Source organism: Amblyomma mixtum, chromosome 6 (genome assembly GCF_055824585.1).
Source record: "Amblyomma mixtum isolate Tamu chromosome 6, ASM5582458v1, whole genome shotgun sequence".
Lineage (NCBI taxonomy): Eukaryota > Metazoa > Arthropoda > Arachnida > Ixodida > Ixodidae > Amblyomma > Amblyomma mixtum.
The window spans coordinates 140,389,938-140,460,654 of NC_143017.1; the positions used below are offsets into that span (position 1 = coordinate 140,389,938).

At 46.3% G+C, this 70,717-nt stretch overlaps 4 protein-coding genes across 9 annotated transcripts in view; 3 read left to right on the forward strand and 1 right to left on the reverse strand.

The window, feature by feature from the left end:
* Positions 1–3,826: 3,826 nt before the first annotated feature.
* LOC149340600 (beta-1,3-galactosyltransferase 5-like) lies at positions 3,827–12,566 on the forward strand. Its single transcript, XM_089549432.1, has 3 exons — positions 3,827–4,211; positions 5,276–5,408; positions 10,957–12,566. The coding sequence occupies exons 2-3, from the start codon at positions 5,277–5,279 to the stop codon at positions 12,028–12,030; spliced, it is 1,206 nt and encodes a 401-aa protein (XP_089405558.1). The 5' UTR covers positions 3,827–4,211; position 5,276; the 3' UTR covers positions 12,031–12,566.
* An 11,494-nt stretch (positions 12,567–24,060) lies between these two features.
* LOC149340601 (beta-1,3-galactosyltransferase 4-like) lies at positions 24,061–34,961 on the reverse strand. Its single transcript, XM_089551151.1, has 4 exons — positions 34,930–34,961; positions 31,268–31,355; positions 26,906–27,901; positions 24,061–24,120 (listed from the first exon to the last, which is right to left on the reverse strand). Exons 1-4 carry the CDS (start codon positions 34,959–34,961, stop codon positions 24,061–24,063), a joined length of 1,176 nt encoding a protein of 391 aa, XP_089407277.1.
* A 10,386-nt stretch (positions 34,962–45,347) lies between these two features.
* LOC149340602 (uncharacterized) lies at positions 45,348–57,978 on the forward strand. 3 transcript variants are annotated; one of them, XM_089549441.1, is made up of 4 exons: positions 45,348–45,606; positions 47,268–47,347; positions 49,110–50,345; positions 55,215–57,978. In XM_089549441.1, the coding sequence occupies exons 2-4, from the start codon at positions 47,322–47,324 to the stop codon at positions 56,134–56,136; spliced, it is 2,184 nt and encodes a 727-aa protein (XP_089405567.1). In that variant the 5' UTR covers positions 45,348–45,606; positions 47,268–47,321; the 3' UTR covers positions 56,137–57,978. The 3 variants fall into 3 exon arrangements, with proteins under 3 accessions (XP_089405567.1, XP_089405568.1, XP_089405569.1); XM_089549442.1 differs by lacking the exon at positions 47,268–47,347; XM_089549443.1 differs by lacking the exon at positions 47,268–47,347 and having other exon boundaries at positions 49,113–50,345.
* Positions 57,979–58,093: 115 nt separating this feature from the next.
* The window catches only part of timeout (circadian regulator timeout), a 320,135-nt gene continuing 307,511 nt past the window's right edge, over positions 58,094–70,717 (forward strand). The window contains exons 1-6 of one of the 4 annotated variants that reach the window (XM_089549437.1): positions 61,577–61,678; positions 61,803–61,987; positions 62,153–62,306; positions 64,871–65,051; positions 65,254–65,396; positions 69,788–69,902. In XM_089549437.1, the coding sequence (XP_089405563.1) occupies positions 61,882–61,987; positions 62,153–62,306; positions 64,871–65,051; positions 65,254–65,396; positions 69,788–69,902 (699 nt within the window). In that variant the 5' untranslated portion in view covers positions 61,577–61,678; positions 61,803–61,881. Of the gene's footprint in view, positions 59,247–60,816; positions 61,679–61,704; positions 61,988–62,152; positions 62,307–64,870; positions 65,052–65,253; positions 65,397–69,787; positions 69,903–70,717 lie in introns of those variants that run through there. The other 3 variants (XM_089549434.1, XM_089549433.1, XM_089549436.1) reach the window with 3 other exon arrangements.

The following is a 70,717-nucleotide window of genomic DNA, read 5'->3' on the forward strand; positions in this document are numbered from 1 at the left end:
ATTCTAAGTACGACCGCTACCGATTTCAGTTGCTCTTTCCGCACGCATATGTCTTCGGGATCAGGGGGGTTAAAGGGTTTACCGTAGTGTATTTCTGCTTTTGCTATCTACCTTAATCATAGGAAAATATGCGTGATTTTAATACATTCATTCACACTTAGCCAAACGCCTACGCAACGCTGTCACACGCGGCGAGAGCTACCGAATAAAATGAACGCGACTTCGGACCTCAGAATTCGTGAAAGCTGCTAATATCCATTCAAGCTTTGATAATTTGAGCAAAAGTACGTTTTAATGCATCCAGGTTGCATAAACCATTTTGTTTTTTGTTGGCGCTGCGACTCAGTTAAGCTCACAGCGGTAATTTGTTGATAAACTTGCACACCACGCATGCGACAAGAAAGCCCTCTTTGTGGGTGGTACTTTATGGCCGAAGGATTAAGAGTGCATGGGAATTGGAACTGCATGCTAGCCGCACACCTAATGCTTGATATTGAACAAAAAGTTTTTTTTTTTTTCTGCAGTGGAGCACCAAGACGGTAGCGATATAAGCACGAGCGCGTTCTAATCGTCAGCACAATTCACGTGAATGTCAAACTAAATGTCATTAAAACGCATCAATGTGCTCCCTTTGATAACCTGAATACTTCCTGCAACACAGCCACGCTGCGGAAGTATGCTCGGCAATGTTTTTTTAGCGCCCGAAGCGCGGCTATATGCAGGCGCGGCCGCGGAGCTGCCGCAGTCCCGCAGTCCCCAAAGAAATGCCCGCACCGCGGCGCACCAGTCGGCGGAAAATGGCCGCGCCCAGGAGCGGCTCTGGATTCTGGTCTATAGGGCTACGAACTTATGTGGTCGACACGGAAGGGTGCAGGCTTTACTTAAGCCTAAATGCAACCGTCACCCACTGCAGAGGTCCTTTCTCCATCTTGCCCTAGTGCGAGCTACAGAGTCGTCGAAGGAATACAAAAGGACTATTAATCTAATTTCGTCACTCTATTTTTTTTTTCAGTAAGAGTCGTAAACGCCTGAGTGTACTCGAAGAAATTAAAGACGCTCTCGAACTGAAGCTGAAACTGGTCCAGCCCGGCAAAACTTGGTGGCTTTCTTTTGAGCAATCGTTGGCTGTGATCCCGAATGTTCTAGTGCCTCTGATACTCGCGTTGGAAAGCCTTTACGAAAATGGTGCTGCCATAAGCATGCAGTGAAGCTGGTCGACTATTGCTGCGGCTAGGTTCAGAAAAAAGGACTGCAGCTATGCTTGCGGATCGTTTTTTTTTATGGTTGTTGACGTCTCTTAACAATGCCATCTAAGTAACTACAACGACAGCGGTGGATCTTTGTCTAGTGACTGAGGCAACCACGGAGGCAATTGCGGAGCTTTCTGAGGAAGCAGTATTCAAAGGAGTACGAACGTCACCGGAGAAGCTTCTGAGAATGGCATTTTCATTGCGGTATTAACAGACGAGAACAAGAGCAACCTGACACATCAGTTAAGCAACTACAAAGAAATAATTCTTGACAACCTTCGGCAGAGAGTTTCTACCCCACCAAAATTCTGCGATCTGTCTACGCGTGCCTGTCGCAAAAGCAAGAGAAAGAAAACGAGAGAATTCTTTCCAGCAGACTGCTTGCCACACTATGAAGAATATAGGAGAAATTTAGATGCAAAGTGGAATATCTTCCAACGATTGTAAGAGGATTTGACAACCACATCATTTCTATCTTTGCTTCTCGCTGTTCCCCACTTCTTCGTTATGTTTCAAAAGGTGAAAGATGTCGGTCAATCTTTCCGTGCTGCCGATCACCACACCCACCGTCGAGCGCTCCTTTTCGGCCCCATGACCGGGCTTTGTCCTCAGAAAGAAGCGGCCTTCTTACTAATCACGTGAACGAGCTGCTGAGCATCACCACTGAAGGCCCGGAACTGCCAGACGCCCGAGATGCCGCTGGAGATGACCGAAATGTTATATGGACTTTATCGCGAAAGTGCTGGGATGTTACAGAAAGAAACCGAGGCGGATGTAACTGTTCGGAATGTAGTTGAGAATGTGCACATACAAATGTGGTGCTTTAGTTTCTTTTTTTATTATTATTAGTAGAAAGAACCTAGATGCACACGTCTTGGTTTGTACTTCTTTTTCTATTTTAGCTATTGAGCAAATGGTCGGGATGTGCAAAGTGCCTGCATTTGTATATTTTCAAGCAACGGTTGTTTCTAACAGCCGTAAAGTAATATCTAGATGCGTCAGTCTCATGCAAATCGCCGTGGCCGATATCAAAGATCTGATAGGCACCTTCCGCGTGTGTGTACAGTGTTGAACATGGATTAGACTTCCTGGTGTGCGTGTTTAATGTTCGAGTTTATCTGTTATGCCCAGCGCATAGAGGCGCGTGTTCTGCAGCCTTTTCCACGTCTGCGTTACGCGAGTGCTGTTGAACAGCTATTTATTATTTTTTCTTTAACGGGACACGCCATTTCGAGATTTTCCACTAGTAGGATATGACTTTCAAGCTTCACTTTTCCTCTTCCGATTAAAAGTCACCGCAGCATGCTTTCAAGTGCTGGGAAAAACAGAATTATTTGTAGAGTATTGAAAGAGGGTGGAAAATTGTGAGTATTCATAGAGCTAAGAAAGCTTCGGAGAAGCTGTACGAAGTAAGTGGGAGGGAGGGTTTTGAACAAATTTGAAGCTTTGTGCCTCTGAAACTGTTCAGGAGGCACGTCTGTTTTGCACTGGTTAAGCCAAAAATTCATTGTTTCACTGTCACTTCGCTGTCACGAATTTTGGACAGCTTGTATTTGCCTTGCGGCCACGTCAATGGCAGAAGTCGTATTTCTTCGCTTTTTGGTTCGGTTGCTTATCTGGTAGTACATATAACGTACGGGGTTATTCGACAGGATTCAGGTCCTAGAGCATTTTCCGCACAGGTCAAATGCAGCGACGTCTCAGTGCCTCTCCTAACAATTTCTCCAAAACCAAGTATAAGCAATGAGCGTCCATGTGAACAAAAAATCAGAGCCCTTTTGTATGACGAAAACACGACGTTTGAAGAATCCACAGCTACAATAAACTTTTACAACCGGTTCTAATCAAACGTTAATTGTTTCTTCTATCCTTTAATGCCGTGTCTGTCGAAACAAACAGAAACTGCGCCAAAAATTGGCATTTTCAAAGCACGGCTACCGCATTTTATGCTGCGGGGCTCTTAGCCAAAGTGTCCACACACACTTAAGCTTCGAGCCGCAGCTGAGTGGTCTAACGCTACACCGCACAGATAAAGGGTTGCCCAGATGGAACCTTTGCTACTGGTAGGCATTCTCGTATCCAAGAAAAAAACACAGCAGCTACTTTTTATCGACAGAGATACGACGTTGCCATTACTACAACCAGCTCTAAGCGAGAAACCATGCCCATCGTTGGTTATACTGGCCCCTTCAACTCTCCTGCAGAGTGCTGCCACCCCAACCGGAGACCGCCCGAGCATACATACCCGTGGCTTTCTTGAAGGCATTCCCCGCAACCCAACCACCCTGCCCTGCAACGCCTTCTTGGTACTATTTCGACTCCAGTGGCTCAGTGGTTATGGCACACGTCTGCTGACCCGAAAGACGTGTGTTCTATCTCGGCCTTGGCGGTCGCATTTCGAAGGAGGCGAAATGCAGGAGGTCCGTATACTGTGCGATGTCATCGCACGTTAAGGAACCCCAGGTGGTCGAAATTTCCGGAGCCCTCCACTACGGCGTCTCTCATAGCCTTAGTCGCTTTGGGACGTTAAACCCCATAAAACCACAAACCCAAACTAGTGACTATCTGATTTAATGGATTCTTAAACGGGCCTAACCACTCGCTGACGACGTGTCACAGTACTTGCTATTGAAAATTCCTTTCTTTTCAGCGTTCGCGCGTTTAGCACTTCCTGAGAAGAAGTCAGGAAAAGAACTCGCTAGCAGGAGGCACTCGTCAACTGTCCTCCCGGACAACTTTCTCGCGTGGGTACAGGACCAATATGTCGTGACCGGGTATCGTGACCGGTATAGTTGACGTTGTCTTTCCTAATTAACGGCCCGATCCATGCGGCGTTTTATCGCAGAGCGTTTACGACCGAGTGTCCAGCTGCGCCGTCAAACGTTTCTCTACTACGAAAGCGCCGGCATCGCCCTGCGAAGGCGGCAAGAAAGCACGGACTCCTCCTGTCTATGTACTTAGGTGCGTACGGTATGCTGTCGTGTTCCAAGAAGCCAGCTTCTCTTGAAATGCACTCAGAGGCTGTCAACAGCTTTGTACCTTCTCTAAGCATACTTTTTTTATTTTAGGCAGCGGGAACACTAAACTGACGAATATTCGAAAATATGATCTCAGGTACTTTGTCAATTCGCTAATATCATACGCAGTCTTTAAATTGAGGCGTAGGCGTTCCCCTTTGGAGCCCGTCATGCAATTCATAAATAATAGCGAACCTAATAAAGAACGCTAATAATGACGATAAAGAAATATTTTTAGTAAAAATTTGCGAGATTAGTTTTTGGGCTAGTCGGTTCATTGTAGCGTAAAGATGGGTTGCGCAAAAGGGACAATCACATAAAAGAGAGAGGCACACTTCCTTTAAAGCATGATGACGTAAACCGCTTTTTTTTTTACATTATATGCTTGTGATACCCTTGTGCGCCTGCGCTGACAGGCATATATTTAAATGACTGTTCCTTGGATAAATCAGTTGTTGGCGCTTGTCCCGTCTTCTTTCATGTGATTGTACCTTTCGCGCAACCCATCTTTACGCTAGATTTTTTAGTTTTCTCTTTCCTGAAAATGGACTGGACATAACTGTTAAGCTCCGGGCTTTTTAAGATCGATTAAGTGCATGCAACTTAGGATAAAGGCCAACAAAATGAAATCGTAAGATATATGGTGGTCATGTGAACTTCTCATAGTGAACAGAGATTTGTCCGATAAAATTCCGTGCAGCCTTTAATGCAATGTGTAAGGTGCTTTTAAAATGCGTGGTATGCTCGCTGTTAGGATATTGCTTAAGGTAGAACATTCCTTAGTGAAACTCAGAACACGCTTAGGATCGCATTTTCAACAAGACTATGTAAATCCAGGTGTGATTTGACATATATTATCTTGTAATATATGCAGTGGCCCTTATTATGGCTAGTAGTACACAGTTCTTAGTCTCCCGTAGAACTTGTTTTACAAGATAGAGTAAAAATTTACGAAGAAATGTGCTCAAAGCTCGGGTGTCTCACTGTAGTCTTCCTTTGCAAGGGTAGCATGGTCGAGACTGGAGACGACGCCCAGAATTGCACACATGAATGGCGAATTCCAGCCAAGGGGTCCATCGCTGTGATGCAAAAACACAGGTGGAGTCGGATAAAGGACGCAGTTCAAAGGAAGAAATACATGGCGAGTATATTTAAGCTACTTGCGTCATTGAAGCCGCGACTATGGATATTAAGTACATTGTTCACCCAGTGTGCTTTATTTAGCCTTGTTTGACGAACAGCCCCACATAGAAGTGAAGTTAAGTACAAGGCGGCGAACTATCGATCACAGAAACATTGACTAGCGACTCAGCACAACAAATAAAGTGTATGCGCGACTTAGAATTGAAAGCATGATAAAATTAGTCGGCTGTCAGAAAATAACAACCCAAATTGGAGCGAGATCAAGTTGAAGCAGTCCTCTTGGGATTGAAATTTTAAGCCTGTGAGCGTAAAGGCAGCAGCTCATCTTCCGCCCCTACATCTTCTGAGAGAGAGAGACTTTAATGAATAAAGAAGAGGTCTGCCTGGTTATGAGGCTGGCATGCTACTGCAGCCTACATCTTCAGAGCAGTTTCTATTGCGAGGAAAACTCGCCCCACAAAATTAGCAGGGAAAAGAAAACGTGGGTTGTTAGCGCAGTTACAAGCTGAAAGCATCTGGTAAGCGAGTGATTATTTTAAAAAGAAAATAGAACACTCGGCAAGATCGGTTTTTGACGCTGTCTTCAAGCCTTCAGTTTAAAGCTACGCCTAATCGAAAAGCGAGCTCTTTTCTTTTATTTTATATATGCAGCTTTCTTCATTCAACATAACGTAGTTCCCGTTAACATGTCTTCGGGCGAAACTGTCTTGCCGAAACTTAGTTTAATTTAACGCTATTTGAGCCCATGAAAATCTGCCTTAAGGGTCGCAAATTTTTTCAAATCAACTCAGAATGTGGTGGCAGCGATCTAATACAGGCAGAGAACTTCTGCATGTTTAATAAATTGAAATTTTATAACTCTACTTTTGTTTCCCGTTAAAAAGTATTATGTGCTGCCATTTCACAACGACGATTCGTTGGTACCGTGACGCTGGTAGCGTGATTGTCCACACTGACAGTTACCGTAATAATGTCCCGGACTGTTGTTACTGTCGTGACACCGTATGTGTGTTAGATGACGTGACTCATGGGCTTTGACACCTACAGAATTTGATTACAAACAGGCAGGGTATCAGTGACTTCGGCGAATACAATTTGCAGATACTTCTTCTGCGGACATTTACGAGGACATAGTTGTCAGTAAATAGCAGCTTAGCCTTCACTTTGTTTTCAGCTATCTTAAGTAGCCGACTGTGATTGCCACTGCCGGAGAAGACGAATGTCATGGGCAATAAACCGAAAACGAGGGAAACGAACTAATGTTGAAGCCTAACGGGATTTTTCTCAGTAAAGCAGTACTTGCAAAACCTGCACTCTTTTGCGCAATATTAATATGACATCTGCAGCCCCAATGAAAAACGTTCCGGCGTCATACTTCTCCTTAGTTTTAGTATTTGAATTGTCGCCATCCACAAACTCTTCTGGTGTTCAGTTACTTGGCGCGTATGATCGCATACCGCGTTGGTTGCTTTATGTTCTTTAGACCAGACTGGCCCAACAACTTTCGTTTCTTGTTGTCAGTGTGCGTCACAGCTAACCATCAAAAAAACACCGGCACTGCTTTTACGAAACACACGGAAAAACCAGCAAAGTGAAGATAGTGGCATCGAGTTGTGTTGGTATTTTAACGTTCTGAAATCTTCTTTCGATTTGTATGAAGTGTAAAATAAAACAAAACAAAAATATTTTGCGCCGCACAGTATTCTGCGACGCAACGCTCAGATGTGGGCTGACGGCAGATGGCGGCGGGATGCCAGATTGAGAATGTTTCACTGCATGTCTGCTGGCTATCACCAGGCGCTTGCGTTTTCAACTTTTATTTTTGTGCACGTGTCGAGCTCTCAGAAGGAGCTTTTCCTGGAACAAACAAAACAGGGGAACATGAAAGCCTGAAATCGGGGAAAAAAAATAGTCTCTCTGGTTACGGCTTACAATCGTAGAAAATTAAAAATTGCTCGCCACGCATTCCTACAGAGCCTTAAATAGCTGAGGTGTTCGAAAAGAACCTAGAACCTACAATCTGGTCTGTTCAGCTTCGAAGAATGTACTTTTGCAGTAAAGCCGTGCTATAAAGAAAACCGTTTCAGCCGCTAAGACCACTGAAGCCCAAGGTTAAATTTCCTCGTCGGAGCTCCGTGTGGAATCAGAAAAGTACTTCTGCGATAGCACCCCAGAGCTAGATGTAAACGCGATCACTCCGTTGCATTATTTATCGACCGTGAAGAGCGACATCGATGTGTAGACGATTGATGAATTGCGCCAATATGATGATTGCGCCACCCTTACACAGAAACATGAATCACAAAAGTTGCTCAGTACAACTGAACGAAAAAGGGCGGAAGGTTGCTTTCTTTGTGCCAGTAGTGTACGCGAATGATTTCGAGCCAATATTACCTTTTATTACTAGGCTGAGTGGATGAGCGAGATGACTTCCGCGGCTGTCGAGGCCCATGAAGTATTGTAGAAGACTCAAAGCATGATGGCAAGTCAATGGGGCTAACAAGTCTTGACGTACGGTTTGCTACCCAGGCCATGCAGGTATAAAAACTGAATCGAGCATGCTCCTTGCTGGACTAGTCGGTGCATAGTTGTTCTTAAAGGCGAGTTGCGCACACATAAAATACAGACACAGGAAGAACACAGGAAGACGGGAAGAGCGCAAACTATCAACTAGATTTGTTGCGCTCTTTCCGTCTTCCTATGTTCTTCCTGTGTCTGTCTTTTATGCGTGCGCAACTCGTCTTTAAGAACGAGCACGGAGCGGAGGAAGTAGGCATTGAATTCGCCTCAGTAAGCGGACTGTGAAAATTATCGTTGATATAAGAATAAAACGCCATCACCCGCAAGTTCCTACGCACTGGTGGTCTCTTCCACAACCTAACAGTTCAGCGGCTCGTGGATCCGAGGAAACACCCCCTGAATTTCACTTGCAAATTTTAGTTTTGAGTACTCCAGCCCAGGTTACGTCAAAAAAATGTGATAGATGGTAACCACCTGTGAAGTGAATTACATCGACAGTACACCGGTCAACCACAATAACATATGTTATTTCTGAACTGCTTAGAGTAAAGGCCTTCGATGTCTTTTAGGGTTTCGCTTGACTCTGACACCGCCTTGTAACAGTTTTGGCGGCGCGTATTGAAGAATCCTTGCGTCTATGTACCTCCGCCTCGGTTGCGGCTGAACGTACAGAAGAGTCATACCGCTTATTCTGCCCCTGCTTCAGCAGCAAGCTCTGCAAGGCCTGCTCGTTTATGTCGCTTTGCCTCAATGCCAGTCAGAATCAGAATAAGAATCGTTTTTATTTTGACTGGACGTGATGGACATGAGACTGTTCATAACAAAGTGCAGCAATGACGAAACTTTAACATAGAACAAAACAGCGTTTCTGAGATCGGTACAGCAAGATTAAGTCCCCACATTTCTTACAAAAGTCAGCAGTATTACAACATTCTACGATTTTTTGGGGCCTAACGCATACAAAAATATTAAAACAGGCAGAGATATATGAGGTATGATAATCAAACACATAAAATCAGGAGTATAAAGACTCAACAAAAAAAGACACTAAGTTCACGTTATACCTCGATATTACGAAATTATTGAGGTTCGAGTTAAACCTGCGCAATTTCTGTTGTTTTAAGGAAGGTGGCAGCCTATTCCAAAAAAGAAACTATGAGAAATGAACTGTTTGTTTCCGTAATTAGTCCAGACTTTTGGTAAAAATTAGGTTTTGATTTGCCGCAAATCTTGTTCTGTTCGTATTGATGAGGAATTCATTGGAAATAACAGCCACATGAATCTGATTATTTAACAGCCTGAACAGAAAAACTCCAAGGTTATATTTTACAAGATTAGTAGCCGTTAAAATATGATTATCATCAAGTAGGTTTATTTGCGTTAGCATTATATGCATTAAAAGTTAATATTCTAATTAAAAGTTAGTCATTTTTATTAAGTGCCGCATTCACTTTGATCTTGTCTTAGAGCTCCTGCTCACAGCCTCAGTTGCACGAAGACCTGGCTCTTTGCGGGCTCAGCGTGCTTGTTCACGATGCCGCGCCTTCCGCAGGCCTTGCTCGTCTGCAAGGTCTACTATGTCCATGACATCGAAAGCAGTGTCACTAAAGGGATTTATTAGTATTCCTAGCGCGTCACTTCATCCCATAAAACGATTCACTCGGCAGCGGTGAAGACGAAGAAGCTAGGATCGCGCTCGCAGACGCCTGGCGTCGACCAGTGGGCGTAGCCTTCCCCTACTCTCCACTTGGTCCGTCTCCACACGCGTTCCTTCTGTCGCGTTCCCCTCCACTCCGCAACTCCGACGGCGTCCTACGCCGTATCGGGAAACGGGAAACTAACAGCTGTCGATGTGAAACTAGTGTGTTCAAACTCGCAGTCCTCCATCCTACGTTGCCCATTTTGTTCCCATGTAAACTGGGGGCTGGTTCATACAGTGGTGTTGCATAGACCTGTGAACTCCACTCCATGTGGCACTGCATCTTCGCGTTGTGCTTTCAATTTGCTTATGCTCCAACAGAGACTCCGTGCTGCTTTCTTCAGAAGCCCTCCATTTTTTTCAGCAAAGCATGTGCATCTGCGCTCACACCGCTGAATCGAATGAGAGTAGTTTATGCCAGGAAAGCTGATGGCAGCCCCAGTCTGCTCATAAATACAACTAAGCACTGCAACAATGCATAATGCACTCCTAAATTTATTACTCCATGGTTCTGTGGCAGCGTTTAAATCTTGTCAGGGTGCCTTGACTTATGGCAGAAAAATAGCCTATTGGTGAGCCCGGAAACACTTAGATTCCACGTAGAGCTTTGTCTGCCCAAGTAGGTAGATTCACATTTCTGCCCTCAGTTTTCGTCTGGCTTCGCGGTGGAAGGTTCGTCACTGTTTACTAGGTTGAAAAACGTGGCCGCAGAGATAACCGACCCATAAGTTTGTGCTGTGCGCAGATAAGTAAACGTGCAGAAAATGGAGGAAAGGAATTTTGAATCATCTCCAAATATCCGCAGGCGTGAGCTGCCTTTCGCGCACAGTTTTGAAAGGCGCAATGCTCTTCCTACGGAGGTTCGCAGAGCAAACTTAATAGGAGTCAGTGGCCGGGTAAGCTTCCTTCCTTAAAGGTACGAGTCAGTGTATCCTTCTTGTCATTAATCCTACAATCAGCCTGCTATCGCTAAAAAAATGTGCAGAAGGTCAGGTGTGTCTAGTGAGTTTAGTTAGGCTCTAAAAGTAGTGATACGGTGCCACTCTTGTGAAATAATTAGCAGTGGAGGTTAGAAAAATTGATATTCTCTAGTTTGTAGCAATAACGTTGCTTACTTGTATAGGGTAGCAGTTGCGAGTTGACGCACACGAGCTTTTATTACATGATATAGCTTCCTGCAGAAAGGCGCCCGATATAAGGAAGTAATCACGTCTGAGAAGTTTTTTTACACAGACGTAAACACCGTCTAATAACATTAAGTAGCTCGTTGGCAGAATAGTTATTTGTCGTGACGGCAGAACCTAATGAACCTCGTCTGTGCTTGCAGACATTCCCGATTCAACCTCCAAGGTGGTTCCGGCGTCGCCTGAAGATAGTAGCCGGCGCTGCTCTGCTGATTCTAGTTGTATGCTTCTTCCTCTGCACGCTCACACCACTTATCAATGCAGTCCTCAAAGAAACACCCCTGAGATGGTTCCCAGATCCGAACATTGCGAAGCAAGGAATACCCATGGAGCGAGTGTACAACAAGCCCTACAACTACCTCATTAACCCGATAGGTGTTTGCCCTGCAGATGTGCCAATCGACTATATTTTCATTATCTTTTCAGCGCCTGAATACGTTGAAGCTCGCAGCGTCATCCGGCGCACGTGGGCTAATGATGCGAGGAGGTCTTCTGGAAACAGAGTGCTTTTTCTGTTTGGCAGACCTCGCAACGAGAAGGTGCAAAGTGCCTTGCAATTTGAGTCGGAGCAGTACGGTGACATCGTACAAGAAGACTTCTTAGATTCATACCGAAACTTAACACTGAAGACGGTAATGATGCTTCGATGGGTGACACTTCATTGTCCGCAGGCTCGCTTCGTTGTGAAGATCGACGATGACACCTTCCCAAATCTGGCAAACTTCTACCGAGCTATGCACGGACAACCTGAGGATGCTATCTACGGTGAACTAAGGCATCGCGACAGACCTGTGCGCGTGCCAGGCCACAAATGGTACATATCATACGAGGAGTTCTCCAGAGACATGTTCCCGGACTACATAACGGGAGGCATGTACGCCATTGGAGGTCAGGTTGTGGAGCTGCTCTACAGGGCCACCGGACAAGTCAAGTTCTTCCACGTCGAAGACAGCTATCTCACAGGAATGTGCGCCGAGCGAGCGGGTGTCGCCAGGACTCACCTAGTTGGCACGTACCACTTGAAGCTGTCGTCGCTCTGCGATTACAAGAAAGCCATCTACGGCCATCATGTGACTGCCAAGGAGATGAATGATCTGTGGTATGCCATGAAGCGTCTAGAGTACAAGTGCTACAGACTTCTTTTCAGTGTGCATGTTTGTTACTGCCGCAACGTCGACACGTCGACTGCCTTGACCATAGAGACGCCGGTGTTTTGACATGAGCTGCTTCACTATCTGCCACAAATTTTCAGACGTATCTATTCCTAGGCTTCAATCACTTTCAATTTTTCTTCGGAACCTTCCACCTGTTGATCTCTGAGAACGTGCTTTCTAATATATTTTTGCGAGAGTGCCTAAAGTCACCCAGTAATGTTAGACGAACTTGTAGATAGGTGCTCTAGTAACGCACCGAAGTTTTTTGGTTAAGCCGGCATAATGACAAATTACTATAGTGATACAGCTATGTACAGCTACACAGATGTGATGTAATTGTACAGCAGACTTTTAATTGCGCGCCTCAGATATATTCGAGGATATTTATTGCATTTTTGTCCACTTTTTGCTGCTTAGCGCAAAAGTTTGCGTGTTTGCAATGCATTTTGATATGCCCTTGTGCTAACACATGCGGCGTTCGGTCGATCTCATTACTATACTATTTCAAACGTGCAAGCGATAAAATGCCTGTTGCGAGTACTGTTCTGTCAGCTGTCTTTATAAAATATAAACGCCCTGCATGACGCAAGCGGAGCAAATGCCAGCATTACAGTGCGCTCCTCACAACACAGACGCAGCCTTCTCAAATTTCAACTTTAAGTCTAAAAAAATTTAAACACTTCCTTTGGTTTGTTTGCAAAAAAAAGACATGCACAAATGGTGTCCTTATATATTTAACATGTGTAGCGTACTCATATGAAACATAACTCTGACGATTACAGCTTATTAGCTGGATAAATTCGTAATCCATTCAATATTGTCACTTAGTGGGGACTGCAGTCCGGTGAACCGGAAAACAGCAAGAATGGCTCCTAAACGAAATTTTATTGGGGCTGAACTGAATCACTCGGCGCCGGCGTGGCAACAAGCATGCTCGGCGGTCATCGAATAGGATGCCGGCCGCTCTCGGCCGTGCTCTTTTTAAAGCTGATAGCGAACCTTCGAGATAAAGCTTGGAAAGTTACTAGAACACTCTGGAACAACGTAGAATCGGCTCCGCCTGGATGCGATCAATCGAGATAAATCTAGGCGTGTCTTGCATCCCAAACAAAGTGATAAAGCGGCGTGCCGACAGCTTTGAAGAATGAACAAACAAACACTACAAATATTCGCGGCAATATGCAATAAAAAGAAGGGCTATATTTATTATGGGCACGGATATCTGCCAAGCCAACTATAGTATTCATACGGAGTAGAATGAATTTATTTCAAGACGCGTTCGCAATTGTGTGATTCCATTCAGTTTCCTGATCCTTTCAATTGCAATTATGATTACACCAGAAAAACACGATGTCATAATCAGAAAAGCCATAGGTTAGCAAGCGGGACATAAATGCGATTCTAACCTTGGTCCGCTCAAAGAAAATGCATGCATAAAGGTAACAGGGAAAGGTATTAAGCGGCACGAAGTCGCCAGTTTTTTTTTTAAGAACGTTAGCTCTTATTCATCACGTTTCTCGATTTCTTGGGGTCCGCTACCACCTTCCTTCTGGGTGAAATTTTCTAAGTCTTTCTAAGTCCGAGGAATTCAAGATGTCGGCCCTCATTATAAATCGATATAGCAGCCCAATTGGTGATTGATTGGTGACGTCATTAGTATATCAAATTGATGATTGGTGACGTCACTGATTTTGGGACGCCATAATTAATTAGTCACATGACTATGTTTAAACGCTTTTAACTCAGTAATTAATGAGGCATCATAAAACGAATTAAATATTTGGAATCCTCTATATGAGTAGAACAGGTTAGACACCAAAATTAACTAATGTAGGTAATATTTAGTTATGGTTATGCTTATATTTAATTGCTTATAATTCAGCCGCCGCGATGGCTCAGTGCTTATGGTACTCGGCTGCTGACCCGAAAGAAGCGGGTTCGATCCCGGCCGCGGCGGTTGAATTTCTATGGAGGCGAACTTCTAGAGGCCCGTGTACTGTGCGATGTCAGTGCACGTTAAAGAACCCCAGGTGGTCGAAATTTCTGGAGCCCTTCTCTACGGCGTGTCTCATAGCCTGAGTCGCTTTGGGACGTTAAACCCCATTAACGAAATGTCGTGTCCGGTCGCTGTGTTGAATGCAGCGAAAGACGCACACGGTACTTTTAGACTTCGTTTATTTAAAGCTGAAGAGGGTGCGACCAGCGTCGACCGAGGCAGGAGCCGAACTGGCCGCCCGAAGAAAGGAGGGAGCTGAGAAGCGTCCACGGGAGGGAGTGGCTTCCCAGAACAGGAGGAGGGTGCGGGGGCGCACCGTGGGGGGGCATCTGGTGACAGCGTGCGACGAGGGGCAAGTGTCGTTAGGAGGAGGATTGAGTGGTCGTTAGGAGGAGGATGCGAACTGTCGTTAGGAGGGGAATGCGAGTGGTCGTTAGGAGGGGGCGCACACACACAAAAGCAATAAGGGGACACAACACTTCCTTCCCCCTTAGAAAGTTGCCTGGTATCGTGCAGGGGGTCGGCGCTCACGCGTGGAGGCGCGCTGGCTTTGTGCGCTCGGGGGAGAAACACTTGTAGGCTGGCTGTTGTTCGCTGTGTCTCCTAGGTCTGTCCTGGGCGAAGTCTCTTCTTCCGGGAAGAGGTGCCAGGCTATGTGGGAAAATGGTGCACGTGTTCTCTCCGCTGGCGGACAGCTCTCAGACGGCGTCGTAAATCTACGCAGCTGGTTGAGATGTCGGCGTGCTACTGTGCCATGTATGTTGACGAGCCAAGAGCGCAGGCCTATGCGTCTGACAATTGTAGCTTCCTCCCAGCGTGGCTTTTTCAGAAACTGTCGGGCGAGGACGCGCTGCCCCTCATTAAGCGTGCCGCAGCGCGGAATTGCTTTTTCTTCCCGGAACGTCTCTGCCTTTGGCTCGGGGAGGATGGCTGTGAGCTGGGTTCGCATTTCACGCTCGAACATCATTTTCGAGGGGGTCTCGCCTGTTGTGCTCTGAACCGTCGTGTGCTGCTTGAAGAGAAAGCGCGCAAGGCGGCGCTGCAGCGAGCCTGTCTGATCTCTTTCAAGGGCGCGTTTTAGCTCGGCTACGTAGCGCTCGGCTTGTCCGTTTGTCGCTGGGTGGTAGGGGGCCGATGTAACTGATGAGATCCCGTTGTCGCGATAAAACTTGAGGATCTCCGCAGACACAAACGGTGTTCCGTTGTCCGACACTACCTTGCGCGGCAGGCCGAACGTTGCAAATAGTGATCGGAGGTTGTCAATGACTGCTGCCGAAGTCGTCTGTCCCATTTGCCTTATCTCAAGCCACTTTGTGTAGGCATCTACGACCACAAGGAAAGTGCAGCCCTCAATTGGTCCTGCAAAATCAATGTGCAGTGTGTGCCATGGTGTGTCTGGCTTTTCCCATTCTGGGACAGGAGCTTTCGGCGGGGCGCTCCGGCTGCTCTGGCAAGGCTTGCATTCTCGCACCACTGTTTCGATGTCGTTGTCAATGCCAGGCCACCACATGTAGCTTCTGGCACACTTTTTCATTGCAACGATGCCCCGATGTCCGGCGTGGATGAGAGACATAGCTTGTGCGCGTAGTTCTCTCGGCATCACAACTCGGGACCCAAATATGATGCAGCCGCGATGGGTGCTCAACTCTGTAGCTCGCCTGCGGTAAGCGTCGAAGTTGTCCCCTTTGAGTTTATGCACGTTGCCTTGTTGAACAGCTGTGTAAACTAGCCGGAGAGCTGCGCACTTCTGCGTAGATGCTGCAACTGTGCCTGCTGTAAGCGGAGGTTCTGGCAGTGCTTCGAACATCAGAACGTCTCCTGGTGGAAATGGTTCGTCAACAGTTGCGTCTAGTGGCAGACGGCTTAGCGCATCGGCGTTTTGATGTTTGCCGCATATCATCACGCCTAGTGGAGAAAACCAGTTTCTCCCTAGAAGGCTTGATCCTGTGCCCTTCACAACAAGCAGAGGTAGCGTATGGGTCTGGCCGTTGTAGTTAACCTGCACGTTGGCAGAGCCCAATAGTGGCAGATTCTGTCCTGACCACGTTCGCAGGTGCGTGTCGTCTTGTTGCAGGGCGGGTGCGTCAGATGGCCATGAAGTTCGGAACGTGTCCTCACTGATCAGAGTACAGGCTGCGCCGGAGTCCACCTCGAACTTAATCAGCTGGTGATGTACGCTTACTTCTGTAAAAATCTTCGGTCGCGTGCCGAGATTCATGGTGTTCAGGTCGTACAACACAGATGGTGTTGCTGATGTTGTTCCATGGGGATCAGATAGCGGCGTATTCTCTGAGGCGTTGACGCTGTGATTAGGCTGGGAAGGTGACTTTATCTTGGCAAGTCTCCGTTTCGTAATGCATGCTCTTTCGATATGCCCTCGCTTGTGGCAAAAATTACACGTGGCTGACTGGAATCGACATCCCTGGGGGTTGTGTTGGTCGTCACACCGCCAGCAGCGTTGTGCCTTTTTGACCGATTTTACAACAACAGAAGGCTTGCGCACCTGGTTGCTTGTCTGGTGTACCGGCTCGGTGTTCCGGCGAATCCCTCTCTGCTGGTGACCGGCGCTCTCCGCTCGAACGGCGACGTCGTAAGCTTTGCTGAATGTGAGGTCCTTCTCAGCGAACAGGCGCTGCTGCAGTGACTCGTCACTCAGTCCGCACACAAATCTGTCGCGTAACATCACGTCCAAGGGAAGCATGGTGGTGTTAGCAGAAGAAGCTGCGTCTCCCTCCTGCCCGGTAGCTGTTGTCGACAGCGTTCCAAAATTGCAGTCGGCAGCGAGCTTCTTGAGCGCGGCTACGTAGGCGCTCACAGTTTCTCCTCCCAGTTGATCTCGTCGTTGGAAGCGAGCCCGGCTGTAGACCTCGGATGGCCTTGGGTCGTAGTGCTTTTGCAGCGCTTTTACGATGTCGTCGTAAGACACTGCCGCTGGTGTGCTTGGCTGAATAAGGGCGCAGACAGTATCGTAGGTCTGCTCCCCGCACAGCGTCAGCAGGTTGGCCCTCTTCAAGGCTGGGTCTGTGATGTTGTTAGCTTCAAAGTAGAACTGAAGGCGTCCAACCCACGATGACCACGATGAGCCGTTGAATTCCGGTATCTGATTGGGAAACCCTCGCGTAGCCATGGCTTGTCAATAGCGTTGCGTAGCGCGGGTCGAATCCACTTTCTCGTCGCCACTGTCGTGTCCGGTCGCTGTGTTGAATGCAGCGAAAGACGCACACGGTACTTTTAGACTTCGTTTATTTAAAGCTGAAGAGGGTGCGACCAGCGTCGACCGAGGCAGGAGCCGAACTGGCCGCCCGAAGAAAGGAGGGAGCTGAGAAGCGTCCACGGGAGGGAGTGGCTTCCCAGAACAGGAGGAGGGTGCGGGGGCGCACCGTGGGGGGGCATCTGGTGACAGCGTGCGACGAGGGGCAAGTGTCGTTAGGAGGAGGATTGAGTGGTCGTTAGGAGGAGGATGCGAACTGTCGTTAGGAGGGGAATGCGAGTGGTCGTTAGGAGGGGGCGCACACACACAAAAGCAATAAGGGGACACAACACGAAACCATAAACCAAACCTAACTGTTTATAATTAACTAACCGATAACGTCATGATCCAACTAACGAATATTCGTAAATTGATGAGTAGAACGTCTTAGACACCAATATTGTCTAATTAGGTTAATATTTGTTAGGCTTAACATGGCGGCCATGTCGTCAGCACTCGGCAGCTCACAATTTCATACCTCATGGCGACCGGGCACCTACCGCCTTGAGGTAAGGAAAAATGGCCTTCCAAAGAGTCGAAAAACTTTTCCGGTCCAAATTTGCCAAAAATATCCCACCTCAAGGCGGTAGGCACCCACTCGCCGTAAGGTAAGGAAAAGTAGCCTAATCATGTGGCAATACATCGCGTGGACGATAGATGGCGCTACCGAACAGCTAACGCTCGTTACTTCAACGTCTTCCAGAAGGTGGCAGCATTTTTTTTTTCTGCGGAATTTCTTGCAGCCTAACACCAATTGGAGAATTGCAGATTCGCTGTGGTAGGTCGTCTGTCGAGGTCTCTGTGCCCACATCGAGCATCTCCACTGCATTGCTGGGCTTCGACTCAGTAATAGTCGGACGCTTGCTAAGCTCGAAAATACTCAATATACGACGTTTCACAGAGCTGCAGATCGTTAAAGCGCAGACCACAGATGCTGTAGGTTTGAGCAGTGGCGTAAATCGCGGGGAGAGAGGGGGGGGGGGGGGGAGGGGACCCTGCCTGAGATTCCTCCGGGGGAAAAGCCGGGGATTGAAGAGGCCTCTTCCCTTGCACAGAAGGGCTCAGCGGAATCAGATCTTCAAGGTACAGTGCTGTCATAATTACAATCTGCCAACAATCGAGAAGGACATCCATAACTGCGTGTGACTGTTTTTAATTTAAATTCAAGCCTCTGCTTTTCTTGCATCGAGTCAATCTGCTATTGAAAGAGAGATGTCGTTCGCTTTTGAACGTCGGCACCCCGCAAACCCTCGAAGCTTTCTTCGAGGTCCTTCTCTTGTTCGCACCCTGTGAACGTCTTTACAGCGCGCGAGACAGCAGCGGACAGGTTCGACTCTCGCCTTGTCCGCATGCATAAAATTGCTTTGTATCAGCTGGCCATCTTTATTTAAAAATAAGGGAATAACTGGAACACAGCGAACAATATCCACCGCCGTCACTTTCAGTTTCTTAAAACTCTCGCCAGCATGCTCACCGATAGTAAAACGATAAATTACTCTGTTGGCTTCTCTCATATCTATAGGATAGAGTAAGTTCTCGGGGAAAAGCTATATCAGAGTTCTGACGCCTTTATTCCGTGTAATGCCAACGCACTGTTCAAGCTACGCGGCGTCTTCTCAAAGATAATGCACGAATCATTATTCAACCTCGTTTTTCCAAACCTCATGCTTATTTTAGATGCTAAACCATTTTAACAAACAAATGTTCATGTTTTTTTTTCTAACTGCACTGCAAATGATGTTCATCCAAGTGCACTGCATCAGCGTGCATCGTGCTTTGTCGATTAGCCAGATAAACGGAAGTGAGCGTTTGTACAAGACAAAGTCTTACGCAGCCAGACTTGTTCTACATCTCGGGCAGACGTCAAGTGAATAGCATTAAATGCGATCACATTAAAAGCTTCATCGTGAAAAAAAAAGTATGTGGTCGGTTTTAATCTTTCTAATTGGCCGGAGGGAAGTGACGCCATCGGACCGGTCAAATTCTCTTTGGCTGAAGGAAAGTGACGACACCAAAGCGGAAGTGAGTCACTTCGAGTAAATGCGTCATCAGTTTTTAATGTTATCGCATTGTCAACACAAAGTAATCAGGTATCGTAATTAGGTGTCCCTGTCAATTTTTTACAATTTCTTTTCTTCCGGCTGTGAAAGTAGCGCACGAAAAACCACCAAGAGCGCGTCTCTGTGGTCGATAGCGGCAGCCGACAGGGACAGGAGGTGCGCAACGTGCGCAACTAATGAAACATCACATTAACAACCAATAAGCGAGCGCCATCTCGTCATAGATGTTCGAAACATGCGCTCGTTACGCGGGCACTTCGGATGTTTGTTCAAAGCTCGACTTCCTCTGCGAATTCATTGCTGGAAAATTACGTTACTTGAAGGAGCTTTTCCACTTTGTAACTTTAGCAACTTGTGCAATTAATAACTGAAATGAATTTCTTCATCATTTCGCTACAAACCAATAGCATGAATTAGTTATTTAACGGCCGAAAGATGTTTTTCTTTTCTTTTTTAGGGCAGATGTGCCCTTATCGACTGCATCCACGCATTTTTTTGCCCGCAAGCATGCAAGGATGGAGTTTCACCCTTTGATAGATCTAGTGCTCTGGAAAGTTTGCCACCTGCATTCACAAGGTTTATATGTCACCGCGAGGGCTTGTAATCAACGAATGGGAGGAGGAGGTAGAGGGAATATTAGGCATATTAGAGATGTAGATATGTCGAAGCAAGGAACACATCCCTCCGTTAAAGGCATAGATGCCGCAGATTTCGTCCAACGCAGCAGACGATATTGCAACTTTTTTTAACCTCTGCCTCACGCTACGAGGAATGGATTGTATGCACTGATGTCGTATTGCTTTTTAGAGCGCAGCTCTTTGGCGTCCGTTCCTGGGTTTCGCGTCGTCGTCGGCGTCGACCTCGTAACCAGCTCCGCCCCCAATGTCACGCTTTTCAATTGGTCGAAATGCTCGTGACGTCACAGTGCGCGAATTTCAAATGGGGCCAATTGTACTTTGGCTAGTAACCATGCAACCAATCAAAGGGATCGTATAGTGATGCTGCAACTAAGTTGGACTGAGTTTAGTTAATTGCTTAATTAATGAATTAGCCTAATTAATATAGAGGAGAATGAAGAGGTCAGAAGAAAAGAAAAGAAAAGAAAAGAAAAGAAAGACGCGCGCCGCAGCGACAACAGCGTCCGCGGAAGGAGACGCTGCTGAAAAAAAACAGATAAGTACGAAGCCGCGTTCTCTCCACCACCACGCACTTCCCCACTCAGTAAGACGTTGCTCGTTTCATATACGTTGTGTCGAACATCCTAGACAGTTCCAACAATTGACAGGTTAATGACAGAACACGATGGATAGAAATACAATAATATAAATATGAAATAGCCTAATTAACCTTTCTAGTTAGACCGCATAAATCAATAAAACCGAGAACGAAATTGGTCGAGTTGGGGAATCGAACCAGGGTCTCCGGAGTGCGATACGAGCACGCTAGCCACTCCGTAATGCCAGCTGAATGGTTTGGAATGAACAAAGGCGCGTCTAGCTAATACGGCGTCTTCGTTCACTCCCATCTTCCCCCTTTCCCTTACGGCGAGGTGCAGGTGTCCACCCAGATATGCGAGAGAGATACATTTCCTTTCCTCAAAAAATAAATTTACCGTCCAGCAAGGCGTACAGCCGAATTGGCGATGGCGTTCTGTGGACTCCCTGGCAGCGTTGCTGTCGCGTTCCACTCTTACAGGCGAAGATTAACATGTTAACCACACATCAGTAACACACGCAGACAGCCAATGGACGCGTCATTCGCTGGCAGCACTTGATTCATCATTCACAACCACATTCGTGACAGAATGCTGTACTAAGGCTTTCGCCTTGCACCACTTTAGTCGCCAAAGTGACTCCTAATTTTTGTTTGTGTCGGCATCGGCGGCGTTGTTTGGCACGTCACATGAAGTTGGCGAACTGTGCGCCGCGAAGTTGCCCAACGGCTTGCTGGTAGTAGCTGCCTACTTCGCCCCTACCGCACTCACGAAAGACGTCGTGCACTTCCTGCAACTCGCATTAACCGTCCATCGATCCACACCGATGTTAGTAGTGGGGGACTTTAATGTTGACATAAACACAAACAGCAATTTCCTAACACTTATGCGGGAGAACATCCCGTTCCTCTCGCTCGTAACGCGTCCCACGGCTGTGACAACCTCGCGAGGCACTTGTATAGATCTCGTCTTTGAGAATCAAGCATTGGCGTACCAAGTCGAACATATATCAGTCTATTTCTCCTACCACAAAGCTTCCTTCATGACTGTCAAGAACTGTTAGTGGAGTCTTTGTTAAAGGAATACATGTGAAAAATAAAAAAAAAATTCTGTGATAGCGCATACATGTGTTGCTCGATTTCTTTGCCTCAATCTATCGAAAAGGTGAAACAGCTTATTTGCTGCGCTCAAATTTCGCATTAGGAAGTAACGTAATCGTCGGTAATTTTTTTTGTCTTGTTATTGCTGAGCATCGATATCGGCAGGCGTCAAACCATGTTAGAACGTGAAAATTTTTCCTCGGAGTAGCCCTTAGTCTCTTTGGCTGGCTGGAGCCTTTAAACAACTTTTTGCTAGAAGCTGCTGCATGAACAAAGGCTTGATTCAGCTGCTCTCGATCATTACGAAATGCTCAGAAAAAATGGGCCCCTGGCATGACCTCGTGCAGAGCCGAAACGCCTCTTGCCATGACGCCCTTTGGTCAAGCTGCTCTCGCGCTTTTAAAATTATATCCGTCATCATCGTCAAGAAAATAAAGCGGCTATTCTAGGCAACGGCCAAGGTAAAACAATCGGCGTAAGCCGACGGCTGGACAGCGGCGGCTGATTCGCGCTGACAGGTCCTACGCTCTCGTTCCAACGCAGTTCTCATAGCAAGAACCTCATCCAAGACAGCTGTTCTAAAATTTTAAGGTTTGCCCTCTGCGCGTTGCTGCTGGCGTCGCTTCCGCTGCTGCGAGGTCTCCTTCGCCCACCGTTTCCCGGTCTGACCGCGCCACCGATCGGCTTCTCGCTGGCAGCGAGCACAACTGGGTATTGTCGATGGCGAGCCTAGCGGAGGCGATCAGCGTCCTCCGTCTCACCCATATCACAACGGCGTGGCAGCTTCTGGGCCATCATCGTAGCGCCGCCAGCAGAGGGAATCTTGTCTGAGCTTCCTCTCACTGAGCACTTGACTTCCAAGCTGCAGCCGCTCGGGGAGAGAAACAGACCCTATTAGACCGGCTCAGTTGGTCGATGGCCTTTGTGGATCCGGTAGAGCTGCGGGTGGCATTGCTGCAAGCGCGTGGAAATTTTATGGCGGAAGCCTTTAATGTCTCATCATTGTAAGCAGCAGTTGTCGACAGAAAATGTCACGCTTTTCAATTGGTGGAAACGGTCCTGACGTCACAGTGCGCGAATTTCAAACGGGGCCAATTGTACTTTTGCTAGTAACCATGCAACCAATTGAAGGGATCGTATAGTGATGCTCCAAGTAAGTGGGACTGAGCTTAGTTAATTGCTTAATTACCCAATTAGCCTAATTATCTTTACTAGTCAGGCCATATAAATAAATAAAATCGATTAAGAAATTGGTCGAGCTCAGGAATCGAACCCCGGTCTTCGGCGTGAGAGACGAGCATGCTATCCACTCCGCCATGCCAGCTCGATGGTTTGTAATGAACAAAGGCGCGTCTAGTGAATACGGTGTCTTCGCTCACTCTCATCCTCCCCCCTTCTCTTCCGGCGACGTTTAGGTGTCCACCGAGATATGAGAGACAGATACATTTCCTTTCCTCAAAAACCAATTTACTGACGAGCGAGGCGTAGAACCGAATGGCCGATGGCGTTCTATGGACTCCTTGGCAGCGTTGCAAGACGCTGTCGCGTTCCACTCTTAGGGGCATCAGTGACCACACTTTAGGTCAAAAAAGTGCCCCCCTGAATTTTGTGAGACATTTACTGCGTAATTTCATTACCTCAAATACAATTTTCATTTTCTTCATTACGGCTCCTCTTTATCTATCTTCTTTCAGTCCCGATTCCTCCCTTCTTCCACGGTGCGGTTCAGGTGTCCACCGAGATGACAGAGAATTACTGCGCCATTTTCTTTCCTCAAAAAGCGTTGCGTTCAAAAGGCAAGGCATCGCGCTGAACGGGTGGTGTTCCGTGGACTCCCTGGCAGCGCTACAACGCGCTGTCGCGTTCCACTCCTAAAGGCGAAGCTTAAGAGTCATTAATTAGCAGTTAATTAGTATTCAGGCATTAATCAGTAATTAACCATTAATTACTGATTTGTCATCACTTAGTAATTAGTACTCAATTATATGTGACGCCACCGGTGCCACAGAAACAGCGAAGGTGGTGCGGAAAACGCTTCCGCCTCTACCCACTTTAGACAGTCAAAGTGCCCCCTGAATTTTTCATAGCTTGCTCAGCAGCTTGAGATTCACATCTTTCTCTGCCTCTCTCAATAGCGTCCCTTCATTTTCTCCTCCTTGTCTTCCTTCTCCCTAGGCCGCCCTTCTTACTTTCTTGTTTCTTTTTCTTTCCTTCTATCCTTACCAGCACTTTTTTCTCTTCTTTCAATCTCTCTGTCGGCAACAGCGTCTCTCCATTTTCTCACTCTACTTCTCTTCTTTCCCCCATCACCGCCCTTCTATAAGTTATCTCATCTTGCTCTCCAGGCTACTTCGGTCTATGACCTTGGACGGGTTTCATCCACGTGACGGCTCGGGGTGGGCTTTGTATAATGGCTCACACCGTAAAAAATTAACTCGAGGTAGGACAACCAGGACGCCATAAACTTGTGGAGTCTACACTAAAAAGGACTCGGTGATCACCGTCTGGGAGTGGATGGTGGCATGGCCTAGTCTCTGCGACCGCGTCAAAATGTGGCGACGCAGCGCAGCTTGCGAAATCGGCCGGTGGTCTCTCTTTCATTTTTTTTTTTCGTATTATCTGACTTATAATAGTTGCGCTTTCAGTTCAAGTAGCGTCTTTGTCGTTAGAATACAGTAATCTATCGATAAATGCCAACTTCAGTTTGTCCTACGCGTCCCTTAAATATAACTTACAATGTACATGCACTGAAAATCAACGGCGACACGAGCTTGTATTATTGCTTGCTTGAGCCTTGGAGAAGAGCTTTTATCCGTCCATGTCCCTGGAGGCAGAACATTCGAAATAGCAGCAGCACTCAGAAACATGATTGAGAACACAGATTAAGCGGCCCGTAGGTCAGTGGCCCTATGTATATTTGATAATGCGTTTATTCTACAGAGATAATCGAGAGGCGGAAGAGGGGGGGTCTTTACATTTGTTGCTGTCCTGAATGCGATTCTAACGGGTGGTGTACGGCAGTACCATATGATCTTGTGCACAGTAAGGCAGACTGGCGTGGCACTAGAGCTCTTTATTGATGAACTGTGTCCAGCAAAAAAATTACAACTTCGGCGGCAACGAATACCAGAATGTTCATCGCTCTTGGCAGCACTGAATTTACGGAGGGCGAGGAATATTTGAGATAAGACGCCTACAACGCCCATGAAAATCACTAATACTCTAAAACAGTCTCGAGCGACTGCAATCATTACAGAAGTGTCTGGTCGCCCCTCGCCTGACAGAGAAAGAGGTAAGGCCGCGTGCCGGTGGATTTTAACCAGTAATAAAAAAAACAGACCTTGCAAAAGCACCGCGGCTCTATTAAAGAGTGGTGTGCGCTTAGAGCAGGTAAAATGTGAGACAGGAAATGTCTTCATGTAGACTGTCGCGCGCGCTCACTAAAGGATGCACTATGGGAACAAATGAATAGCGGATTTATTGACACATCTTGTTATCTACATCATCAGGTGTAGTCAGCATATTATACAATACCAAATTTGCACTAAAGAGTTTTTCTCTTGTCAAGATGGATTTTCCCGCTTCACCAGATGCATCACTGCGAATGACACAAAAACGAAAAGAAGAGAATAAGTGCTGCGTGAAAGGCAGGACTCGTGCAAAAAGTCTTTCTCTGCGCGAAACAAAGCTGAGCAAAAAAATGGTGCCTTCAGTCTGTAGCGCGCGAACCACAGATCACCGAGAGGTGCCCCTTGCAGCAAGTAAGCGAAATCTGAAGGAAGGCGCCCAATTCTGGGTGCGATGTTTTGAGCCACATGTGCCCGCGCTTGCGCGTGGTCATCATCCCGGAAGCAGCTACGGGATCCGGTAACGTGCTTAGTTCGTTCTGAAGAGCATCGTTCGCGCACTCTATTTAAATTAAAATATAGCTAAAAATTAAGTTCCTGTTCTGTCCCGAAACAGTAATCTACCAATATATTTGTTCGCCCCACACGTATGGCTCAATGAGAGCAGCCGTTGCTTTTCATGTTCTAGGAAATCTAGCTCGTAGAATGTCTGACAGGTTTCCGTTCTTGGTTTGTTTTCATCTTTATTACTATGCCTGAGCTGCTGCTGCAAACAACAAAAATTGTCCCTCTGCTACGAAAGAAATTACACGATATTGTTCGCCTATTAATCACTCTAAAGATAACTAACATCCAGAAGTCTCGGTAAAATTTGAATATTCTAGTTAGCTAGAGCAGTACCAAACACTGACAGAGTACGACTTCTGGGAAGTGTTCCATTTTCCTGAGTGCCTGCTTTCTGTTTTGCCGTGGAACTTAAGTGAATTTCTGGGCGGCACGCAGATACGAAGTAATATTATCGACGAGTCTACAACATTAGAAGTTTCGTAAAACAACGAAGATAACATATTTTCTCACAAAACATGCAGCGTCGCTCGTCGCACTTACTGAAAAGCAAGCATACCTTGGTTTGCCTTCCTAAAACACAAAGTCGTTACTGCCCAAGAAGGGACCTAATACTCAATCACTGATAAGTGCATATAGAGTTCATTGCTAACAGAAAGCCGAGCGCATGCTCACGCGCTTACAAAAATTTCAGCCAATTTGGGTGATTAGGCCAAATGCGGATATGTGCGCTAGCATGGTGTGTCTCGGTGCTGCGCTGCTCTGCTAAGTTAAGGTGGTAAGCCACCCGGTGGGCAGGTAAGCAGTGGCGCTTTGACACAAGGCAGGTGTTATGACAGGTGATGCCATCGGGTAGACTTGAGTTGCTTGGGCATGGGTTGCGACCAAGATTGTTCTTCCCGAGCAGCCTCTGATTAAATGAGCTGCAGCCTGACACGGTGGGCAGGTTACCCACCACCCCTTTGGCAGGTGAGCCGCCTGCCACAAAACCGGCTTCAGACAGACAGACAGACGGACAGACGGACAGAAGGACAGACGGACATACAGACAGACAGACGCACATACATACAGACAGACAGACGCACATACATACATACATACATACATACATACATACATACATACATACATACATACATACATACATACATACATACATACATACATACATACATACATACATACATACATACATATATACATACATACATACATACATACATACATACATACATACAGACAGACAGACAGATGGACGGACGGACGGGCGGACGGACAGAAAAAGACAAACAAGCAACGCCCAAATAATGGCCACTATAAGTGCTAGCGCACTTAAAACAGAAATACCTAAAAAACGCCACCATCCAAGGAACCTCCTGGCCGAGCGGCAGATTCTTACATATCTTGCCAGGATTAGATCCCTGAACCAGTAGAGCGGGTTGCGGTAAAAGGCTGGCGCTTCCTGTGCGTAGGCCAAGTAGCAGCCTTCGAAATGGGCCATTTCAGCCCGACGGGCGCTGACGCAGTCGGCCAGCGTGCCCGTCACGTACAGGTCTTCGGGAGGCGCGGGCGCATGCTCCGTAGCAGCGGCGTACAGCAGCGGCTCGACCACGTCTGCGGTCAGCACGTACGCGCAGCCGACCAGGTATCCACGGCTGCCACTGCAGTTCCGCACGTCGCTGTCGGCCGGAGGCTCCTGGCAGGGCTCAGCGGCCAGCGGTACGAACGAGCCGAACATCTCGTAGTCGTGCGAGTACCTCTGGAAGAGGGTGTACGACTCCCGCAGGAAGCGGAAGTCCAGGCGACCCCCGTCGTCTATCTTGACGAGGAACTGGGCCTCCGGGCAGAAGTCCGTCTTCCACTTGAGGATCATAAGGGTGGTCAGCGTGGCGTTCTCGGGGGTCGCGTCGTAGTCGCCCACGACCATGTCCCCGTAGCGCACGATCTCCGCACGAATAATGGCGCGCAATCTGCGCGACCGAGGCCGGCCCAGAAAGAAGAGCAGAATCGCGCTGGTGCGACCCCTGCTCAGATGATGCCACGAGCGGTCCCGCATAATCTGCCTGAGAGCGATGTTTTCGGGCAGCGAGTTGACAGCGATCAGGTACTGCAGCGCGCCGCACGTCCTCCTACCGTCCCAGAGGTAACGGTAGCCGAACAGCGGGGTTTTCAGCGATTTTTCGGGGTCGTTTCTCCTGATGGACGTCGGCGTCGGCAGGGAGCAGTTGCGGCAGAACACGGCTTCAGCGGGGAGACCGGGTCGGGCCGCGGAGCGCCGATCCGCTGAGTCGGGGAGTCGTTGTCTAGCAGTCATGTCGTCCGGTCCTTCTCCATTCGGGATGCTCGGGCGTACGACGTTGTAAGCGAAGCAGGCAAAGCACAAGGTCACGGCTGTCACCTGCAGCTGAGAGTGTTTTTAAAGGTCATTAAAGGCATTCGCATCCAATTTATTTTTCTTGGTAAAAATGGATTCCATGGCTCTATATATCTACGTTTATGTTTGTACGGCAGCAAAATACGCATTTATTGCTGAGAAAATTCCACTACAAAAATTTAAAGACGTAAACAAGCGAAAAAAAAATCCGTGATCACATTTTTTTTTAATGAATGGGGATGTAGCCGCACCAAAAAAACTATCGCAATGCGTATTAGTTTCGTTCCAAAATTGGCTGGTGATGGCGCACCTGTATTTCGTTTTTTTGTTCATTTCTAGCTTATACAAGATCCGTTTCAGTAAAGGCAGCGTCTTTGTCAATATAACGCGATAAGCTATCGATACTCAATGTGCATTTAATGGTAAACGGCAGTGGCTGAAAATGAAAATCAAACATTCATGCAGTGGACTAAAACAAATAGGAGGGAGATTCTGTATCTTAGTCAGAATTACGTGCAGGAGCACGATATCCTCTCCACGCCTGAATAATCTGCGGCTCTTTGCACACTCCGTCTTTTACCTAAACCCCTGTAGCTTGCCCGACAACTACTAGCTTTGAGACCTACGTGGCTGCATCTTGCTCATCGAGTCTGTTTCCTACACTGCGTGGGAAGGGGGCAGTGATGCGACCGCGAGCTACTGAAAGCGTCCCATTCCTTCTCAACCCCCTATGAAAAAAAAAGACAATTGGCTGCTGACTATAGCCTGTGTTACGGATTGTTTGTCTGCTATGAGTAGCAACAATTTGCTTTTTGACAAAAGTTTAAACTTTAAACAACAGCAACGTGGATTTCTGGCACACGGTTTCCTTTCTTTCCTCTTAGGTAACATATGCCATATGAAGACCGAAAACTTTCTCAAGGGTGATAAAGGTTCAATTCCCGCTAACTTTTCGTCCTGTAAGTATTTACCAGAAAGTTTACAACATGCTGTCTGAAGCAAGCGTTCCGCCAAGTGCGCTGTTGAGCACCTAATACTTTGGAAATTGTTGCTTCCACTCCGTTTCCGTTTTAAGGTAGCCAGTAGCGGTATTTAAGTTCGAGCGGAAAAGTCGGCCTTTGACATCGCATCTGGAAGACTATATTCCTTAATATACACAACAGCACACCTGGCTCACATCTACATTCGATACAATAGGCCAGCTTGCAGCTGTCCACACCTAAAGTTGACGCTTACAGGACACTGGTCTCTTCCTTCCTATCCCATATCAACTTCCACCAGGACTGCCAACTTGATCACCTGCCCGGTACCCTACAAGGGCGCTGAACTCTGTCATAAGCTGGCGTCCCATTCATCGTCTTCCCACTCCATGTCCCCCCCCCCCCCCCCCCCATTTTCTCTAACCTCCGTATCGCTCCCATTCCCTGTAACATGTTCCACGGCCTTCACGAAGGACGGCGGGCGACAAGCCCAGGCTCATCATCCCTTTCCTCCCTTCTCTACACATACCGTGGCGTATACCTATGCGTCCCACACAAAGGACCTCGGTCCCAAAAAAAGGACTTTTCTTCTCCTCAGTCCTACACCTGTGGCATTTACCTTAGTTGTTATAGCACTGTCATTCACGAAGTACTGCATATAGTCCACGCCATGTAGGCATTCCCACAACGGCCCCAAACCTCTGATTCCGCAGTCTACACTGACTCCTATAGCCTCCCCCGCTCTGTCGAGAACAGTGCCCTACATCGAAACCTAATAGCAGAAGGCATTGGAAAATCTCCTTTTACTTTTTCGTGCCATTGCCCTGCAGTGGGTGTAGTCAGGCTGATGATGGTGATGATGATGAACTGTCACTCTTAGGTGGATCCCTAGTCATTCAGGTATTGTCGGAAATGAACTGGCTGATCATTTAGTTCGCGACATTCGGAACCGGGCGCCAATCCTCTGGATCAGCGCAGGGCTGACCCAGATCACCATCCGCACCAATTACGCGCAGTTTGGGCTGTACTTCACCCCTCTGCCTGCGCCCCACCCTGACCTCACCGTAGCTTAATCACCCATCATTCGTAAAACCTCATCACCCTCATCACCTTTGTCCATTTCTGCTTGAACCGCCTCCGATGAGACCCCTCGTGCCCCTGTTGCCCTATGGGAACTTGGAACCTCTACTCCGGCCCCGTCGCTGTTCAATCCCGTCATTTTCCTTGCCTCTTCCCAATGTCCTGGCGTGCCAGGCTGGCGTCGCCTCAATGGACCGATCAGCTGACGATAATACGAGATACTGGCATCCTCAGCGCTTAATACTGCGCAAAAATGACGTTATTTTTTGCCGGAAGTTCAACGCTACCGTCCTTCACTTTGTGATTGTGTTCCTTTGCGCCGGTTCGTCAGAGTATGAAAACCAACTAGCTCAACAGTGAGTGTTGTTACTCATTAAACGGTCGTGTCCCCAAATCTAACCACGCATTTAATAAATTCGCTCGTCGACTTTCTCTGGTGAGCGAATCTCATGTGATAAAGGCAAACCGGTTTCATCACTTCCTTATCAAGCTTTCCACAAAAAAAATTAAAAAAAACGCGAGATTTTATCGACCGAAGCCCTCGGTGCAAAGACTCGGGCTCACTCTATTGAACAATTATCCAAAAGAAAAAATACGGCGCCAGGACAAAAACAAGAGGCAATGATGCAGAAGGTTGACAAAGTTCTTGTAAACTAATTTCCTGCAGTCTGGGTCAAATAGCTGCGTATTCTTTTCTTTTTTGTGACGTAACGAATTCGCCAACGAGCTGTTTTGGAATGAAAATATTTCGGTTTCTGCGGTATGACGAGAATATATGACTTCAATGAGGAGTGAATCATATCGAACAGCGGCAAATAAAAAAAGCTTAGAAACCAAAATATATTCTACAAAACAACCTCCGTCAGAAAGAACAGGTATTAAAAAAAAATTATTTACCTTTATCGCTTTCGGGATAATACCAGCTCGGCTCGTTATATTCAGCACGTTACTGTTGTGCTACTCAGCTAGCTATATTTGTTGGGTTAGAAAGCCGTTGTTCTTTAATACTTCTTGGTGATATCGAAATAGAAAAGGCTGAAAGAAATTAGCAATATATCTTAATGAACCAAGGTAAAAAATGTATCATATGCAAAGCCCTGCTTAACTGGTTATGTCTCGAACAATGTCTATAGGCACAATTGTAGAACATGTAAAAGATTTTGAAGGGCAGCTCCACATTTTGCATACCTATAAAAAAAATACAATTTTCGAGTTGCGGAGTCATAGCTACACTATCATGGTTAGCCCAAACGAAGATGCATCACCTCGACGTATTTTCTTCGACATGGATCTATTAAATTCTCGGCTTCTTGAACTCGTCCTAATTGAAGGGTACCTTAATCTTGTTGACTCTGTTGAACCACAACTTCCTGTCTCGGGGTGAGCCGCATAGAGCAGCGACAATCGTGCAACAGGAGCGGTACCTGTAAAAACAAACGTTCAGAGATTACGCGAATGCAAGCAAGATAGCACTCTATGCAGACAGTGTGCAGCTATGCTTGTAAGTTCGAAGGAGGGAGCAGAAGGGTAAGGGTTTCAATGAAAGGATGTGGGATGATTTACTGCGCTGCCACAAATTCGTTAACAAAAGGTGAGTGCAATTGTAGTATTGCACGAGCGGGCACCTCTACCAACGGTGGTGGCGGTGGTGGTGGTGGTGGTGGTGAAACTTTATTTTCAGCGGATATAGAGGAGCGACCCGAAGTCGTCCACCGCTTAAACGACGGCCGCTATCCCTTGGGCAGCGGCGGCGTCTTCAGCCAGTTGGAGGAGCTTGATCTGTGTCCCCGGGTCAGGCTGAGCATTAGAGCCTCCCAATGATCAGAGCTGATAATGAAGTGACTCGCGGGTATGGACTGCGGGCAGTTTCAGATCATATGATTTATATGATATTTATATCGGTCACACCAACTGGCAGACACATTCTGTCCACACTAGGTATAACATACGAACGACAAGGCGGACCAACAACTGACCTTCCTTCCCAAACACATACGCCAGCTTCTGGTCATCCCACCAATACCTCGGAACATGCACCCAGATTTCCACACTGAACGTCGTGCAGAGAGAGCCAAATCTTTGGGAAAACGTTTTCTTAATGATACTTCTGTGGTATATGTAGATGCAGCAGATTCCTCGGCTGACGAGACGGTAGCTGTAGTCACCACGGAACATGGTACACTCATAACTTGGGGCACTATATACGCACTCAGCACACACATGTTGGAGAAGAAACAGCCATTGTTCTAGCCATTGCGGCATCCTCAGCAGAAACCATTGTCAGTCACTCAAAATTGGTGATACGTAACTACACTTAGTGAAGAATCTCCACACAAGCAGCACGGATTCTGCGAAATTTTCAGCTAACACGGCGCATTCGCCTAATCTGGACGCCTGCTCATGCCTCCCTTGAGGGTAATGAGGCGGCTCATAACCTAGTTTGAGAACTGTCCCGCCGAGCTGGGTCGTGCAGCCCGCCCGTCATATATATACTCGGGCAAGGACAGGTTGTTTTCTTACAGAGAAATCCTGCAGCACTACAGGCTTGTAAGACTCATATTCCCCCCAGCAGTTAAAACGCTATCCAAACGACAGGCCACAGCCTGGCGCAAACTTCAAACTAACACCTGTCCAAATCCCCCAGTTGTGTAGCTCCTGTTCGGAAGGACTCTACTCAGACAAATGCAAAAATTGTGATAGCAAAGCCGATCTAAATCATACGATCTACCACCGGTTCAAAATTCACCACACTTCCCTCGTGCAATAGCAGCGCCTCCATCAGATTTGCATTACTAGCCAATTGCCGCAGTGGCTCAGTGGTTAGCATGCTAGGCTACTTAGCCGGAGTTGCCGGGTTCAAACCTGGCAGTGGAGGCCCCGTTTCGGTGGAGGCGAAACACAAAAGGCTCTTATGTGCTGTGCGATGTCAGTGCCCGTTATCCTCAGATGGTCGAAATTATTCCAGAGCCCTCCACTACGGCACCTCTTTCTCTCTTTCTTCTTTTTCACTCATTTATCCTTTCCCTTAAGGGGAGGTTCGGGCGTCCATCGAGATATGTGAGACAGTTACTGCGCCACTTGCTTTCGACAAAAACCACAACTACTAGCCACCCACAAAGTGCTTTTGCCTTCGGAACTTTTAAGCTAGAGATTGATTGATTGATTGATTGATTGATTGATTGATTGATTGATTGATTGATTGATTGATTGATTGATTGATTGATTGATTGATTGATTGATTGATTGATTGATTGATTGATTGATTGATTGATTGACGGCACCGAAAGACGCACAGAAACATGCAGACGAAGGCGCTGGACATCTGAAATTTCGGCAGCAATGACGTCACCACGAGTTTCCCCGCACCCTTCCGAAAAAGTTAGGAGAAGCCTGAACATAGTCGCGTTTTTAATCGGTGATAACGGCACCATTTTTGAATGCCAGCGCAAAACTACTTTGCATGCTTCACCTAGAAGCTTCACAGATTCGAATCATCAAATAACCTCGAATTCTCAAAATGTTCTGGCTTATTACATATTCTGGTCAACAACATTATTAAAGTTGCCTGCGCCTAGCGTGTCTCGGTATATTTTTAGCATTTGGCTGGCGTTAGCTGAGACACCTGGCATAAATTTGAGGTCATGGTATCCGTTAGGTGAGTGTAGGAGTTCCGTATATTGGTTATGCTGCATTGCAGTGCGTAAGGCCTTAGTTGTCCCTTGCTCCTTACGGAGTGTTGATTGCAGGTGTTATCTGACAATGTCCAGACATATTTGCTCCTGCAGGGCTATACTTTAACCTTTTAGTGAAAATTTGATATATGGTGTTTAAATGTTTAATTAAAGGTGCAGTGAAGAGGAATCTGAACTCGTATTTTTGCCGCGGGAACTCAATCTACACGTTCCGAGCATTCTTAAAAACTTCGAGTTATTGCCCTGCGTGGCCGATTTCCCTAATTAAATAGGATGAACGTCCGGCTCCCGCCTTTTTTTTTTTTTTAATTCTCCGCGTACGGTGGGCGGAGTCGACCAATGCGTAGAGTGCCTTTCAGCCAGCTCCGTGGATGCCTGCCGCTCTGCCATCGGCGGAGTAATACGTAGTAATCCATAGTAGCAAATAGTCCGCGCGTATTTTTATTTCTGCGAGCTTATTTTGCGGCTATATTATCTGCGAATGAAACTATTTATTCACGGAAACTTAAAAAAAATAAAGCGAAAGCAACACCTCCACGGAGCTGGCTGAAAGGTACTCCACGCGTTGGTCGACTCCGCCCACTGTACGCGGAGAATTAAAAAAAAAAGGCGAGAGGCGGACGTTAATCTGATTTAACTAGGGAAATCGGCCACACAGGGCAATAAGTCGAAGTTCCTAAGAATGCTCGGAACGTGTAGATCGAGTTCCCGCGGCAAAAAGACGAGTTCAGGTTCCTCTTCACTGCACCTTTAAGGTTAGGAAATGTTATCCCAAAGGTTAATCGTAACGTTTCAGGAACATTAGAAGCGCCTGGTTCAAGCTTAGATCTTCGAAAATGGAGGCCAGTGGAAGGCTTTTCGCAGAGAAGCCAGATGGTCAGCCGTAGAGACTTCTTAAAGCTGCCATAAATAACTTTTACAGGTTCAGTTACATTCACGAAGATTCAGACTGGCGGGCAGAGATATTCATACCCCCCGCCGCGGTGGCTCAGTGGTTACGGCGCTCGGCTGCTGACACGAAAGACGCGGGCTCGATCCCAGCCGCGGCGGCTGAATTTCTATGGAGGCGAAATTCTAGCGGCCCGTTTACTGTGCGATGTCAGTGCACGCTAAAGAACCCCAGGTGGTCGAAATTTCCGGAGCCCTTCACTGCGGCGTCCCTCATAGCCTGAGTCGCTTTGGGACGTTAAACCCCAATAAACCAACCAATACTCATATTGGCATCACGCATCTGTCAGCACGCACCTGGACATGCACCTTGTCAGGAAACTGCGACTAATAGGAGATGATTGATCAAAATACTCACAGTAAGACCCTGACGAACCGTACGAAGTACATAACGGGAAGGCCAGGGACGAGCCGACAGAATTCAGAAACAGGTACGTTGCAATTGTCCCGGCTCTAACACAGAAACGTTTCCGCTTTTCTTCTTCTTCTTTGCAGGTGACACATTTCGTTTCCATGCAAAACGGGTAATGACGCGTTTGTGGTGATTTGTTTTATTCTTATGCAAGGATTTGTTTTTATGTTCTTTTTCTTTAATGACTAAAGGATGCCGGACATCCGCCGCGCCTAGTGATGATAAAAACATTTTAATTCGATCACTAAAATTTGTAGTCTATCCGCCTATTCCGGGAGTCCATTGGATCTTGCAGCCGCTCTAGCCCTTTTGGGTGAGCTCCTGCTGAACTTCAAGGTCTGAGCTGAATAGCGTTTCTTCCCACTACTCAATTCTTTTATCCTATCTATTAGTGTATCGTCTCGGCAGACACGTACAATGTGGTGTATAGGCCCGCGTCTGTGCCATGTAATGTGGGCCTTGCGGTTCATATTTAGTCTTCTGGGTAGATTGCGTCGTTTTTTGTTGTTTTTTTTTTGTGCTTGAGGACATATGTTTGTATTATTCTCAGCGTTATTTCCTGTTCCTTGTTTAGTTCTTCATCGGGCCGAGCGTATCCCCTAATGACGTTGTAGGCTTTCTGAGTATATGGTCGGCAGGTTTGTTGTGCTCGTCCGTGTGTTTGGATGCCCGGGGCCTGGGGTAGGAGCGCTCGGGCTGCGGCTTATGCGCCTTCTTTCCCCTCTACTGAGTGATGCGCTGGTTTCGATACGAGCTTCGCTTGCTTTTCGGCTTACTTTATGTCTTTTAGGATCCTAATTACTGCCTGCATTTTCATGCGCCTGGTGTATTTCCTGGATGCTTCTTGTGAACCCGTTATTATATTCGGGCTTTTCTGTGTGCTTATTGCGAGCGCAATGGCTGCTTCCTCCGCTTGGGTTCGGTCTCGGAGCCTCACTGATACGCTGTTTTTAAGTTTGCCATCCAAGACTCCTCGTGATGAACCCAACCGTCCCTGCCGCGTTGGTGGATAGTGTGTTTCCGTCGTTCTACCTTTGTTTATTTTTATGGGCTCTGGCCTCTCATGTTCCTCCGTGATGTAACGGGTGTTTTTTTCTTGGTGTGGGCTTTACGATGGGCTCGCAGTGACCACTCCTGCATTGATTACGCGCTCGTTTTCGCCAGATCGGCTACTCATATTCGGCAAGTACACACTGACAAACAAGGGAGGCTCAGCCTGGGGAGCGACCACAATCGCGTCAGGCTGTCTTCCTCAGCTTCCGCCCGATGTGAAGTCGGGCCAGTATGTCGTGAGCCAGCGCGGCGATATCTGCCAGTGACGCGATTATCGAGCAATGCGAGGACAGCGTACTCAGTGCAGAGCCCGCCACTTACGGCGAGTACGTCGAATAGCTACGACGCACCGTGCGCAAACATGATATTCGAATCAGCTCCCGCGGCAAAATTCGATGTAAAAGTTTGTGGAACGTGGAAGTAAAAGCCGCCCTCGAAGCTCGAAGACAAGCAAACAGAATTGACTCCGGGAAGCCGTCAAGACACTCCCCGCCGATGACTGTCCAGCAGCGTCGGATGAATGCATTACATGCAAGAGGCCGATATATGCAGCTGGTTGTCCAGCGAAAAATTGCGGAGAACATCCACGAGAGGCTGGAGGAACTTTCGGCGTCCGGATGAAATGGACCAAGTAAGTTCTGGTCGTATCTGGCGTCTCTCGACTGAAAAGCACAGCAACAAACTCTTAGCGATCTGCAATTTCCCTCTTCACATCAGAGAACACATCCGAAAGGTGCACGATTTACGTTCGGAAGGAACACCGTATGAGCAGGTGGAGGCTATACCTACTGAAGCAGAAACTACCGATACAGATTTGCCACCGTGGATGGTTACATATAAGTGCAATGATCGGGAAATTGCTCGCATCGGCTCGCGGACTGCCCAAGGCCTCGATGGTACCCCTGCAGACTTGTAAAACTCCTTGGGCAGTGAGCGTGGGAGATTCTCGCCACCATAATCATAGGTATCGTTGCGGGAGACCCTGCGCCATCTGACTGGCTCAGCGGCAGAGTTGACGTAATACCAAAGAAGGGCGGGGACGCCAGCCTTTTCCGCAATCACAGACATTTGTCGGTAACCAGTTTGATATACCGCACCTTCACTCAAGTGGTGAAGCAGCAGATGGGCAGTTGGGCTGAAGCGAACGGAGAGCTCACGGAGTTGCAAAACGCTTTTCGCCGTAGCCGACGCCTCGAAGATAACCTTTCCGTACTGACACAGTGCATTGAGGTGGCCCGCAAAAAATCTCGATGCCTCGTGGGGTGCATCATGGACGTAGCAAAGGCATGCGACAGTGTGGTGCACGAGGTCGAGGGGGTGCTGCGATGCATGGCAGTGATAGATATGCCACTGTAGTGAACAGACCTCTTGCGCCGCTTCTCGATAACTTTGTGGTGGTATGCTTTGGCAGCACATGCTTTGAGCCAGTGACAGTGTGCTGAGGGCTCGAACTGGGGTGTCCGATGTAACCGCCCATATGCTGTACACAGCCCGGCTGGAGCGAGCGCTCTTTAACACGATCCTGGGCTTCAAGGTCTATTTTACATGGGACTGACAACCCGACAGTTGGACGCTGCCAGGAATGCTGTTTGCACAAGACCTTGTCCTACTGGTCGAGAGCGAAGGGCAGCTGCAGAAACTTGTCACCATCTCTGTGAATCAACTGGCCATGCTGAGACTCCACCTAATACAACCCCCCGAAGTCCACCGTACTGTGTTTTGCAGGCATCGTGGAAGGTGCTCTACGAATGGTTCTGCCCCATGGTGAACAGAAACCGCAAGCCAAGGAGTAGCGCTATCCGGAGATTTCCCTCAGTACCGAGGTCCGAGGACTCCGATTGAACGGCTTACGAGTAACCGTGAGACGAACCTCGTGACAGATCAGCTGCAGACTGCGCCGATGATGTCTCTGGTGGCGATATCGGTACCTGATAGTTCGCAAACTGTGAAGTTTCTGAGACACCTGTGTAGCTTTCCTTTGTAGCCGTATGGCTGCGCTTGGATGGATGCCATTGAGTAATGGCGCATGCCACGCCGGCCGCTAGCGTCCCTTGCGGATGACGTCATATGAATGCCTCCTATACTTGTGGCCATATTTCTAATGTTATTCCCAGTTGTACATGAAACTATGCAAATTTTCTGAAGGCAGTAATGGTTCTTTACATTTCAACGTGATTTTAAAATTAATGGCACATTGTACAATATAAAATAGACTTGCAATGTCCGGCATTACAACGCAATCTTTATTTCCTGCAACACATTTCTCTCAGAATCTGCCTTCTCAAAAGATAAGCGAGTCGAAGTAAGGAAATCGCTTGTTCTTTAAACATGAATTTTTCTCCCATACCACACCTTGAACAATGTCAATAACGGTGTAACAGTAACTGAAAAAATTAGACGGCACTGCGGAAACCGCATTGGAGTAATGTGACAGCATTGACGCCTCCTGGTCGCCTCTAATTGCTCCTCTTTTCCTCTGGTTGCTCCTTTTTATTAATCCATTTGTTTCACACTTCATTCATTTAATTCGAAATTGATTCATTTAATTCACAATTGATTTACTGTAATTCCCTTTTAATTCATTGCAATGTGTCATTAAGTCACATTATAGCATCATTAATCCACCTTAATTTATAATCAATTCACCTCGATTCACTCTAACCAGGGTGTCGAACCGGAACCGAACCTGAACCCGAAACCGGAACCGAACCCGAATATTTGCCCGGAACTGGAACCGAACCGAACCCAAATTTTTTTCGCCATCTTGGAACTGAACCCGAACCGGAACGATTCAAAGGAACCGTTCCGAACCGGTTCGGGACTCGGTTCAGCCGCCCATTTTGTGCAACACGGCATACTTTTTTTTCTTTTTTTCAGAACAAATGGATATATGCCAGAGCTTAGATTTACCCAGCGAAAGCTGTCGGCGCTATAGAGTGCGAAATTGGCATCCAGTCGAAATGGCACACAGGTCAACAACAAAACTGAAAGAAGTCTCGTGTCTAGGAAGAAAGCTAATTAGCGTTTCTGCAATGTGATTTTGGTAATTGTAAAGAATTTAAATCAGATTTACGTGAAATGTATCCCCCTTTCACGTGCTTACGTACAGCTTTACTCGAATTGTTAGCACTGCTTTAACTCGTAAAGCACAGAGTGAGAATGGTTTCCTTTTCTTTGTGTCGAGTACCATAAATATGTGAATCATAGGCGCAATGACCCAATCACATTGTGCAACGTTTACTTTCTGAGGTATTCCTTGTCTCAGATAGCAGATAATGAATAAGACCCCTCACGATGGCTCAGTGGCTGTGGTGCTCGGCTGCTAATGCCAAGGTCGCGGGTTTGATACCGGTGGCGAGGTCGCATTTTGCTAGCGACGAAATGCAAAATGCGTGTGTGCTGTGCGATGTGAGTGCATTCTGAAGAACCCCAGCTGGTCTACGCTAATCTGTAGTCCTCCACTACAGCGTTCCTGATAGACTCCGCGCCGCTTTGACGCGTTAGAACACACATAATACTATTATTACAAAACAAAGAAATATACATGTGTTTTCTTTTTAAAGAATCCGAACATTATTTGTTGCACGCGACGGAAATAAACAATGAAAGGCGGGCATGTAGCAGCGGTGCAATACTTAGAAAAAAAAATAGTGATTACACAAAGAGGCAATGGGGAAATACATGCGCTCACTGAGATGTGAAAAACGCCTAGAAATGTGCTACTGAAATGAAATGTAACTGCGATGAAGTGATTTTCGTTAATGTCGATGCATTGAAATTGTTCTGCTTATATAAAAAAAAAATGCCAATCGCTAGCGGGCAGCTTCGTCACGCTGTTCTCAGATTGCTGTATCTTGAATTCTCTGACGGGCGGCTTATATCTGCCTCTCTGCCGCACATGAGGGAAGCCAACAATAACCGAAACCAAGGAGCATAGGAGATGTACTTTTTTAAAAGTAATTTGTGGTGTTCATAAATAGGAGCTTAAAGAGTAATTACTTTTAACGATAATTGATTAAACTAAAAAGAAAAACACATTCCGAAAATAGGATCTGAACCCTTGTTCGAATTTTGCGTCCGGTGCTCTACCAACTGAGCTACGGCGACGATTTTTTTCTTTATTGCATGAAAATTGCGCCGAAAAGGAAAATCGGAGTAAGCCCATGCCACAAAACACCAGGCTGTGCAATACGAGCCCACCATACTCCTGCAAATCCCCACCTCCCTAAACATCAGAAGTCTGAGAGGCCCACCCATGCATCTAGATAGGGGAGCCAGTAAGGCGGCCCTTCCAGGGCAACGTATACTCCCCTCACCAAAGCGCACTGCTCACGGAACAAAGATTTCGATGACCCCGGTGATTCGGCGGTGGTCCATCATACGGCTCTTGACACTAAAGAGTCACAGCAACATAAATAGATCACACGGCACAACACAGTTTCTCTCCACTGGAAAAAAACGGGTACTAATCCGTGTGATTTCAATGTCCTTCTCAAGTGCACGTTCGCCGTAATTATGTCCCTGAAGAACGTAGCATCATTGCACAGAATAGAACAATTGTCAATGGTCTTTGGCGCATTGCGTACGCGGCAATTTACCGTCCATGACACAAACATCTTCTCAGCATGAAGTAATGCCTTGACAGGCAGCGTCGGTGTGTGAATTTTAGAGAAGAACGCTTTTGCAGCAGAAGAAATAAATGTACATTTGCTTTACACGTTTTAAAGCACTGGTGTTAAGGAACTCCAGAAAAGGTTGCCGATACAACAGTACAGGAAACAGATACCCTGTAAGTACGTGAATCGTCTGCCTTCTGGAGAGGCTATACAGGTAGTCTAAAGAAAAGCGCACAGAGAGAAAATTTAAGGTGTCCGCTACTTCCGCGCTGCGGTGACGACTGTCTAATCTTTTTGGCTTTCGGCGGTGCAACCGGAGTGTAGTGTAACCGAACCATCAGAGTGTTCACCAGCGCCACCCTCGTCAATAGCAGCGTACGTAATGCGTCTTCTTTTACAGAGAGTGCCACATGAAAAACGTGGTCGAACGGTGAGGGCAGAAGCTGTGCGAGAACCCTCGCTTCGGGTTGTTTGTGTCTGAGGCGAGAGGCTAAAGGTTGGTTCACATGCAAGCGAATGAGCGACTGAGCGGCGCGTCCAAGCAAAAATTTCGAACTTGTTGGAATCTCGCCGTTCACCACCGCGACGACTCAAATACAAGTTATTGCAAAGCGGCGTCAGGATTCGCTAGCGTTTTCGCGTTCTGTTGTGGAACGCTTTGCAATGGCACACGTGCAGCATTCACAGCATTCCATCTCAGGTAGATCGGCTGCAGGTAGATGGGACATTTTAGACCGAAGCTATTATGCGCCCGTTCCAGCGTTCCGCGTCGTAGTCGGCGTAACCGGTTGTCCAAGTAGCAGAGCGAATTAAACGCCACCTGGAAGGTGGCTGCCCCGGGAAGACCCCAAGAGTGGCTATAGCAGCGTAATACGCCACATGCCAGGTAGCGTGTGATGAGTTGCGCTTAAACTTCGCATTACCGACAATTGCAACCGTCTGTCAATTTTTTTTGCCAGTGAGTGCCCGGATGTGCGCCCATCAGATTATGCACGCGTGTGCATACACATGCTTAAGCGCACGTACGCACCCACCCACGCACGCAGGCACCCCCCCCCCCCCCCCACACGCACACACACACGCGCACGCGCGCACGCACATGCACACGCACGCACCACGGAATTTTTTTAATTTTTGAGAAAGAGGACTAAACTGCTAACGCAGTAAAGAAACCTACTACAATACTCTAACCCCGAGTGGGAATCGAGCCAGTGGCGGCGGGCGCAACAGAGAAGCTGCTGTTTACTGCTGCCTTAGGCTACTCGGCCATCTTCGAAGATTCTTTTTATTGTTGCCGCATGCATGGAATATCAGGAACCTCCCTGACCTCGTCTTGCCTTACTTGACTGGGTCGAATTCCGCGACCTCGGCATACGTCCTCATGCCACTATCACTCCCTTGCTCTACCCGCACATAAAAATTCCTGAAGGCGCACACGTCAAGAAAGGCGATCAGTCAGGAGGTTGAACTTTCGCAGCATATACGTTTTGAGCTAAAATGAACTGTTCTCTGAACAGTGGTCGCCGAAAGTGGCGATTGTGCGTGTTTATCAAGCATACAGCTTCTCCACACGCTAAGCAGTCTTATTAACAGGAAAAGTTCACACGGAATTCCGGTGTCCTTCATTACTGGCACAAATCTTATAGTGTAAGCCATAAATAACCTCAATGTCCTTTTTAAGAGAATGATGAAGTGAGCTATGTCTCAAGCGAACATAGCGTCACAAATAATTTCGTTGTTCAATAGTTCCCCCTTGCTTGCAGATGTAGCAATTCACTGATCATGGGACATACGTCCGCTTGGCTCGATGGCATGTCCTAACACGTAAGGTCGACTTTTGAAGTCTAAGAAAGGTTTTTGGGGCCTATTGAATGTACATCCTCTGAACTCGCCTTAATATAAGGCCGTCAAGAAAGGCTAGGCAAGGCTGCACATAGAGGAAGTAATGACCGGTCAGAACCTTTGTCAGCTGCCTTCTGGAGAAGCCGTACAGGTATTCTCAAGAAAAGTGAATACTTACGAAATCAAGTCTATCAGCACAAAATTCCCCCACGACTATGTACATAAAAGACAGATAGCATTTAGTCACCTAATAAGCCCAGCTGCCAGGAAACGGTGGTTGTCGGTTTCGGAAAATAAAAATCGTGAAACAGGTTACTGGACAAAAACTGCACGAAAGACTCACCATACTGTATCAAGGTAGCATTAAATTCTGTCCACGCATGGGCTCCCTTTGAAAGCGACCCAGAAAAGTAATAAAGATTCTATTTAAAGAATTTACGATCGTCCTCTTGCAATGCACCAATTGCAACATATTCACAGCGCAACGTCGCATCGAAGACGTCGCAAGTTTGTGTCGGTACAGACACGAAGAACCCCCAACCAATGCAAGCCTGCTTTTTTATCATATTCTTTTCATCAGAGCAAGAGACGGAGACGACATCAGCATAGGACAAAATCTTAATTTTACACTGTACTAGCGACACGCCACGATTAGCTGTGTTTTTCAAGAAACTGAGCTATAGGTGGTCGGGACATATATAATGAGAGTTACAAAGGCGATGTAGAGCAGGAGATGAAAATAAAATATTTTTGGTAAACTCGCTAGATGTATGCTGCAGGTGTGCCAGAGTGAGGGGGGGGGGGGGGGGGGGGGGTGACTGGAAAGCCGCTTTTGGGGTGACAGAAAGATGTCTTGGCTGTATATACCTGCAAATACAAGACAACTTCCGCTCATAGTGGGCGCATGCAGCGGTCCTGATGGCGCCCGCTTAAGCATTTTTCGCCGGAGAAATTCCCGATTGACACAGGCTTCAAGAGAGACCTATTATTCGCCTGACGGGGACTTCGAAACATCTGAAGCTGAAAGGTTTTGCAGATGAAAAATCCATCAGCTTTTAGGCCGCCGCGGTGGCTCAGCGGCTATGGTGCTCGGCTGGTGACCCAAAAGACGCGGGTTCGATCCCGGCCGCGGCGGCTAGAATTTCTTTGGAGGAGAAATTCTAGAGGCCCGTGTACTGTGCGATGTCAGTGCACGTTAAAGAACCCCAGGTGGTCGAAAATTCCGGAGCCCTCCACTACGGCGTCTCTCATAGCCTTAGTCGCTTTGGGACGTTAAACCCCATAAACCAAACCAAACCATCAGCTTTTCTTTTTATGTATCTCATCAGATAGAGTCTAGTATATATGCACAGCCGGTGTGCACTAATTCTGAGTTCATTTGATTTCGCGGCTCTTGCGCAAATTTAAATCTTTTTTCCGCGGACAGTAAAACATCTCGCATGGAGCAAATTTTGCAGTGCTGTTTTAGAAAAGTAAACAGCAAAACAAGGTTGAATAAAAACTTACGTTCAGAATTTTTTTACAGTCTGAACCCGTTTGAACCCGTTTGAACCGGTTCGACGCTATCCGGAGCGGTTCGAACCGGAACGGAATGTCGCTCCGGAGCCGAACCCGGAACTGAACCCGAAAGGCGTGAACCCGAACCTGAACCGAACCCGAAAAAATTCCGGTTCGACACCCTGACTCTAACGCACTTTAATTCATCTTCATTTACTACTGGCGTTTCTATAATTTGTTAATTATTCATTACATTTCGATTAACTCCAAAGCCCCCATCGTTTCACCTCGGTATTCATTTCGGACATTCAAAATTCGTGCCGCGCGTTGGCTCCGCCCACCTTTCGGTCACGTGGGCCAATCACGTGGTACATCGCATGGTGTGTCCCGTGGTACTCCCGGCGATTCACGCCGCCGCGGTGGCCCAGTGGTTATGGTGCTCGGCTGCTGACCCGAAAGACGCGGGTTCGATCCCGGCCGCGGCGGTTGAATTTCTTTGGAGGAGAAATTCTAGAGGCCCGTGTACTGTGCGATGTCAGCGCACGTTAAAGAACCCCACTTGGTCGAAATTTCCGGAGCCCTGCACTGCGGCGTCTCTCATAGCCTTAGTCGCTTTGGGACGTTAAACCCCATAAACCAACCAAACCAACTTACTTCCGGCGATTCAAATTTCGCTCCACTCCCGAGCCGACCACGCCCACTTTTGGTTACTTTTTTGGCTCTAATTAATTAACTAAAAACCCGATTGCCACCAAAATTTTGCGTCGCATCCTCACATCATTCTCCTTCGATTATAATCACTTCTTTAAACGATATCTCTTTATATAGAAGGATACAACTTATAAAAACAGCAGTTGCTAACACTGGGCCGTGGTGCGGCGTCTTGTATTACTCCGCTGGCCAATCGCAACTGTAAACGAAATCAATTTTTTAATGCTTGACTATATCAAACAATCCACATATCAGAACTGTAGAGCTCGTAACTTTTTTCTTGTGCTAAGCTTCTTGTTTAAGTAACAAGAAACGTTTCAGCCACAGACTACTTTTTCGTCGTGGAGGAATTCTGCGCGCGGAGGCTGTATGTGGGCGGAGTTTCCCGCAATCTCTGCGGACACGGTTTTGATGACAGAAAGCCGCCGACATAGATAAAGACACCAGCTGCGCCAATTTCATTGATTGTGCACTTTCTGTGCACTTGTTCTATCGTAGGCATTTAAAAATGCGGGGGCGCACATGCTGGAATGTGTCAAGCGGAAACAACTTTCTACAAAGCGCATGAGAAAAGTCGCACCGAAACTGAAACCATAGAGCAGCATTGGTCAGTTTTGCTGTGGCTTCGGTTGGCTTTGGCTTCTACCGCTGAGTTGTAAGGTCGTAAGCTTCAGATTGGGGACGTTGCGAACCAGCGTCGCGAGCGTCCCGCGTGGTGGTCGATTTTCGTGCGTTGTTTGAAACCCGGCGTCTCTCTCTCAGATTAAACAAAAATGGAGCGATGTGCTCGAATTCTCGGCTAGGTGGCTGCTCTTGACAGCGGTACCCGCGCAGATGTAGTCAACTTCTTTTTCTGGCCTGTCGCAGACGAAGCGAAGAAGGCGTCACAGCTGAAGACGGCAAGGTGGGCTTATCGTATTTACTGTAGAAATGGTTCTCACACCAACATGTCTATTTCATGTCAACAACTGGTCCAGTTCTGTGAGAAAGGTGTGAACAGTTTGCGGCACTACACTGCTATAGTGCCTATTCTAGGCACTATAACACTGCCATGTGAATAATCGGTGGCTTCATCTCGCCTACGAGCTCACCATCAAAAGCCAAACAGTACCTGCACTCATTGACAGTCATGTTTAACGTATGGCCGCGAGAGGCAACAAAAACGGTAATGCAAGTAAAGCCAGTACCATGGACTATGTGGACTAACCTATCAACCGCGAGTGCCGGCATGACTTGCTTTCGTTACTTATTTATTTTACAAAACGCTGCAGTTGCGTTCGGCCAAGCAGGAAGACGAAAAATTAAAATGGAGCGCCTCACGGGCAGTACTTTATACTATAGATTTTTTTTTTTCAAAAAATCTTGGCCAACAGTATACGCAGGACGTGAACAAAGCATTGTTGAGAGCAGGTCTACACCACCTCAAAAAACCAAGGTTTCAAGGGCAGAACATGAAAAAGCATTAAGCACTCGTGTTTGCTGGCCAATTTTGAATTGAGATGTAGCCCTCCTGTAACACCTCGAAACACTCGGTGCGCCTCGTCTTTTAAAGGGACACTGAGGAGAAATTGAAGTTGGCTTGTATCGACAGAATACCAGCTCCTGATTACAAGAACGCCACTCATACTGACAACAAAGCTCTTGTAACATAGAAAAGAGCAAGAACCAAAATACAGCTATCGCCGCCACAGGCCAAACTCGCAAGTACAAGCGTGATGACGTCATAGGACAAAGCAGTGTTGCTAGAACCAATGGTTCTAGCAACTCTAGGACCCGAGAAACTACAAATCACTGAGGCGCAGCCAATGCATGCGCAAATCTCCTTGATGTCGCCAGATGGCGCCACGTGTCCGGCAGCTACGTGCGCGCCTGAAGCATCGGGACCAATCAGCGCCTGCTCGCCGGCGGCAGCCGGGCGGTATTCCGCTAGTGGTAACAAGGTACACGGTATGCTAAAGGTGTCTATTTGCGAGAACTTCGCTGACGACTTCGGGAGCAAGATCCATCGTAACGCTGGCAAAACGCCAGTGCAAACGTAAGCGAAGCTACTGTAGCGACGGCCGCAATAGCCAGTAGATGCCTTCAACGTGCGGCCGGCGGTAGCTTTCTTTTCGGCTGCTGCTAGGCCGCACTGCTGGCCGCCAGAAATCACGGAGTCTGCGTTACGTCATGTCACGTCATGTTTCTCGTCACTTAGTCCTGTGTCGTCATAGGAGAATCCCAAGTTTGAATCAGAGCGGCGGGAAAAACTTTTTCAACTTCGAATCCAAATTTCTTGGAAATAAATGCATCTTTCGCTGCCGGCCAAGTGGCAACAAAGCCATGAAATGCCGAACTATCGGATTTTGCTATAAAAAAAATATTAATAGTGCTCTCCTCACTGTCCCTTTAAGTAGTCGATCACTAGGCATGGGCAATATCGAAGATACCGCCTTTCGATACATTTTGTCTATCGGTATTACGTATCGCTTTTCAGAAATGCAAGCAGTGGTATCGAAAATGCATTTTTAGTGTATAATGTATTTTGACGGGACTCGATACTCAAAAATGTGTAATGTGCCGCAGATTTTGAGGCCGCTGTGAATCTGACTTTGGGCCAGCGGTGCTCACTCAGGCGGTATGGGCCGGCGTTACTCACTCAGGCGGTAAGCATACCAAGAAAAGGAATGGAGTGCAATTAGAGACGATGCTAGTGCCATTGGCCCGACCAGTCTTTTTTCTTCCTACGTTTCTTGTTTGGCGAGTAAATGATGTGCACCTTGTGCTTCCGCTCACTTGGTGACAGAAGGGACGAGAAGACAGGCTCTCTGTTGAGGTAGAAACAACATCCCTTCATCCTTATTTCAGGTTGTGGGAGTTGCAAACAGAAATGGATGACTTTCACTGTCACGCCCTCGAGCTTACAGAACATCTCTCGTTTATTTTGTCAGCACGATAAAATTTACGCATGGGTTGTCAACACAGGGTACTGTGCGCACACAAACAAGGACAAAAAAGGGTATGCAACAAGTGCAGACTCGCGACTGATTTTTATTCGAAAGAAGCCACATCTTATATAGCGTCAAACCGTCATATCAAGGACTATGTGCAGTCCAAAAACCTGTCTTCTTTTTGATACAAGCTGAAACTGTCTAATCAAGGACTGTGTGCAACCCAAAAACCTGCCTTCTTTTAGATACAAATTGGAACCGTCGTATCAAGGACTATGTGCAGTCCTAAAACCTGTCTTCTTTTTGATATAAGTTCACCCAGTACCTTTTTGGTACCCTTTATTGATAATAATTGACCGACTCGCCCGATAGCGCAGTCTCTTAAGCCAGTGTAGTCATCAACGCTGGCAGCATAAAATGCATCAGTTAAAGCATCCCTTTCCTTCAGAGAAGCAGGTGCCACACCAGGCCATAGTTCTCAAGAGGCAAGAGTGAAACTTGAGTTTGTTAACTATACTGTCACGATTCTCAAGTCAATGTGGCTACATGTTTCACTCTTATCCATTGATAAAATAAGCCACCTTCATAATATACAACACGTCAATATGCTCGTCTGCTCTTGTAGAGGGGCTTTTTTCATTTGCTTCTTTTAAAGCACGGCTGCGTCGTGGGGCTTTTGCAGATTGGCAGCTGGACCAAATGCAGTTTCTTAATACCGTGAAGTAAAAATAACATCTAAATACCAGAGATTAGCAAGATAAGTTCTGCCCAATAAAAACTTTCAACCCTTTTATTTTTGGTTCTTGTTCTTCCTGCTTTAAATGCAGTATGTTCAGCTTCAAATGTCTGTAACAGCGTGCTAGGGAAATAACTTCAAGTGCAAGTAGTTTGCACCTTTTAGCACACGGTTAAGGCAGAGGCAGCTCAGTAAATACTGTAGTAACAAACGAAAAACATCTGTAAAAGTTACAAGTGTATCGTTTATAGTCAGGTGCTCACAGAGCAGTTCACGTGAAGAATATTAGCTTAAAGAAAGGTTGCTAGGCTGCTTATGGAAGTGATTGTTTCAACATCACCATGGCTTCAGCAAATTGCTAACGTTCTAACGAAATCAGCTGCTTTGACAGTGGATCTTAAATAAATTGGAACTTAAAGAAATCAGTGTAGCCAGATTCATTGAAACCCTTTCAAAAACAGTGTGCTATATCGAATGCACTAAAGATTCTAGATATTGTAGACAAATAATTTAATCATATTACCAGCCTTATTAATACTGGTGATTCGAGTGGTGCATCGAAGTATCTACGATACAGTATGGACTGTCTGCATCGAAAATCAATTTCAGTTATGTATCTTGTTTCGGTATCGGAAATACAATATTTCAGGGTGGTATCAAAAATACTTTAGTATCGTGCTCAGCCCCGTTGCTGTCTTTGATTCTCACACTCCAACATATTTTACCTTGCTTTCTTTCCAGAAGTAAGCGGAATCAAGGAAGACCTCGACTCGTATATAATATGGGCAGTCAGCATTGGAGAGAAAAGTTTTTGGAGTTGGACTTTGAGCGCGAGTGCTCAGCTTCAACATCGGAAGACTGCTGTTGGTTGTGTGATGACGTGGAAAACTGGAGCACTGCCCTGAATGGTCTTCATCTTGACCTCACCGAGTGGCAAGTGGGAAAGCTGCGGCTGAGCACACTAGCAGGATGCGGCTCAACTGATGTGGAGGCATGGGATATTCCTTACAATGCATATTTCTTCATGGTGTGGCTACCCAAAAAACACAGTTGTGTTGAAGCAATCAGCGTCGCAGAAGATCATCCATGTCTGCATGTCGTTGAAGTTCCTGATAGCATCACTCGGCGTGCTTCAAACCTGCGTCACATTTCCATAGACGGAAACGTGTCCTTCGACTGGGCTTTGCTTCTTGATGCCCTTAGTCCTATAGAGCAACTGGAGGTCCTTGAGCTTACAGATGTCAATGTGAGCGACAGCTTAGCTGTACAGCTGGCTGACATTCTCGCAGCGAGCCGCATCTCGGTTAGGAGAATAAACCTGTCACAAGCCTCAATTCATTGCAGCTCCTCCGATGTTCTTATGAGCAGCATTTCGAAATGTGAGAACCTGAAAGAGCTTATGTTCAGTTCCAACTTAAATCCTGCTGGACTGAAACATTTCTTAAGGTTATTGAGATCTACAAAGACTTTGGAGACATTACATTTGGAAGAAGAGCTTGAAAATGATGACTACACTATGGAATCAGATCCTGAGAAAAACAATGAAGAAATATGGCATGCTATTGGTGACGTCCTCAGAGAAAATGGATCACTCACTGAGCTTCACTACCAAGCATTTAGCAATGGCTGTGCAGAGTTTCTCAGTGCCCTTGAAACCAACACTGTATTGAAAAGCCTGACAATCACCAGCTACATCTATGATAGTGTGTATATTGGCCCCCAGGTCGGTGCTGTGCTAAAGTCGATGTTGTCCAAAAACAAAGGCCTTCGTTCACTGACTTTTGAAGGGTGCCAAATTGACGATGGTGCTGCTGAACTGATATCTCAGGGACTCGAACAAAACACTACTCTTGAGTTTCTTGACGTTTCTCAGTCTTCTGTGCAGCCTCAAGTTCAAGATCTTCTGAGTGCTCTAAAACTGAATAAGACAGTTCGTTTATTGAAGATTGATGCTAGTGAGGCGACGTCAAGGGAGAGGTAAGTAATTTTGATAACGCCCACATGTTAAATGCACATTTTCTTTCAAAGAGCGCAAGTCTTTGGGAAGAAGCATGTTAAGGACGAAACTTAGAAAGGTCATGCAAAGTGCAAGCAAGAAAAAATTAAGGTTTGCTGAAGCACAAGGGCTCTATATCTTTTAGACTGGGAAAAAGTAGTCTACTTGTTTTTGTTGTGCAGCAGCAAAGCATATACAGGTGAGCCTACTTATAATGGATTCCATTCGTTGTATCGGACGTTTGTGGCAAGTGAACTTTCCTCATATGAGCCAAAAATAAGTCCTCCAAAATTTACATTTATTTTTTGAAGAAAACAGTTATGCGTGTCTGCTTGTTCAAAGCATGCAGGCCCTATGGCAGCTCTTTCCAAGCTCTCCGGGGCAGCCATTTTCTTGCGGAGATCCTTGCTGCCAACAATCAACATTAGGGACGGGATATAACTAATAGAAGTCAAAGTGTCTATGGCAGCTGGTGGCAGTCCAGCCATATTAATCAGATTCCTAACAGTAGGGCAGTGCTCGTACTTGGTGTTTAACGGCTTTGTCAGAGTGCGGGATACTGTGATGTAGCGGTCCGCAGGAGTGTAGTCACCTGACAAAACGTCTGGCCAGCTATGCGTCAACGAAGCACTGCCACAGATCTACATGCATCTGATCACATGTGTTCTCTAGAGCTTCATCTATACACTGAAGCAGGTAAAAAAGTTGGGCATATATGTATTGGTTCATGTTGATGGATAGCACAGATCAAAAAAGACGAGACACATGAGGAAGGCACGCACAACTTGCTGCTTGCTAATAAGCACTTGTAGTGTGTGCCTTCCTCTTGTGTGTTATCTTTTTTGTGCAGCGCTGTCCATCAAAATGAGCATTTGACGTATCTAGGCCCATGCAGCGACGAAAGTAGCACAGTGCTCGTGGCACAGAATGTATGAGCCGCATTACTCACTGTCTGACGCTGCGTGCACGCGGAGCAGCTCAAAAGATGGAGCCAACTGGGCAGGTAATGCATACCCTGTGGCCAGCATGGCCAGCAAGGCATTAAAACTTCTCAAATCACTGCTCTTAATCCACAACCGTGGGCAGTAGTTACGCTTTTGGCGATGCCCCTGTGTCAAGCCCACCGCTCTTCTTCCACTAGGGATGCTTCATCCAGCTAGCAAACACTGCCCTTATAAGCCATCAGTGTGTGCCTTTTATTGCGTTTTTGGATTGACAGGTTCTTTCCGGGGCAATGTCGCAACGGCTGAGGGACGCTTTTCGATCTTTACGCTAGCTGGAAGCGCAACCGCTTCAACTTCAGTGGGAGTTTACGGCGCCTCCTCATTCACTATAATTGAGTGGTGTGGTAAAAGTTTTTCGTTGTACCTGAGTTGAGTTTCCATTTTGACGGCAACACCACACTCGTTCATAATAAGCGAGCGTTCATTATATCTGCGGCTGTTATCAGTGGCCTCAACTGCAATATGCATGTGTATGAAAGGTGACATTAAAGACATAAAAGTCAATTTCCAGGTTGACAGTCTTTGCAGTCTATGACATCCTAGAGCTAAAATAAGGCTCTGTTTTTGTTCTCGTATTTGTTTCTTGTGCTGATTAGTTACATGTCCTGGTTTGGTATGCCAACAGTGTCGAGTAGAGGTTGTATTTTCAGGGTGGCAAGTGTGTATTAGTGCAAGGGAAGTGTGTTATTGCCATGTGCTGATATTTAGGTTGGTTTGGTTTATTGGTGTAACGTCCCTAAGCGACTCAGGCTATGAGGGACGCCGTAGTGAAGGGCTCCAGATATTTCGACCACCTGGGGTTCTTTAACGTGCACTGACATTGCACAGTACACGGGCCTCTAGAATTTCGCCTCCACCGAAATTCAGCCGCCGCGGCTGGGATCGAACCCGCGTCTTTCGGGTCAGCAGCTGACCGCCGTAGCTACTGAGCCACCGCGGCGGGGCAATATTTAGGTGCATGGTAAAGGTACCCCATGTGGTCAGAATTTACCCAAAGCGCTCCTGTACATTGTGCCCCTTAATGCAGCTTATGCTTGGGGCATAATACTAGATTGAGTACCTAATGATACATGAACATGATTTCAAGTTCTAGGTGTGTGCTGCTCCTTATGTAGTACCGTTCAACTCTGTCCTACTTTGTCGTTAATGGGAGATAAAGCAATTAAAACTATTGCCATTATTTATGCACAAAATGTGTCAGAATTTGGCACACATAACTCTCTAAGGAGATCTCAGAATTGCATTTTGTTTTAAGCTTGCTATGACAGTTGCTGAGTAATATGAAGTCTTACCTTTTCTCTTGAGGAATATTGGTAAACTGCCATTCATGATCTGAAAGAACCTGCCATATGCGCTCACCCCATTCTTATTCTTATAGTTATTTCCCTCTTCTGTTCAGGATCAGCGGCCACTGCCTGCCCTAAGTAGATGTATTCCCTTACCACTTCCAGCACCTTGCTACCAATTGTGAACTCCTGCTCCCTTGCTAGACTGTTGAACATTACTTTAGTTTTCTGCATGTTAATTCTTAGACTCACCGTTCTGCTCTGCCTGTTCAGCTCATTGATCATGCTTTGCAGTTCATCTCCTGAGTGACTCAGCAAGACTATGCCTTCAGTGAATCGCAAATTTTTCCTCAAGAGAAAAGTATACATCACTTGTATCTTACCGATACTCACTTATGGGGCAGAAACGTGGAGGCTAACGAAAAGGGTTCAATTTAAGTTAAGGACAACGCAGCGAGCTTTGGAAAGAAAAATGATAGGTGTAATGTTAAGAGACCGGAAGTGGGCGGAGTGAGTGAGGAAACAAACGTGGGTTGATGGCATCCTAGTTGAAATCAAGAGGAAGAAATGGGCTTGGGCAGGGCATGCAATGCGAAGACAAGATAACCGCTGGTCCTTAAGGGTAACAAGGCGCATTCCAAGATAAGGCAAGTGTACCAGGGGGCGGCAGAAAGTTAGGTGGGCAGATGAGATTAAGATGTTTGCGGGGACACGGTGGCTGCAGCTAGCAAAGGACAGGGTTAATTGGAAAGACATAGGAGAGGCCTTTGTCCTGCAGTGGCGTAGTCAGGCTGATGATGATGATGAAAGTCATACCCCGGGCTTAAATAATTGGGAAGAAAATGCACAAGTTTTAATGTCAACATGTTCACAAAACCCTTTTCTGTTTAATAAAGCTATCAGTTTTTTTGTTTTTTTTAGATGCCCCGTACTTATGAAAATATAAGTCAAACTTCAGCTTGCATATTTGCATGAGAATATTCCTTATAAAGATAACTAAAAATACTATTGCACACATAATAAAAAAATTCGGCGCTTTATCACACTTCTCACCATCTCGGGGGTTCGTGCCCAAAAGGAGAATCATTCTACTCCCATTCATTATGAAATGCCAAAGGTATGAGTGATGTCAAGCAATGGCAGAAAAAGTGAAAGCTGAGAAAATTTACCTCAGAGTTGATTTCCTTATCTGCCGCATTTGTCGCCTCATTTCCTTTTCATCAGAGAAATGTGGCAGTACTGCCACCGTGGCTCAGTAGCTACAGCTGGTGGCCTGAAAGACGCGGGATCGATCCTGGCCGCGGTGGCTGCATTTGGATGGCGGCGAAATGCTAGAGGCCCATGTGCTATGCTATGTCAGTGCACAGTAAAGAACCCCAGCTGGCTGATATTATCGGGAGCCCTCGGCTGCAGCATCCCTCATAGCCTGAGTCGTTTTGGCACATTAAACCCCTATAAACAAAAGTGTGACATTACAACCAGCTGAAGCTTTGATCTCTCCTCTCCATAGCGATACTAAGATGGCAGTGTTCCGTGGTCTGAAAGCCACACAGAAGTCCAATCAGTAGTTCACAGTTTTTAGCAGTCACACATAAAGAAAACATTGTTCTGAATTTTTGCTTATTTTGCTGTAATTTTTTGTGACAAGACTGATAAAGACCCAAGGATTACAAAAAAAAAAACTAATTGGGAAATTGAAAATTGTGACCCAATTGCCCATTTATTTTCCATGTCCCCCCTTGCGATATTTAAAGGAGTACAACACTGAACACAAAGTATGATTTCCCATACACACATGCTCATGTGGCATCAGTGATGGGTTTTCTCAGAGCCGTAAGTTTCTTTATTCTGTGCATTGCCTGACAGGCCTTGAAACGCATTTCGAACGTAATAAATTAACCTGCCCAGTAATTCTTGTGAAACTCACTATTATATCCAAACATAAGTCTTCTACACTTAGCAGGGGAGCAATCACCCTTCAAAAGGTGTTCTCTGTTCCAGTACTTCTTTCAGACCTCTGCCCTTCAGTAACATCATTTTAACTGCTAACAAATTGCAACAAGCTGAGAAACTATTAAGCAGATTCTTTCAGCGCCACCAACAGCAGTCTCCAGTGGAAACATAATGGCAGAGAAAGCAGGCCAAGTAATTTTGAAAATTTGCATATCTAAACTGCCAGCAGTTGGCCTGTATACCAGGAAAAAAAAGAAACCACTTAATGTGCAGTCACTGACTGGAGCATTGCGAGCTTCTTATGATGCCTTTGCAAGCTATCAGACAGCCTTTCATCAGTTATAACTCCACCATTAATCCACGTTTGAAAAATGATTTCTGTGGGCAATCCTACCAGTTATGGCAACCACTCAAATTTTGTGATCTTTACTGAAGCCGTTCTGGGGTTTAATCAACTGAAAAAGCAGGCTCTTGAGTCACTGCAATAGCAGCATAGCATCCTTGCACTTCTGTGATTCTTTGCACACATTCTCGTCCACACAATTTTTGGTGTGAATGAGTTCCCTACATGTTTCTCTTTCACTGTTGATTTGTCTGTGTTTTACAGGAAAGCATTGTCCTTGGAGCTTGCCAGAAACAACTGGTATGGCCGTGTGCAGGTCCCCTGGTGTGACACGGATGTTGACGGACTCATTGCTTCCTTGTTGGATCCATTGCTGTGTCCCACCGAGCTTCACCTCTACTCCGAGCTGCTTTCTACGCCATCTTTCTTAGCTGTATGCAATGCGCTGGCTTCTGATACCTGCGTGAAGCACTTAACAGTCGACATGTACAGTGTCACTTCTGTACATGTGGCAGTCCTACACCAAATGCTTCAGGAAAACACGTCGCTGAGATCCCTTACATTTTGTGATGGCTACGACGAGCCAGGCATCTCTGTTGTGGCGTCACAGGGCCTCGTTGTGAATGAATTTGTGACAGATCTGACTATAGTTTGCTATGAAATGAGCACCATGTTTGCAGAACTGCTTGGTGGATTGCTTGAGGAAAATGGAAGTCTTCATAAGCTGGTCTTGTCGTGCCAATCTGGACTGGAACCAGGGTGCCTTGATGCCATAACAAAAGGACTAATTAAAAATCATTTCATCACCAAGGCGGATGTCGACTGCATAAGTCCGCCGATAAACGCAGCTGTTAAACGGAATGTTTTGTGCCTCCATCGTGCTGTCCGTTTCGTCCTGAGGCAGAATGTTGGGAAATTGTGTGCTGAAGCATTTGAGTTACTCGAGACAAAGGAATCTTTAATTTCCTGCTTGAAATCAACCTCTGGGATGTCTGAAGCAGAGGCAAAAGCTGCTTTGGAGGCAGCAAGAAAATTTATCTGGACCAATTATCTTTTCATTAACCGCATAGTCGCTCACAAAGTGGAATGCTATGCAGGAGAAGGCACTCAAATAGACAGGCTCAATTTTGACTGTTGGCTTGCCATCGCAAAACATCTAAAAGTTTCCGATGTTGTTTACGCATGAGATTAGTGGAAACAGTACAGCAGCAGGCTTTGTAACTTTTCAATGCTAAGCACACTAAATTAATATCTGTAAGAACGTCTAAATTTTTATTGTGTCAGTAAATGTGAAGTGATCCTTTGAGAGAGTATTGTTAATTTTTGTCAAGATTTTTCTTGTTTGCACTGAAGTGAAGGTGCAATAAACGCAACCTTTCCTTTAATAGCTTTGGCTTACATCAATGCCACTTTATTATTTTTATGTATTGATATCATTATATCAATATGGTTTTATTTTTAAGATTGTGCAGCACCGCACTGCAGCACTATACAGCTGTTTATTAAGTTCTCATGCTCATGATGAAGTGCAAGTCTAGCATGCCCTTACAAAGCAGCAATGCTCTGTTTACTTTGAGAATGCCATTTAAGATCAAGAATGTGCATCACGCACATAAAACTGATCTGTGTCTTAAGTATTGCCATGTTGCTTATGTTCCTGCCCTGATTTCTTGGCACGAGCTTATGTGGGTGTTCATTCGCTAGAAGCTAGTGTGCAGCTTGATGTGACCATCGTGGCCAGCACTTGTAGAGCGAGTGAATACTTGCTTCGTTGATCTCTTCGGATCTGCATTTCCATCAGATTTGATGAGAAGAGGCTGTGACGTGGCAATAAATTTGCCAGAATACTCCTGTGCTGGTTATGTGACTGGCCACCACATGCTTTTGGGCAAGTCTATCCAGCATGTTCTTCCCACAAGGGTGCCAAAAAGGGTGTGCACTAGTAAACTGAACTATTTATTTTATGCTCTGAATTAAGTCAGAAACAAGAGAAGCAATAGTCGCGAAATAGCATGAGATATGGCAATTTTTTTCTTTTTTCTTTTATGCTCTGGAGGCCAGATATGATGGATCAACTTACTGAATAAGATATTGAAGGCAAGTAGCTGACGCAGCGTTTGCTGTTCTTGTTGATCTCCAAAGCTTCTAAAATATACCTGGTTTGTTGCTCGTCAGCTCTGCTCAAAATGTGGGTCTTTTCTTACTGTTCTTACTGTTGTGAGCAACCATTGTTTTTACTGTGAAAGTTGAGGTGACCTCAGATTCGTTTGTTGTGTTTTGCAGATGCTCTTTCAGTCTTATTATGCACCTGCCTGTTAGTGCAACGTATGTTGCACCATCATATAACTGAACAGTATGAATGTTGCTCATAATGCATCTGACCAGCACTTCCTCTATTGTTTCAATGCCAGCTAATAGCCCACTTCACAATGGGAGCACTTCAGCCATGTCAGTGCAGTTCATTGCGGCGACGTGGCTGTAGCCATGTGGACCAGGTAGTTGCACTCGGTATGTATAGCAACGTTTTTAAATAGGAAGCAGGTGGCCCACTGCGATTCCTACCACTGCGGCGCTGAAGTCGAAGGTTGAGCTATTGAAGAAGGAAGCTTGCCTTCCTCCATGCGTTGAGTGATGCAGTGGGTGGCATCTGCTAGTGCACCGCAGGTTGCGCTTGTTCTGTGAGAGATAGTATGCATAGCGCATTTGCTTTTCTTTTTTCTGCAGATCTGTTTGACCGGTAATTATCGAATACTGTTTTAACGTTGCTTTTACAGCAATCAGTGTGTGCACACATTCATACATCGTAGCTTTCGGCGAGGTAGTTGCGTTCTGTAACTGTGTTTCTTTCCGCAGCTGTCTCATCTGCGTATGTTTGTATAGAGGAAATATTGACTTGTATCTGTTTTGTCACTTGGTTGTGAATTACGCTTCACTGCCACAAAACCTCATCATTATCTCTGTGAAGGTGTCGTGGAGGATGCATTAACACTATAGGGATGCACGCCGATATTAAACACATGGAACAAGACTCTGGTCTTCAATGCGATTTCAAAGCAAACAGTGCAGTTTATTAACTTATCTACAAGCAACCATGAACACATTCTCTTAAATAAGCTTTGCCTGCTTTCTTTCCTGCTGTGCCCACACCGCACAGTCATTCTAACAATTTTTTTATCTAGCGAAAAAAGTGCATGCGCGTCATTAAGTAGAAATGGATGACGCGAGCAGTGAATTGATCGCAGTGCTGCGGGCAGCCGACAGCTTGTTGCAGACGATTTGCGAAATTCTACATCTCCAAGTGAGCAGACTGGGATATCAACAGGAGATATCTACAAAAGTTTTCTGCCTGCATTCCCGCGTTATAGTGTAATGTGACTAGACGGTGCATCAATTCCTCTTCCAAGATCGTCAGGGTCTAGTTCTAAACTCCGAGGTCCGCAGTGACGCGCTATTCTCGGTAACTATATGGCAAGGCCTCCAGCCACCGTAGCAAGGCCTTTACTCTGGATGTAACCCATTTTTGATGCTCAAGGTCACTGGGGGAGGAGGTGCCGCTTGTCCTTGTCCTGTACTCTCTGGTACAACCGGGAACAAAGCAAGTTGGCATGCTGGATGGACGTCAGCGTATCCTGCCGCACGATGACTCAGTGAGTTCCCGCGCCACAGGATACTTGCACTGTACACTTGCTGACCAAAAGCGACGAACAAGCAGCGGCCGAGCTTGTTCCTCCTCTCAGCGTCTCGACCACTCCACAGGCATTACCACGACGCACTGACACTGTCAAAGAGCAGCGGACGAGAAGCCGAAGTCTTGCTCATCGACGTCACCGAACCATCCGCACAGTTTGCGCGGATAAAATGGCGCAAGCTTCGATCGCAGCGCCCCTTTATCGCCTAGGGCGCCAGGACGCCCAGCTCCACAGCGGCAGTTTGAAAACTAGGTATAGTTGTCTTTCACCCTTTCCAAACCAAACCTTTCGTTATCAGTTTTGTAGCGACAGCTACATTGGCCGTATTCTCGTCGTTTCGCTGTGGCCTGTTGCCACACGGCAAGCTGAGCCGTTACCTAGCAACGCAGTTGGCAGCGCCGCTCGCCGCGCCATCTGGCATGACGTCAGAGGAGGAGCCGGTGAAACCGCGTTGTAACAGGGGCGGCTTGGTGGCATTCGTCGGTAGATATGGAAAGTGAGTCGGAGAGACTGAAAGAAGCCAGGCTTCGTCGACGGAACGAAACCAAGACGAGGCAGCGAGCCGAGGAGACTGAGGAGGAACGAGCCGCACGCTTCGAGAAGCGCCGTAAGTACGAAGCTGCCAGGCGAGTGGATTCAGATGAGGATGGCGCATCTTCTAGTTCGGCATCTCGTGCCAGGGTCGCGGTCAACGACGTAATGAAACCAAGAGGAGGCAACGAGCTGCGGATCCGAGACAGAAGAGCCGTACCAAGCCACAGCCAATTATCTGCGTCATTGTCGTGAAATGTCTGCTGTTATATTAATAAGCAAGCTGAACGCGATAAATGTGAACATTGTTTGGAGGGCCTCACGTGAAACAGTACTTGTTTGGTGCACGTAAAAAAACGGTGCATTTTGTAGGCGCTGATGTGAACCAGAACACTGTCTGCACTTCATCAGATAGTGGCCGCGCGCCCTTGCTCCGATTCGATCGAAACGTAATTCGACAAAGTGGCCACAGCATATATAGTCGGCTGCCTGGGAAGGTTTCCATCTATTCTTTCTTGAAGTTATCCCCCATTGTTGGCATTACTTGAGCTTAGAGCGTGCATCACAATGAAAAGCAGAGTTTGCGCCGCTAGTGCGACGGGACGAAACAGAGATGAGAAGACAAAGGCTCTGTACGCAGGTGCTTTGTGCAGCGACGTCCTGTCGTCTGCTAGTGTCGCGCAACGCAAGGAACCCTTATTTTCGAAACGCCTTTACCGAAGAGTTTACGGCGCAAGAGGTAGGCACTCTGCTGGAACATTGCAGCAATATTACCTTTTTAGGTTGCATTAACGTGGCTAGTGTACTCCTTTGGCAATATCAAGACATCATACGTGAAAAACGTTGCTGCAACATTTTCCGCGCTGTTGTGTCCACATATATGTTCAACATTGCTGCAACATTGCCTTAATGTTTCGTAACATAATGTAACATTCTTGAGAAGTTCAGCAACCCAGCACAAGCATGCAGGCCTGGCAATTGGTAAGCTTCACAACATATCATAACTCTTTGCAAGGACCAACGACAGCGACCGACACTTTAGCTCCACAATGCAGTATAATGCAACTCATCACCTCCGAGCGAATATGAAGGGTGTCCCAAGGGTGACAGTGGCGAATAGGTAATAAAAGGCAGGCGCAACAGAAGAGGAGGAGGAGGGAGAATTTATTTCCGCCGAATACGGCGCGGCAGCCACCTCCGGGTCCGCACGCAGGCGTCCGGCCAGGAGGCAGTCTGTCGCACCGCGGCCGGAGGACATCCGATCCCGTCTAGGAGAAGAGGTCTTCAGCCTCGGCCGCCAGGCGGACGGCGAAGCGCTCAGTTTTTTCGTCGGAGCTTCTCAGCGTGGTCTCCCATTCATCGCTAGTTTTAATCGCGTTGTGCCCTGGGGCACGAACGCATCTCCAAATTATGTGATCTAATGTTGCCACGTGGCCGCAAAATTTACAAATTTCGGTTTCTGCACCGTTCCTCTTCCGCCCTCTGGCACCCGGCCGTCCAACTCCTCCACAGGGGCGAGAAGAAATTTCGAGCTTGGAGTCTTCTCCAGTCGTACGACTCCTTGGATCTATCCGGTGGCGGATATATCCTCCGGTCTTTCTTTAGATTTTCGGTTACATCCCTGAACGCACCAATACTTTCTTTGCTTTTAGATGATATGTTGTGGAGGCGTCCGCAGCACCCCGAGGTAATGAGGAGCGGGCGAGCATGTGGTCAGCCTCGTCGCCGGCGAGTCGGCGAGAGACGGTTTAGTTGCAAAGGTTGCAAAGTACTGCTAGTTGAAAAAAAAAAAAAATATTTACTGTAGCAACAGTCGGAAAAGTTCTGGAACCTTGTGCTTGAAATATATTTGTAATGTTGCTTTATTGTTATGATTCAAACATAATAACGTTCACCAGGCTGTATTGCCTCAACGTTGCTTCTCGATGTTAATTGTTCCAACGATGGCTGATGGTATGTTATCCTAACGAATTTCTGAGCATATGCATGTGGCTGCAATGTTAGCAGATAGTGTCATTGTAGTGTCATCCTGACCTACTTATGGACACGTTGCAGCAACGTTGGAACATGTGACACAACATTATAAAACATTAGCGACATTGCCATAACGTTCTGGCAACATTAAAAAGATGAGAACAGGGAGAACAGCGAAAAGACGAAATGCCAAGGGAAGACGAAAACTGAAACTGAAAACCGGGATGAGGTCGATTTCGTCACTGCTACTTTAGTCACTGCCAAAGCGCCAAAGGCTGACATTTGGGGTAAAGGGTTCGAACCCGATCGCGGTGGCCTCGTTTCGATGGGCGCGAAACGCAGAAGGCGCCTACATGTGTGCTGTGCGATGTCATTGCACGCTACAGATCCTCAGGCGACCGAAATTATTCCGGAGACCTCCACTACGGCACCTCTTCTTCCCTTTTACTCCCTCCCCCCTCCTTTATCCCTTCCCTTACGGCCACGATGCTTACGGCGCCGTTCGAGTGTCCATCGAGCATGCCACCCAAGGAGGTAAGCTTCTTGAAGCCACCGAGGTATGTGGCTTCACTTTCGGGCACCCGACGCTCCATCCAGCCACCTAGTGCAGCGATGACGTACTTCCGCTTTGCGTTCTTTCCCGCCAAATTCGCTACAGCTGTCGTCTACAGCTCATCGTGCGTGTGCCGGTACTCGTGTGCCGTGCTCACTGGTGGTCTCGTGTGCTTCTACGCACGATGAGTGAAGCGGTGTCACCTTTAGTCCTTTCGGACATTCAGGCTGCTTGCAGCACTCTCGGAGGATGGGATGAAGGCAAATATTACAAAGAACCGGACTGCATAGGTACGCTGTGTCCGCTGGGCCGTGTTTAGAGTGATATATGATGGTTTAATCTGTCTCCCAAGAAACATGTTTTGGCGAATCGAGTTGTGCTTTCCACTTTACTGTTACTGTGTTGTTACTACATACGGAATGCAATGTGATTCTGTTCTGCGATTGTTTTCACAGAAAGCTTAAAGGACTTGTTGAGGTATCTGAGGCGAGACGATGAAGCCCATGAGATACGTCGCATCCTGGGTCGTATTCAAGTGCTGAAAACAGATCTCCTTCCTCTGCTCAAGTTTTATCCTGACGATGACACCCTATTTGATGTCATAGTAAGGTGAGGAATTGATCGTTTTTGTAAATGCGTGTTGTTATGTGCCAGTCGGTCGCGCACCTGTGACACTTGAACATTAAATGTTTTAAATTTCCAATGATAAATAGACGCTGAAGTTAAAACAACAGCATTAGTGAAATGCTGTTTTGTTTTTCATGGTATGACTCGCTTGGTAGTCATATACGTGCCCTAACAGTGTAGGATGATGCCGACGGTATCATTTTGGATGTGTCCATTGCAGGCCTGATTTTTCGTTCAAATCTGCAGCTTGGCAGCAGTTCGTCCTGTGCCGCTGTTGATACTTAAAGGGCAGCTGTGAAAAGCGTGGTGATCACTAGTGATTAGCTCCTGGTGGTGGCTTCTTCCCTGTGCGTTGTTTTCACTTCACAAGTGTTCTTCCTATCCTAAACTAGAAAGTGAACGTTTGTACAGTTTTCCATGGCCCTCTTCAGAAACATGGCATTATGCACAGACAGTTATTATACTGTTTTGCTCCACATGCTTGGTGAATAAAATGAACAAGGAAAATGGTCATGTCCCAAGTTTTCAATATTGACTTCAATTTCGCAACATGGTAACAGCTCGTGAATATTGTTACAGTTGCTTCTGCCTTCCTGAGGTATTAGCGTGAAAGTAATCTGCTGGTTAAAAGCTTTTTATATTTTGTAATGGTAGCTCTCTTGCTCACAGTTTCGGTTGTAAGCAACAGCCTAACATCTCTACTGTAGATAGAATACTATGAAGAGCTACTGCATTACTCAACTGATGCTATTATGGGAGCACAGTTTTCTGTCCTTTTGTGTTACTGATGATAACACATTCTTTTTTTGCTTTATACAGCTATGGAATGTGAATAAGGAAATACCACTGCTAAATGCAGTGGACAGAAGGGTTGTTTTTTATCCTTATTTATGATATATCTTTACTGCAAAATTTTGATCTATCTTTTTTAAAATTTTTCTTTTACAAATACATAAGCATTCTCAAAAATATTTTGACAAATATTTGTGTAAATATGGAGATAAAGGATGAAAGCCAGGGTAAAAATGAGGCAGAGCATACATTATTGGAGCAAGAAAAACTTTTTGACCTAGCTCTCTAGTTTTGGGCCTGCACCTTTATAATATGACATGACATAATATGCATTATAGTTAATGCCACTTGTTTCTGGGCTGCATATTTTTCAATATCCAGGGGAATAAATGTTCATTTTTTGTTGTTTTGAAGGTTTGGGTATAAATAAGATTTTTTGGAAACTGTTCAGCAGTTTGATTTGTTTTTTTGGTTATTCCTACAATGAAGACAATTAGATGCTACCATTCACCTTCTTGTGAAATGCAAAATATTTAAGTTCCACAAATATGCTCTAAGACCATGTACGAGGAAATGTTTGTTATCTCACAAGTTCAGTCTTTCAGCATCAAAATTGTTATTTAAGTGCAGACCATATTTATATTCATGTCACACAGACAGATATTGAGCGCTTACTGCCTTAAGTTTTAATGGCATCCGTGCGGTGCCATACACATAAATTTAATGGCATTAGCCTTACTGCCATTCACAACCTACTGAGTTCACCACAACTCATTCGCCCGTGCAATGCATACTCTCGTTCCCATTGCACATGCAGAAAAGCATGCTACTTTTTTAGTAACTTCCTGACCAGTATCAAATGATTAATTTGTAACTTTAAGTGGGATGAGGCACCTATACTGCATTTTCGATGCGAAGAGTGCCATTTTAACCAGCCTTTTTGACAGGCACTCTCTACTTGAGGGCCGACATGTGAGTTTATGGCTACTTGTTCGACTTGTAAAGCAAGAACAGCCGTATTTTCTGGAAAGTCGTTTTTACATTACATTTGAAAAACATTCCCAATATATTGTGCTCATTAGCACTGTTTATATTCAGATGAAACTTCTGACTGCCTTGCCAGCGTTATTGTCATTGTCACTTTTGATAATGGCATCAAATGTGGACGTGTAGCACCAAATCCGAAAATAATGGCATTAACAGACTTAAGGCCTTAAGCATTTACTGCCATTTCTTGCGCACGTGTGGCATGGGTATTAGACTTGTGTAGGGTAGCGAGGAGTAATGCTTAGCCTTGGTCCTGGCTTTTAACGGGTACTGTTTGATCACACCTGGAATTGAAACCTCTTCGTAAGTGATTGACTAACACATATTTAGAGAAAGGTGACATAGGTGATGTCACCAGTAATAGAAACCTTTCTGAAATAGTGTTTAGCGTAGCTGCCTGCTTAAATATGGTACCTCTCTTCAGCTCTTTGCAGTTATAAAACACATATAATTTTTACACATTTTGCTTAAAGTGAAGAAATCGGGAGAATTTGTGTTTTACTCTTGAAAAGGAAGGGCATAAATGTAGTTGTTCTCATTGTTGTGGAGCTTTCGTCTATAATAAAAATGAGAAAGTGTGGGAGTGTCAAAGATTTTACATCCTTGCATAACACTCCAATGCCAAGAGGGGAGTCACGAACAAATAATGTGGATAGCAAGCACAAAAATGAAGACTTGAGAATGTGTTGTTCCTGTCCCATGTCCAGATTACTGGTGGACCTCACAAACCCTGCCATAATATTGTACAAGGAGGAGCTTCCAGTTGAGAAGTTTTCCCGCAACATCTACTTGGAAATTGTATCTCACCTGCAGTCATACAAACTTTCTTTTACGGATTCGAAAGTATGGATTACTATCACCAAAAAACTCGAATCTCTTCTGCACAAGGTATATTTATTTGTCCTTTTTTTTTTGTTGATTCAGTATACATTTACACTTTACTAAATTATTTCAAAGCATTCTGTAACATCATCTATTGCGGTGCATGCATTGGTTCACAGTCTGAACATTTATGTAGTAGCTGGCTTGCTTTATTATTAACTCTCACCTTTTTAAGCCGTACATGACTTGATGCTGCGTCTATATCTAGAACTGGGAGACACGACAGGAAGAAGACAAGGACATGATTGAGCGAATCCTTGTCCTGATCAGGAACGTCCTTCATGTGCCTGCCAACCCATCTGAAGAGAAGCGCACAGATGATGATGTCAGCGTCCACGACCAAGTACTGTGGTACGTTGTTAAGGCTCAAACCATTCATCTGCGTGCAGTTCTGCTAAGAATAGTCAAATGATCACTTACAGCAATAAGTCCTTGGGAAGGAAACTATTGTTTAATTGTGCAGAAGCAGTACTCACGCACATGCATGAGAAAGCATGGAGACACCACGCGAACGATGGCAGAACTGCTTGTCAGCGCTGACATTACATGCCTGTTGTCAAGATATGTGCAGTGTGTCCTTTTTAACGCATATGTCCTCTTTAATACATATATGCCGAAACTTCAGAAATTTGAAAAAATTAAAATATTTTTCTATATAAACTGGTGATTTCACTTCACAATTTGGAATCATCCTTTTACTGGCGGAAGTATTTTTCCCAACACCGACCTTGAAGCCGTCCGACAGTGCAGGATACTAGGCAAATTCGCTTCCCGTTATGTGTAGTAATGCTTCAAACACTTGACATCGACTTTAAAATCACAATTCTCATCTCGTGTGGTGTTTCCTTATGACAGTGTGCAAAAATTATTTGTTTTTCTTGCAGAATTACAATGTAGTTGATCAGGTGGAATTTAAAAAATGGCGTCCTGAGAAGACTGGTCGATCTTTCTGAATGCACACAATGCACATAACAGAATACACACAACACAACCCTTTCACAGGAAAAATTTAGACCCTTTTGGACCTGCATTAGCTGGTGCAAGCTTTTACACAATTAACTTTTATACTTACTGCTCAAAAAAGCAATGTCCCACATGTAGGATGCCAGGTGTATATGGGTTAATATGCTGGCCTGTTAGCATAGGCATTTCATACGGACACAGCGTTTTTAAAACAAAAGCTGCAGGGGACCACTCTGCGCTGCATTGGTGGCAGGCTGTCTGAACGAGCAAGTCAGCACGCGCGAGCCATTTTATTAGTCAGTCGCTTGCACGTAGCTATTGCGACACAACTTTGTGCGCAGGCTATGGCTCTGTATCGGTAATCCTGCTCATGACATTTTCTGAACCGCCAGTCCGTCTGCTTTGCTTGACTGGCACAGGTGGCGACATTTCTGCAGACGACACAGGTCGTCACGAGAAACCGGCTATGTAGCTTTCACTCTGCAGCTCGGTCGTGTGGGATTGGCCATCGTGGAGTGGAAGCCATGCGTTGGTTCAGACAGAATTCAGGACCTGTGCATGAAATAGTGCTGACATAGAGAATGGCCAATAAAGTGGCTCATGCGCTCTACCTTCAAAAGGGTTAAATGTTGGGCTAGTTGGTGTTCAGAGTTCACTGGCATATTTTAGCGCAAAAGACGGGATGACAGAAAGAAAGGATGAACACGGGCGGGCGAACACAGGATGAATCAGCGCCCGTGTTCGTCCTTTCTTTCTGTCATCCCGTCTTGCACTAAAATATGCCTCTGAAGCTATACCTTACTCACCCAGATGATAGCCTGCCCTCGCGGAAACAAAGCACCTTTTCTCGCGAAGACCGTGTTGGACCGAAATGCCTGTGAGAAAAGGCCAGCATACAAGGTCTGTTCCGAAAGTAGTAGGACTCATTTTTTTTCATAAAATTTATTCAAGAGAATAGTACAAACGATTAGAATTTTTCAAAGTATCACCCTTCCGCACCTACACGCTGCTTCTCCATGAGTTTTCCAGTTTTCATACGCCTCCAGGAACGCCTGGACCGGAATGCTGTTTAGGTCCCTCGTCACGGCCTGTTGAACCGCCTCTATCGATACGCGATGTTTCCCCTTGAGCGTCGATTTTATTCTCGGGAATAGAAAAAAGTCTGGCAGGGCCATGTCAGGGCTGTAGGGGGCCTGAGGCAGCGTTGCCGCTATGAGCTGGGCAAAAAATCGGGGTCCTCATTGACATTAGGAAGAAGATCCCGGCAGATCGCTTTCCGGTTGGCCTTTTGCTCCTCTGACAACACTCACACTCCCGGCACAAACTTCACCCACACTTTCCTCATGGCTAGGTTTTCTATCACGATCTCAAAAACTTGGGTTTGAGGAATGCTCATGTCCTCAGCAATCATTCTGATACTCATGTTACAATCACTGCTCAGTAAATGTTTCACTTGCTACACATTTTCGTTGGTCTTGCTGGTCGAAGGGCGTCCGGAGCGGTCGTCGTCTTCCACTCTTTCCTGACCTTCTCGGAACAGCTTGTGCCACTCAAAAAACATCTGATCTACCCATGGCAGCGCCACCGTAGGCCTCCATAATCATGTCGTGAGTCTCTTTGCCCGTTTTACCAAAATTTGCACAAAATTTGATCACGTATCGCTGATCCGGTAAATGCTCCCTGATTCTGCGTGACGAGACGTTTCGACAGGGGTTTACAGTACAATCGACCTGCTTTCTTCAATGGCCGAGAGCCGACTGCCGATTTTTCCCAGCATTCTCAATATCCCCCTTCAACGATCCTGCACGCGCAGACCGCCTCTTGTCCGCCCGTTCGCCCAGGAAAAAACCAGTCCTACTACTTTCAGAACAGACCCTGTATGTTATGGAGGGTGCACTGTGCACATCTCGACAACGGGCACACACCGTCATATGGCACTGTCAAGCAGTTCTGCCACTCCTCCCATGGGCTCTCCACTTGTGCTCACACCTGTACATCCAAATGCGGCTACTCACAACGCTGCATAGATCATTTGTGTAGGTAATCATCATTTGCAGGATGAAGGTAATCAGCTGGCTGACACATGCTTTGCCGCAGCTGCTTTTTGTGACAGTGAAGATGCCATCCTAATGTCAATACATGTAATAATACATGAGATAGAGGTTGCATGAGTGATGACAGCAAGGGCGCAGCACAGAAATGCACGACAGGGACAAATTTAAGGAGGGGCACAGGGACCCTTAAGAGATAATTTTTCTTTGAGGATACTGTATTAGCCCCCATTTTTCAAAGAAGAAAGCCCTAGAAGAGCATTGTGTATATAGGGACCCGCCTGGTTGCCACCTCGGAAAAGTGCTAATAAATCCCTGTGTGCATACTACTTCCAGTTATGCCATGCATTGGTAGATTTTCAAATGGAAGAAGAGAAAGACTTGAAGAAGCAACCTTTATTATGTTTGGAATTGGTCACACATAGTACATGCTTTCACCTTTGCACATAAATGGTACTCATCACTCTGAGTTCTTGAGGCGTGGCGAATGACTCTCTCCTGTGTGTCGTCACTGAGTGCTCTGGTTTTCAACTTGACTAAAAGCATAATTTTCTCAAATTATATACACTTTTGATCCTCACTGGTACTGGGTCTTTTTTATCCATAAGGCCTTGCTGTCTTTCAACAAAATGGTAAAATTTTTGCTTTTACCGGAAATTCAATTTTTAAATCACATGCCTGAGTGTGTACCTTAACCTCCTCTCGCTTTCTCTAAATACTCATCAATCTGCATAAGGCCTCATATCTCTTGCTGAGGCAAGAACTGCTCTGAGACACGTTGACTTTATAGTAGAAGCTTTTGTGCACACACGTAATCCCTCTTCTTTTTTACAAGAGCCCCACACACTGGCGTTCACTTTTTCCTCATTCACTTCTTGCTTTCATCACCCTGATTCCTTTGTACTTTCAATTACCAACATGTACATAGCGCTGCAGATTTTCTTCAGGTGATAATAGCTGGTTTGCAATAGAAAGAAAGGTGCTCTCTGGAAATCTAAGCTGTTTACAGTGCCGAGCAAGTGAAATGAAGATGACATTGTGGTCATGGCCTAAATTTTAGGCGTTTGTTTTATGCCAGCTAGTCTGTGTAATGTAAGTGCATTTTGTTTTCTTGCTAATAAAACTGCCCCCCCCCAAATTCTAATGAAGCAGTTAGGGAACTATTCGTGCTGTTTTGGCTTGCGCTGTGTATGAAATGTTCCTAACTTTAAAGTTCTGTTGATTGATCCATGTGCTGAGCCTTGTGCACTAGCTGCTCATTCTCTACTTGTGAAGGGTTCGGCCATCATATACAAAACTTAAATTAGTGTATGCTAGTACTACCTTTATTACACTCCTCCCTTTGCTACATTTACTTCTCAGATTCATGAACATGCAGTGTTCTGTCACTTGTATTAAGTCACCTTAAGTCTGATGTACCTTAATTTTGCATTATCTACACTGCCTGAACAAAATACTCATGCTGTTTCTTTGTGTTTGAATTTTGGAGAGTCTAAGGGAAGTGGAGAAAATACAAAGTAGAGTTCAGTACATAATTAGAACCTGGAATGAATGGCTAAAAAGCATGTAATTTCTAAGAACCCATGTATGGGATTTAATGTCTTTTGAGAATGAAATGTCGTTAGAATGAGCCCAGAAATTTCGCACCCTGATTTGAAGATTTCTCATTGAATTCCAGCTTCATATTTATGTATGAATTCTGGGGGTTTGCCTTTTTTTTCTTTCTAGGGCAATGCACCTTGCTCATGTGGAAGATTTGCTACTGTATGTCACTAGCAGCGATGATGAAAGTGACTATGCTTTTCATTGTTTGGAAATTTTGTCCCTGATGCTGCGAGAGCAGGTGAGCCAGTTTTTATTGCGTAGTGTCAGTCGCTGGTCGCCTTGATCGACCACACCCGTTCCAACTGAACACGTTTATTCAAGGCAATTCTCGGATACATGATCTCCATCACATGACGGTCGGAGTCGATCTCCCTGCTCCTCCCCTCTTTCTCTCTGCCGCCCTCTCTCCAGTCCCGTCTCCGTTTTCACGCGGCTGCTCAGGTCACGCGCGCGCGCCGATCCAGGTGGCCGTGGTTCTCACCTTCTAGCTCTCGTGATATCGCCTAGCTGGCGCTAGGCGTCCGGAGATAGTGGGAGACTCGAATGCTTACACGACCGACCGGGCTCGCAAACATTGCGTCCTCGCAATGGCGTAGACCCTGTCGCTGCTGCGTATTATTCGGTAATATAATCTTCGAGCCACTTAGGCGGTTTCCTTAGGCGCGTTCGGCGATCTGAACAGTCTTCCGGTGCCTCTTCGAGTTCTCTTGAGCGCGATGAGTCTTGCGTGAACGATTCTTGTGCTTCCGGTAGTTCAGGCGATGGTGTCACCGCACTTTCTTGCACATGGTAGTGCTTCAGTTGTCTAGCTGTGGCAAGTCGGGTATCTTCGTAGCCGTTTTCTTCCTTAGCGATCGTAAACGTGTCTTTGTTTACATGAAGAATTCTGTATGGCCCGTCGTAGAGAGGTCCCAGCTTGGCATCTCTTGCTCCTTTTTGGTACCATACTTCGTCACCTATTTCGAAATTGGATAGGCGGTGTTTAGCGTCGTGCGTCCGTTTCATTTTGCGTAGATAGGCCGTTAATGTGGCATTGGCTTGCGCACGTTTTGC

What these genes read in the sequence shown, in the direction of transcription:
- LOC149340600 (XM_089549432.1), top strand. Translation starts at nt 5,277, where the DNA reads ATGGTCGAGACTGGAGACGACGCCCAGAATTGCACACATGAATGGCGA. An exon ending in TTCAAAGGAAGAAATACATG is followed by an intron (nt 5,409 to 10,956) that starts GCGAGTATATTT and finishes CTGTGCTTGCAG; the next exon opens with ACATTCCCGATTCAACCTCC.
- LOC149340602 (XM_089549441.1), top strand. Translation starts at nt 47,322, where the DNA reads ATGGGCCGGCGTTACTCACTCAGGCG. An exon ending in CGGCGTTACTCACTCAGGCG is followed by an intron (nt 47,348 to 49,109) that starts GTAAGCATACCA and finishes CTTTCTTTCCAG; the next exon opens with AAGTAAGCGGAATCAAGGAA. An exon ending in GAGGCGACGTCAAGGGAGAG is followed by an intron (nt 50,346 to 55,214) that starts GTAAGTAATTTT and finishes TGTGTTTTACAG; the next exon opens with GAAAGCATTGTCCTTGGAGC.
- LOC149340601 (XM_089551151.1), bottom strand. Translation starts at nt 34,961, where the DNA reads ATGTACTTCGTACGGTTCGTCAGGGTCTTACT. An exon ending in CGGTTCGTCAGGGTCTTACT is followed by an intron (nt 31,356 to 34,929) that starts GTGAGTATTTTG and finishes TTGTTTTTACAG; the next exon opens with GTACCGCTCCTGTTGCACGA. An exon ending in GGTTCAGGGATCTAATCCTG is followed by an intron (nt 24,121 to 26,905) that starts GCAAGATATGTA and finishes ACGCGGTCGCAG; the next exon opens with AGACTAGGCCATGCCACCAT.